At 48.6% G+C, this 60,948-nt stretch overlaps 1 protein-coding gene across 1 annotated transcript; it reads left to right on the plus strand.

Annotated features, from left to right (window-relative positions):
• The first annotated feature begins 30,494 nt into the window (after positions 1–30,494).
• Positions 30,495–48,908, plus strand: LOC144951485 (uncharacterized). Its single transcript, XM_078881794.1, has 2 exons — positions 30,495–31,271; positions 45,261–48,908. Exons 1-2 carry the CDS (start codon positions 30,888–30,890, stop codon positions 47,448–47,450), a joined length of 2,574 nt encoding a protein of 857 aa, XP_078737920.1. The 5' UTR covers positions 30,495–30,887; the 3' UTR covers positions 47,451–48,908.
• The last annotated feature ends 12,040 nt before the right edge of the window (positions 48,909–60,948 follow it).

Here is a 60,948-nt window from a genome sequence, read left to right on the forward strand (position 1 = left end):
ACGGATCCCGTGACCCGTGGGTCGGGTCGGGAACCAATGGCTCGCGAGCATGTCACGGGTCATTGTAAAGGTGAAGAAATCCATTTGATCAGATAGCCAACTAGTTTATCCGCTTCAACCCTTGTAACGGAAAAGATGGCGAAAAGAAAAAAAGACGATGATTATCGTGCATTCCACGCTGCGTGGACAGAGGAATTTGCATTTGTGGAGAGAGCAGGATCTGCGGTATGTCTAATATGCAATGATAAAATTGCATCGATGAAACGGTCAAATATAAAGCGGCACTTTGATACGCACCATGCTTCATTTGCATCGAAATATCCAGCGGGGGACAGCAGGAAAAAGGCATGCGAAGAGCTACAGCGGAGAGTGCAGACGAGTCAGCAGCAACTACGTGTGTGGACCAAGCAAGGTGACGGGAATTCTGCTAGCTTTGCGGGTGCTTTGGCAATAGTAAGGAATGGAAAGCCATTCACAGATGGCGAGTATGCCAAAACATTCATGCTTGATGTGGCCAATGAACTGTTTGATGACTTCCCAAATAAAGACAAGATAATCAAACGAATAAAAGACATGCCTCTGTCAGCAAGAACTGTTCACGATCGTAGCATCATGATGGCAAATCAAGTCGAGGAAACACAAATTAAGGACATAAACGCCGGGACATACTTTTGTCACGCGTTAGATGAGTCAAAAGACGTTAGCCATCTATCTCAGTTCAGTATAATTGCCAGGTATGCTGCAGGTGACACACTGCGTGAGGAAAGCTTGGCTGTTTTTCCAATGAAAGGGACAACAAGAGGAGAGGATTTATTCACGTCTTTCATGGAGTTTGCTAAAGAAAAAAAACTACCGATGGATAAACTTATTTCTGTCTGTACTGATGGTGCACCCTGTATGTTGGGGAAGAACAAAGGATTTGTAGCGCTTCTCCGTGAACATGAAAAGAGAGCCATCCTAAGTTTTCATTGCATCTTGCACCAGGAGGCGCTTTGCGCTCAGACATGTGGCCAGGAGCTTGTTGAGGTGATGTCGCTGGTCATTCGAGTGGTCAACTTTATTGTTGCCCGAGCTTTAAATGATCGCCAGTTTAAAGCTCTGTTAGAAGAATTTGGGAATCATTATCCCGGTCAGCTTTTACACAGCAACGTGCATTGGTTGTCAAGGGGGAAGGTGCTCAGCCGTTTTGCAGCTTGCCTGAGTGAAATCCGGACTTTTCTTGAAATGAAAGGCGTCAAGCATCCTGAACTAGACAACACTGACTGGCTCCTGCAGTTTCACTATCTCGTGGACATAACTGGCCATCTGAACCAGCTCAATGTGAAAATGTAAGGTATTGGAAATACAATCTCATCCCTTCAACAAGCAGTGTTTGCATTTGAAAGCAAGCTGGAAGTCTTTCTCAGGGACATTGAAACAGGTCGTCTTCTGCACTTTGAAAGACTTCGACAATTTAGAGATGCATGCTTAGCAAGTGACTCCACTCAACATCTGGATCTCCAGCAGCTAGCTGGCTTTACGTCCAATCTCCTGCAGTCATTCAAAGCACGTTTTGGAGAATTTCGTGCGCGCACTGGTCTTTTCAAGTTCATCATTCATCCACATGAGTGTGCAGTGGACAAAGTCGACCTGACATGCATCCCCGGGGTCTCTATCGGAGACTTTGAGCTGGAAGTTGCTGACCTGAAGGCATCAGACATGTGGATGAGTAAGTTCAAGTCACTTAATCGAGAGTTGGAAAGTCTTGCGCGACAGCGAGCAGAGCTGGCGAGGGAACACAAGTGGACAGAAATGAAAAATCTTCAACCTGAAGACCAGCTGATACTTAAAACTTGGAACGAGCTTCCTGTGACATACCACACAATGCAGCGTGTGAGTATTGCCGTATTGACCATGGTTGGCTCTACATATGCATGTGAGCAGTCATTCTCGCATATGAGGAACATTAAGACCAAACTAAGCTCACGTTTAACTGATGGAAGCCTCAACGCCTGCATGAAGCTCAACCTCACCACATATGAACCAGACTACAAGGCCATCAGCAAAACCATGCAGCACCAGAAGTCGCATTAAAAGTAAGACATATTTAATTTATTATACGTTAAAAATACTATATGGCTCTCAATGAAATATATTTAGAAATATTTGGCTTTTATGGCTCTCCCAGTCAAAAAGGTTCCCGACCCCTGGTCTAGACATATGTGGCTGCTATATATCCCCACGTGATGATGATGATAAGTCACTCCATTGAGCTATAATTTGTGATGGCCAGGTAGCTTCTGAAAAAGAAACAATACAGCTCAGTGGGCCTTACCTGGTAAAATTAAAACAAATACATAAAGCACTCTTCGTTGCTTTGTCTGTCGCTCAATATCTACCCATTGCTAACTGTTCATATGGCAATTTAAGAAAGTTCATCTGGAAATAGTGTTTTGTTTTCCCCTCGCCCCATGGTGTACAGTGCAGTCTACAACTAGTATCCACTCAATATCTCTCTGGCATCTCTATAAGCTATGAACGGCCATTGCCCGAAACGTCGCCTATTATTTTATCTTAAGGCCACAGAGTGTTTTATATATCTACAAAAACAATTGTTTAGTTTAAAAGAGTTTAGATTTTAGAAAAGCGAGTGGGCCCCCGGGCAAGATGCGTCCTTGCTGGGAGGGACGACAGCCATTGGCCGAGATGAATGACGGGGATGGGCACCCCAACGGAGGCATCGCGAGAGCACCGCTACCTTGGAGACGGAGCGCGAGTAAGCGAGTACACGTGCGAGGGAATGCGAGTGAGTGCTTGCGTGCGGGCGTGAGTGGGGAGTGGTGGCACGGTGGACTAGCGCCCCGCGCGACGAACTCAGCGAGCCGAGTTTGATTCCTGATCACAGCCAATTATCTGAACCGTTCCTGGGTCTCCCCTAGGACGACTCGGCCTCAAGTGAGTATCTGGTGCGGTGTGCAAACATCGTCACTCGGGAGACAAAGGCGGCTGGGCGTGGTACTGGCCACCGACCCACCTCGTGTGCTAACCTTCATAGATGCTGCTCATGAACAGCACTTGCCCCGACAGTCTGTGAAGGCTATCCGGGGGGGGGGGGTCTTTGTGTGGTTTGTAACCGTGCTCTCTGGTGTCTGTTTCTCGTTGAGCAGCGACGAATCACCCCGAAAGAAATTACCAAGTGGTCCATAAATACACCTCCAGCTCCAATAAGCTCAGCCCCTCCAAGTCAGCTAATGCTATTGGTGAGTGTTTTGGTTGATCATTGTATGCAATGCAAATGTCTCTTAATTTTTATTAGTCGTACCATTGGTATTGTGCTTATTTGTCCAGGAAAGCCTGATTCTTTTTCAGGAGGATCCTGCCATGTGTTTGTTCTTGCAGTAAGAGGAAATGTTGATGTAGTGTCTGGTCAGAGTGAAGTGTAACTCGAGCACCACAAGTAGCACAAGCTTACGCGATGCTCACACAACGAGTGGCATTGGTGGCTAAGAGATGTTAACTACCTCGCCTGGTAAGCAGGAGATTGCGGGTTCGATTGCGACCCTGACGTCTGCTGTGTATTTGGAGTTTGCATGTTTTCTCTCTCTCTCTCCGTAGTCGCGTGTATCTTTTTCCGTGAGTCCTCCGGTTTTTTCCTCCACACTTAGAATCAACGTCACGCGTTTAGAGTATGTGTCTGCTATTCATTTGGTGTATCTCCACGATACACCATGTCGTTGAGCTATCATTTGTGACCCGATCGCTTCTGAGAAAGAGCTATATAGCTCAATGGGCCTTACCTCATAAAATAAAAGAAATAGTTTGTAGTTTCTTTGTGAATGCTCGCTGGAGCTTCCTATTGGCTGATTGGCCAATTAGAATATATTTTTTTATTTAAATAACGCTACTCTTGATGTATGAAAGATTTGTTCTTAATTAGAATCATTATCATTCTACCATTGATTTATTGAAATGTGTTTGTCACCATCATCATCATCGGTGTCACCATCGCTATTGATGCCCCCCTGGGAGATGTTGATCAGCTATTCCTGAGCCTCGGGCGTATTCTTGTGATCCCCCTGCCCCTCCCCCCGGCCGCCCCCCCCGTGCCCCCCCCCACCGCCGGGCCTCCCGTGGTGCTGGTAAGACCCTCCACCGATGCTCGCAGTCATACGGGTGCACTAGGTACTAGAAAACCGAGCAAAATGTTTAGGAACCTCAATTGGTTCGAGCATAAATTCTGATCCTAATGAACATAACAGGCCAAGTTGGGAACATGGGACTGTGGTCTCCGATGTGTAAGGAGGCCGAATGGACTCATTTCTTTGTCGCGCTAACTTGTTAAGTTGTTCTGTGCTAACTTTTGTTTTGGTGCCATTCAGTAGATTTGTTTACTCATTTATGATTTTGCTTGGTAGTAGCAGGATTTGTATTTACTTTGTACCCGTGTGTTGGGCTTCTTTCGCATCCTACTTAGCCAACCACGTTCATGGGATTTGGTCCTCGTAAATAATGAATGTGCAGCATTGTGGGATACTGTCGGCATGAATGACGCCATATACATTGAAAGTATTATTTTGAATGGATCTCTCCAAGCTCTCTCTTGTATGCAGCTGCCACCTGTAGTCTCGCCACGTCTATACATCTCTTGCATGTATCTCGCTCTCGTTTCACTCCAACCTCCATCTTGTTTGTATCTCCCTTCTCTCGTCTCGCTGCACCATCTCGATTGCCAACGGCTTTCTCATTTCACCATGAATCCCTCCTTGTCTGGAACTCTCTGATCATGGTATCACCACATATCTCATCTCACTGCGTCTCCATCTCGTCGACATCTTTTATGTCATCTCACCAGGAGTTTATCTTCACATATCGAACACTCTCATCGCCAATACGGAGAGGCGGGTAAGGGTTTCAGCCATATTATTCTACCTCATTGTTCTTCACTAATTTTCAGAGGAAGAGGGACACTTTGCCAATTAGACATCATCAGTGCTACAGATTTGAAACCATTGGGGATTTGAGAGCAGCACGATGATGATGGGAGGTGTTTTCACTCTGTGTATTGTCGAGGGTCTTACGTCAGGGGCCGCACTAAAAGCCACCAGGAGCCGCCAGTGGCCCTCAGGCCTTGCTAGGATGAACACTGGTCTACCTTCTCCACCACGCACAGCTCCCTTCATCCACAGCTCTCTCTCTCTCCATATCACTGCTCTTAACCCCACATTCCCCTCTCCCATTCCCTCCTCCCCTCATCCCTGTCTCCTCATCTCCAGCTACAAATTCATCTTCTTCACACCTCAGACCGTGTCTCCTCATCTCCAGCTACAAATTCCCATTCTTCACACCTCAGACCGTGTCTCATCTCCAGCCACCAATCCAATTGCGTCACACCACACGGTTACTCCCGGTTGAGTAGGTGCAGGGATTGACATCAGCATGTAGGGGGTGGTTAATGCCGATATTATGGGGACTGTTATGGAAGACCGTTACAAAGGGTGCCACGGTGGTGAGATGTTAAATACCTCGCCTGGTATACAGGAGGTCGTTGTGTTGATCCCGACCCTGATGCCTTCTGTATATTTGGAGTTTGCGTGTCTCTTTCTCCCCGTGGTCGCGTGGATTTTTCTCTGAGTTCTCCGGTTTTTCCCTCCACATTTAGAAACAACGTATGTCTAGAGCAGCGGTCGGGAACCTATGGCTCGCGAGCCATATATGGCTCTTCCGGTGACGGCATATGGCTCCCAAACAATTTTGAGTTGAAAAAAATAATAATAAAAAATAAAAAATAGAAAAATTCAGTTTGGAACTGATTTTAAAATACGTGTGATATTGCTTAATAATACTGTGTAATTTTAAAGTAGACAGAAATTAGTTTTGAAGATAAATTTCACGGGTCACGGATCCCGTGACCCGTGGGTCGGGTCGGGAACCAATGGCTCGCGAGCATGTCACGGGTCATTGTAAAGGTGAAGAAATCCATTTGATCAGATAGCCAACTAGTTTATCCGCTTCAACCCTTGTAACGGAAAAGATGGCGAAAAGAAAAAAAGACGATGATTATCGTGCATTCCAGGCTGCGTGGACAGAGGAATTTGCATTTGTGGAGAGAGCAGGATCTGCGGTATGTCTAATATGCAATGATAAAATTGCATCGATGAAACGGTCAAATATAAAGCGGCACTTCGATACGCACCATGCTTCATTTGCATCGAAATATCCAGCGGGGGACAGCAGGAAAAAGGCATGCGAAGAGCTACAGCGGAGAGTGCAGACGAGTCAGCAGCAACTACGTGTGTGGACCAAGCAAGGTGACGGGAATTCTGCTAGCTTTGCGGGTGCTTTGGAAATAGTAAGGAATGGAAAGCCATTCACAGATGGCGAGTATGCCAAAACATTCATGCTTGATGTGGCCAATGAACTGTTTGATGACTTCCCAAATAAAGACAAGATAATCAAACGAATAAAAGACATGCCTCTGTCAGCAAGAACTGTTCACGATCGTAGCATCATGATGGCAAATCAAGTCGAGGAAACACAAATTAAGGACATAAACGCCGGGACATACTTTTGTCTCGCGTTAGATGAGTCAAAAGACGTTAGCCATCTATCTCAGTTCAGTATAATTGCCAGGTATGCTGCAGGTGACACACTGCGTGAGGAAAGCTTGGCTGTTTTTCCAATGAAAGGGACAACAAGAGGAGAGGATTTATTCACGTCTTTCATGGAGTTTGCTAAAGAAAAAAAACTACCGATGGATAAACTTATTTCTGTCTGTACTGATGGTGCACCCTGTATGTTGGGGAAGAACAAAGGATTTGTAGCGCTTCTCCGTGAACATGAAAAGAGAGCCATCCTAAGTTTTCATTGCATCTTGCACCAGGAGGCGCTTTGCGCTCAGACATGTGGCCAGGAGCTTGTTGAGGTGATGTCGCTGGTCATTCGAGTGGTCGACTTTATTGTTGCCCGAGCTTTATATGATCGCCAGTTTAAAGCTCTGTTAGAGGAATTTGGGAATCATTATCCCGGTCAGCTTTTACACAGCAACGTGCATTGGTTGTCAAGGGGGAAGGTGCTCAGCCGTTTTGCAGCTTGCCTGAGTGAAATCCGGACTTTTCTTGAAATGAAAGGCGTCAAGCATCCTGAACTAGACAACACTGACTGGCTCCTGCAGTTTCACTATCTCGTGGACATAACTGGCCATCTGAACCAGCTCAATGTGAAAATGTAAGGTATTGGAAATACAATCTCATCCCTTCAACAAGCAGTGTTTGCATTTGAAAGCAAGCTGGAAGTCCTTCTCAGGGACATTGAAACAGGTCGTCTTCTGCACTTTGAAAGACTTCGACAATTTAGAGATGCATGCTTAGCAAGTGACTCCACTCAACATCTGGATCTCCAGCAGCTAGCTGGCTTTACGTCCAATCTCCTGCAGTCATTCAAAGCACGTTTTGGAGAATTTCGTGCGCGCACTGGTCTTTTCAAGTTCATCATTCATCCACATGAGTGTGCAGTGGACAAAGTCGACCTGACATGCATCCCCGGGGTCTCTATCGGAGACTTTGAGCTGGAAGTTGCTGACCTGAAGGCATCAGACATGTGGATGAGTAAGTTCAAGTCACTTAATCGAGAGTTGGAAAGTCTTGCGCGACAGCGAGCAGAGCTGGCGAGGGAACACAAGTGGACAGAAATGAAAAATCTTCAACCTGAAGACCAGCTGATACTTAAAACTTGGAACGAGCTTCCTGTGACATACCACACAATGCAGCGTGTGAGTATTGCCGTATTGACCATGGTTGGCTCTACATATGCATGTGAGCAGTCATTCTCGCATATGAGGAACATTAAGACCAAACTACGCTCACGTTTAACTGATGGAAGCCTCAACGCCTGCATGAAGCTCAACCTCACCACATATGAACCAGACTACAAGGCCATCAGCAAAACCATGCAGCACCAGAAGTCGCATTAAAAGTAAGACATATTTAATTTATTATACGTTAAAAATACTATATGGCTCTCAATGAAATATATTTAGAAATATTTGGCTTTTATGGCTCTCCCAGTCAAAAAGGTTCCCGACCCCTGGTCTAGACATATGTGGCTGCTATATATCCCCACGTGATGATGATGATAAGTCACTCCATTGAGCTATAATTTGTGATGGCCAGGTAGCTTCTGAAAAAGAAACAATACAGCTCAGTGGGCCTTACCTGGTAAAATTAAAACAAATACATAAAGCACTCTTCGTTGCTTTGTCTGTCGCTCAATATCTACCCATTGCTAACTGTTCATATGGCAATTTAAGAAAGTTCATCTGGAAATAGTGTTTGTTTTCCCCTCGCCCCATGGTGTACAGTGCAGTCTACAACTAGTATCCACTCAATATCTCTCTGGCATCTCTATAAGCTATGAACGGCCATTGCCCGAAACGTCGCCTATTATTTTATCTTAAGGCCACAGAGTGTTTTATATATCTACAAAAACAATTGTTTAGTTTAAAAGAGTTTAGATTTTAGAAAAGCGAGTGGGCCCCCGGGCAAGATGCGTCCTTGCTGGGAGGGACGACAGCCATTGGCCGAGATGAATGACGGGGATGGGCACCCCAACGGAGGCATCGCGAGAGCACCGCTACCTTGGAGACGGAGCGCGAGTAAGCGATTACACGTGCGAGGGAATGCGAGTGAGTGCTTGCGTGCGGGCGTGAGTGGGGAGTGGTGGCACGGTAGACTAGCGCCCCGCGCGACGAACTCAGCGAGCCGAGTTTGATTCCTGATCACAGCCAATTATCTGAACCGTTCCTGGGTCTCCCCTAGGACGACTCGGCCTCAAGTGAGTATCTGGTGCGGTGTGCAAACATCGTCACTCGGGAGACAAAGGCGGCTGGGCGTGGTACTGGCCACCGACCCACCTCGTGTGCTAACCTTCATAGATGCTGCTCATGAACAGCACTTGCCCCGACAGTCTGTGAAGGCTATCCGGGGGGGGGGTCTTTGTGTGGTTTGTAACCGTGCTCTCTGGTGTCTGTTTCTCGTTGAGCAGCGACGAATCACCCCGAAAGAAATTACCAAGTGGTCCATGAATACACCTCCAGCTCCAACAAGCTCAGCCCCTCCAAGTCAGCTAATGCTACTGGTGAGTGTTTTGGTTGATCATTGTATGCAATGCAAATGTCTCTTAATTTTTATTAGTCGTACCATTGGTATTGTGCTTATTTGTCCAGGAAAGCCTGATTCTTTTTCAGGAGGATCCTGCCATGTGTTTGTTCTTGCAGTAGGAGGAAATGTTGATGTAGTGTCTGGTCAGAGTGAAGTGTAACTCGAGCACCACAAGTAGCACAAGCTTACGCGATGCTCACACAACGAGTGGCATTGGTGGCTAAGAGATGTTAACTACCTCGCCTGGTAAACAGGAGATTGCGGATTCGATTGCGACCCTGACGTCTGCTGTGTATTTGGAGTTTGCATGTTTTCTCTCTCTTTCTCCGTAGTCGCGTGTATCTTTTTCCGTGAGTCCTCCGGTTTTTTCCTCCACACTTAGAATCAACGTCACGCGTTTAGAGTATGTGTCTGCTATTCATTTGGTGTATTTCCACGATACACCATGTCGTTGAGCTATCATTTGTGACCCGATCGCTTCTGAGAAAGAGCTATATAGCTCAATGGGCCTTACCTCATAAAATAAAAGAAATAGTTTGTAGTTTCTTTGTGAATGCTCGCTGGAGCTTCCTATTGGCTGATTGGCCAATTGGAATATCTTTTTTTATTTAAATAATGCTACTCTTGATGTATGAAAGATTTGTTCTTAATTAGAATCATTATCATTCTACCATTGATTTATTGAAATGTGTTTGTCACTATCATCATCATCATCATCATCGGTGTCACCATCGCTATTGATGCCCCCCTGGGAGATGTTGATCAGCTATTCCGGAGCCTCGGGCGTATTCTTGTGATCTCCCTGCCCCTCCCCCCGGCCGCCCCCCCGTGCCCCCCTCCCCCCCCCGGGCCTCCCGTGCTGGTGGTAAGACAACACTGCACCTTCCACCGATGCTCACAGTCATACGGGTGCACTAGGCACTAGAAAACCGAGCAAAATGTTTAGAAACCCCAATTGGTTCGAGCATAAATTCTGATCCTAATGAACATAACAGGCCAAGTTGGTAACATGGGACTGTGGTCTCCGATGTGTAAGGAGGCCGAATGGACTCATTTCTTTGTCGCGCTAACTTTTTAAGTTGTTCTGTGCTAACTTTTGTTTTGGTGCCATTCCGTAGATTTGTTTACTCATTTATGATTTTGCTTGGTAGTAGCAGGATTTGTATTTACTTTGTACCCGTGTGTTGGGCTTCTTTCGCATCCTACTTAGCCAACCACGTTCATGGGATTTGGTCCTCGTAAATAATGAATGTGCAGCATTGTGGGATACTGTCGGCATGAATGACGCCATATACATTGAAAGTATTATTTTGAATGAATCTCTCCAAGCTCTCTCTTGTATGCAGCTGCCACCTGTAGTCTCGCCACGTCTATGCATCTCTTGCATGTATCTCGCTCTCGTTTCACTCCAACCTCCATCTTGTTTGTATCTCCCTTCTCTCGTCTCGCTGCACCATCTCGATTGCCAACGGCTTTCTCATTTCACCATGAATCCCTCCTTGTCTGGAACTCTCTGATCATGGTATCACCACATATCTCATCTCACTGCGTCTCCATCTCGTCGACATCTTTTATGTCATCTCACCAGGAGTTTATCTTCACATATCGAACACTCTCATCGCCAATACGGAGAGGCGGGTAAGGGTTTCAGCCATATTATTCTACCTCATTGTTCTTCACTAATTTTCAGAGGAAGAGGGACACTTTGCCAATTAGACATCATCAGTGCTACAGATTTGAAACCATTGGGGGTTTGAGAGCAGCACGATGATGATGGGAGGTGTTTTCACTCTGTGTATTGTCGAGGGTCTTACGTCAGGGGCCGCACTAAAAGCCACCAGGAGCCGCCAGTGGCCCTCAGGCCTTGCTAAGATGAACACTGGTCTACCTTCTCCACCACGCACAGCTCCCTTCATCCACAGCTCTCTCTCTCTCTCTCCATATCACTGCTCTTAACCCAACATTCCCCTCTCATATTCTCTCCTCCTCCCCTCATCCCTGTCTCCTCATCTCCAGCTACAAATTCCTCTTCTTCACACCTCAGACCGTGTCTCCTCATCTCCAGCTACAAATTCCCATTCTTCACACCTCAGACCGTGTCTCATCTCCAGCCACCAATCCAATTGCGTCACACCACACGGTTACTCCCGGTCGAGTAGGTGCAGGGATTGACATCAGCATGTAGGGGGTGGTTAATGCCGATGTTATGGGGACTGTTATGGAAGACCGTTACAAAGGTTGCCACGGTGGTGAGATGTTAAATACCTCGCCTGGTATACAGGAGGTCGTTGTTTGATCCCGACCCTGATGCCTTCTGTATATTTGGAGTTTGCGTGTCTCTTTCACCCCGTGGTCGCATGGATTTTTCTCTGAGTTCTCCGGTTTTTCCCTCCACATTTAGAAACAACGTATGTCTAGAGTATGTGGCTGCTATACATTCCCACGTGATGATGATAAGTCACTCCATTGAGCTATAATTTGTGGTGGCCAGGTAGCTTCTGAAAAAGAAACAATACAGCTCAATGGGCCTTACCTGGTAAAATTAAAACAAATACATAAAGCACTGTTCGTTGTTTTGTCTGTCGCTCAATATCTACCCATTGCTAACTGATCATATGGCAATTTAAGAAAGTTCATCTGGAAATAGTGTTTTGTTTTCCCCTCGCCCCATGGTGTACAGTGCAGTCTACAACTAGTATCCACTCAATATCTCTCTGGCATCTCTATAAGCTATGGACGGCCATTGCCCGAAACGTCGCCTATTATTTTATCTTAAGGCCACATAGTGTTTTATATATCTACAAAAACAATTGTTTAGTTTAAAATAGTTTAGACTTTAGAAAAGCGAGTGGGCCCTCGGGGAGGATGCGTCCTTGATGGGAGGGACGACAGCCATTGGCCGAGATGAATGACGGGGAGGGGCACCCCAACGGAGGCATCGCGAGAGCACCACTACCTTGGAGACGGAGCGCGAGTAAGCGAGTACACGTGCGAGGGAATGCGAGTGAGTGATTGCGTGCGGGCGTGAGTGGGGAGTGGTGGCACGGTGGACTAGCGCGCCGCGCTACGAACTCAGCGAGCCAAGTTTGATTCCTGATCACAACCAATTATCTGAACCGTTCCTGGGTCTCCCCGAGGACGACTCGGTCTCAAGTGAGCATCTGGTGCGGTGTGCAAACATCGTCACTCGAGAGACAAAGGCGGTTGGGCGTGGTACTAGCCACCGACCCACCTTCATAGATGCTGCTCATGAACAGCACTTGCCCCGACAGTCTGTGAAGGCTATCCGGGGGGGATCTTTGTGTGGTTTGTAACCGTGCTCTCTGGTGTCTGTTTCTCGTTGAGCAGCGACGAATCACCCCGAAAGAAATTACCAAGTGATCCATAAATACACCTCCAGCTCCAATCAGCTCAGCCCCTCCAAGTCAGCTAATGATATTGGTGAGTGTTTTGGTTGATCATTGTATGCAATGCCAATGTCTCTTTATTTTTATTAGTCGTACCATTGGTATTGTGCTTATTTGTCCAGGAAAGCCTGATTCTTTTTCAGGAGGATCCTGCCATGTATTTGTTCTTGCAGTAGGAGGCAATGTTGATGTAGTGTCTGGTCAGAGTGAAGTGTAACTCGAGCACCACAAGTAGCACAAGCTTAAGCGATGCTCACACAACGAGTGGAATTGGTGGCTAAGAGATGTTAACTACCTCGCCTGGTAAACTGGAGATTGCGGGTTCGATTGCGACCCTGACGTCTGCTGTGCATTTTTTCTGTGAGTCCTCCGGTTTTTCCCTCCACACTTAGAATCAACGTCACGTGTTTAGAGTATTTGGCTGCTATTCATTTTCCACGATACACCATTTCGTTGAGCTATCATTTGTGACCAGGTCGCTTCTGAGAAAGAGCTATATAGCTCAATGGGCCTCATCTCATAAAATAAAATAAATAGTTTCAAGGTTATACATCATTAGACCTCCTTTGCCAGTACCAAAATATAATAATAGGGTTTTTCCCCTTTTTTTCTGTCAACAAAACTGAAACCTTTTTTTACAAGGAATCATGTGTGCATTAACCACAATACTTGTGGTCAAAATGCAAACAAAAAACACACTGATAATATATGCATTGTCCTTGGAACTGATTGGTCCACACCAGAGACGGCTTTCTTTTGATCATCGTCTCAATTGGTGCTAGACCACAGGACGCCAAAAGGCGCCTATAGGGTTCATATTCTTAGGTTTTTTCGGTAAAGTCACGTAGGTAAACATTAAAATTAATAAAAGTAAAATAAAATAAAAATCACGACGTTTCGGAGGCAACACAGGCTTCCGTCTTCAGGTGGAACCGTCACAGCCACGACAGCTGTATCAAGTAAATGAGAGATTGCAGGAGCTACCACTCCGTTTATATAATGGTTGGAGAGGGGGGAAGGGCCAAGTACAGCACACTTTTTATTCATATGGTAAGGTGAGGCTTAAGAGGGTGAGCCTTTGTTATTGAGAGGTGCGGTTTGTGACTCAACCTGTGACAAGGAGAAAACAACTGAACATGGTAAACCTGTAATAGTTGTCTGTCAAATAAGATTGGCCAAATAAGTGTAGTTAAACCGTGATGATGGTTCCAAACTGAGTAATCATTGGAAAGATGTGATTAACCATGCAAAAAAGATTTAACTACACTTATTTGGCCAATCTTATTTGACAGACAACTATTACAGGTTTACCATGTTCAGTTGTTTTCTCCTTGTCACAGGTTGAGTCACAAACCGTACCTCTCCATAACAAAGGCTCACCCTCTTAAGCCTCACCTTACCATATGAATAAAAAGTGTGCTGTACTTGGCCCTTCCCCCCTCTCCAACCATTATATAAACGGAGTGGTAGCTCCTGCAATCTCTCATTTACTTGATACAGCTGTCGTGGCTGTGACGGTTCCACCTGAAGACGGAAGCCTGTGTTGCCTCCGAAACGTCGTGATTTTTATTTTGTTTTACTTTTATTGATTTTAATGTTTTACCTACGTGACTTTACCGAAAAAACCTAAGAATATGAATCCTTGCAGTCACGAAAGCTTCAAATCTAGCGCCTATAGGGGGTGGTTAATGCCGGTTTTATGGACACTGTTATGGAAGACCGTTACAAAGGGTGACACGGTGGCGAGATGTTAAATACCTCGCCTGGTATACAGGAGATCGTTGGTTTGATCCTGACCCTGATGCCTTCTGTATATTTGTAGTTTGCGTGTCTCTTTCTCCCCGTGGTCGCATGGATTTTTCTCTGAGTCCTCCGGTTGTTCTCTCCACATTTAGAATCAACGTGCGTTCAGCGTTTTTGGCTGGTATAAATTTCGACTTCGTTGGGCTATCATTGGTGATCGCCAGGTCACTTCTGAAAAAGAGCTATATAGTAGCCTTACCCTGGTAAAATAAAAAATAGTTTAGTTTTATAGTTTTAATCACTTCTGTTCAGGGCCTCCAATGGTCCAGGATCAATAACCTCCATCTCCCCTGCTGGTGAGTACTCGTCCCCCTGTGTGAATGCAGAGCGCTTGAGACCAACGGCGGTGCCCTACCCGTTTTTTTGTCGCTCACAGACAAAATCACGTCCAACTTGACAAGCCTGTTCCCCCGCGGCGTGCCCTCCCAAGCAGGGCGTGTGTCTCCCGTGCCCTCTCGACTCGGTCCCTTTTGGGGACCCTAAAGGGTCTGAGGAAAGACGAAGACCACGCAGGAGACAGCTTACACCACAAGTCTTCGACCGGCGTGGGACAACAACACCCACGCCTCATGCCACACCAACCCGCATTTTGTTTTTGGATGTTTAGACCACGTGGTGGTTTTTTTATGCCAAAGTTATTGTCATTAACCCCTCCCGACTGGGGCGCCGCGGTGGCGAGATGTTAATTACCTTGCCTGGTATACAGGAAGTTGTAGGTTTGATCCTGACCTGAACACCTGTCTTTTTAGAGTTTGTGTCTCTCTCCCAGTCGTCGTGTGGATTTTTCTCTGGGTCTTCTGGTTTTTCCCCCTCCACATTTAGAATCAACATGCATTTGGATTATTTGGCTGCTGTAAATTTCCACGTGATAAGCCACTTCATTAAGCTATAAATTGTGGTCAGGTCCTTTCTTAAAGAGAGCTATGTAACTCAGTGGACTTTACCTGGTAAAATAAAACATAGTTTGGAAGTTTTTTTAATGGTTTAGATTACACGTGGCCCATGCATCTGTAATGACAGGGTGACATCTGTTGACCAGGAGGGGTAATCACGAGTATGGGTGCGTTATATAATAACCAACTAGAAGGGGGGCGTGTCTGGGTTAAAGGTAAAATGCGGGGTCAGTCGGGAAGCTCGGGGAACCTGCTCGAAGGTTCTAGAAGGGGGCGTGGCCAGACGCGGGGCCTGGTCACGCCAGGAAGTATATGAACCTTATGGCAGGACCCCGGGGTCCCATAAGCCCCCGGCTCTCGCCTAAATATATTATTACGTAAACAAAAATTTTGCTCTTTTTCACCAATGGGTTTGAAGGATGGTGGCAAGTGTTGCCTTGTTAATCTATGCCTTTAAAACTGAAAACTGCTTACCTGCAGTACCTCTATTTAAATACAATATCTAACAAAATATTTACACCCCTCTGTCAATCATCGTGTTTCACAGTGTGGATTTGTGAACACACTTTGTAAACAGTACATGAAATAGTCCACGTTTTCAATGCGCTGTTCATATTGTAACAAGCGTTTATACCAATGTTACTTTATAGAGTAGTGGGTCGCCACTCCTCTTATTCGCATTGATGGGAGCGGTATGTGGGAACTATGGCTTAACCGCAAAAAAAACCTATCTGCACAGATGCATACAGACAAGAGAAGTATTATCAAACAGCAGGAATTAACAGTGCAACGCATTTCATCTGTTAAATATTTGCAGGTAATATGATTACTCTTTGGTTTTTTTGGTAAAGTCACGTGGAAAGAAAATAAAGTAAATGCTAATAGAATACGACGTTGCGATTGCAACACAAGCAACCATCATCAGGTACGAATGAATGAGAAAACAAACATAGCAAACTTAGAAATATAATGCAATACAACTCAGAGAGTCAGCTAACACAACAGTCAACATCCTACCTGGTTGATTAACGTTCTTCCAAAGAATGCAAAATTTGAGAGAAAAACAAAACACAGACACGGAGACACAGACAGACACACAAGTAGAGAGAACACACACAGAGAGGGACACATACACAGGAAGACAACACCTCTGTGTCGTGGCCTTAAATAGAGAGAGGGGGATGGGGCAGAAGGGGGGGGGGTAGAAAACAATGAGAGAGTTGTGTGGAATTCCTGCCTATAACGGGCGGAGGAGCCACAATAGACATACAAACAAGTACGGAGAAAGCAAGTTTAGTAAAATTAGGAAGTGTAATGCAATGCAACCCAGAGAGTCGGTTAACACACAGTTAACGCATAGCCTGGTTGATTACGTTATTTCAAAGATTGCTAAATTAGAAGTTAAGTGTCAAACAAACACGGCAAATCCTCCCCGTAGAGGTGGTTCAAACTAATAGGATTGTCATCGATTGATCCTGGCTGCAGACATTGGTAGGTCACAAACAATAATGAAGATAAGAGCAGTTTCACTGTATTATGCATACCGTTATGACAAATAAAGGACTTAAGTCGTGTAGGCAGTTTAAGCAGCTTTGGATAAGACGTATGATCCTGCCTATACCCAAGCATGAAGTGCATTCGCTTGTTCAGCTCTTCTGCGTATTCGTCCTCACTACTGTGCTTGGACGACATGACAACAGAACGATTCGTGGCAGGTGGGTCGCGGTGTTTATGTGCGCGGTGGGACAGAGTCGCCAAAAATACATAAATTAATTACGATTTTGACTTCCGTTAATTCGGGACCCTGGAGTCCCACCATAAGGTTCATATAAGAGGTACGTGACCGAAGGTTCGGGGCTGTCGTGGGGTCCGGATCCTGGCTGCCGTCGCTGTCTTCGCCATCATCTCTCTTCATCGTCCGGCCGCATGGCCGATCCTCTGCACAGCTCCCATCCTCTGCACGGCTCCTATCGTCGTCGTCGCTATATTAGTCAGCCAGCTATATAGTTAGACGCCGACGATGGGGCTGTGTAGATGGGTCAGCTATGCGTAGCCGTGTATATATGTCGCCCAGTGATTGTGCCTAAAGTGTGAGAAATAAGAAGCCCTCTACACGTTGTGTCTCGGAAGTCGCTCACTACACAGACATCATTCTAACTGATAGGGCTCGTCCTTCTGCACCGGTGCCTCGAGGATTATCGCTACTGAATTCAGCATCAATGTAGGACGGTGGCGGCGTATCATCGCTCAACCCACTTCATGCTTCATCCGGGTAGAGCAGGGGTGTCCAAACTTTTTGCAAAGAGGGCCAAATTTGATGAAGTGAAGATGCACGGGGGCCAATAGTTCCTTCTGAAATTTGTTTAACCACAAAAGTTACGTGAAAATATACACTGTTATTAAAAAAAATCATTGTCACAATTACCTATATTTTTCAAATGACAATGTAACCAAATATAAGCCACTCAGGAAGACGTGAACAACTCTAAAAACGCAATTCTGCCTTTCATTCAGTCAGATAACATTGAACAAACTGTATAGAATACCTTAAATTTCCATGAGTTAAATATCTTTGCCTCATGAACTTTTAAACAGGAGTTTTAAGTAATGCAAAGTGGTCTGTTACCATTAAACTTTAAAACAAGTGAATTTTGCCCTTGTCTTTTACAAGATCTTTCAGAAAGCAATAGTTTGTGTCACATCTACAGGTACATAACATCAACAGTTATAACCAAATCTTATTCAAGAGTTTAATAAAACAAGTGCCATAAGTCCAAGTGCATTAGTGTGCTTTAGGCTTTTCACTGTTAATAGTGACAGATGATACCGTTCAAAACACTCAATTTCAGATTGATCAAGGAACAGCCACCTCACATCGTTGTGATATATTACGTCACCGTAGAAATGATTCGAGAAGGGTTCGCGGCACGGATGCAGAGCCAGATAGCATTAGAATGATGCTGCCACCGTGTGGTGAAAGGAGGAATTACATCTTTAAAGTTTTATGATGTATTTATTCTGACAGGGCTAGCGAGCCATAAATAACACATTATAAGACCGAAGCTGCGGGCCGTAAGAAATCTGACCGCGGGCCGTGATTGGCCCGTGGGCCGGACTTTGGACATGCCTGGGGTAGAGCGTGCTCGGGAATCGAGTCGGGCCCATTCGGCCAACTGCGAATTTAACCCTCCCGTTATGAGACGTCTATAAGTTGCAGGGTAGGTGTCACATTCACCGCTGAATCTCGGGACGGGCAAGGGGTTGGCGTTAATTTTATTTAGACCTGTAGCGCCATTTTAAAAGACGTATTCACCGCAAAGAACCGTAACAACACTACCACACTCTATAGTAGCGGACGCCAAACTGCCACATGCCCCTCCCGCATGGCCTTGTGGGAGCCTCGGTACCGATAGTTATTTTATTTTAGTTTTACTTTCGGTTTCATTTTGATGTACATACATGCACGTCATTGGAACAAGAAAGGGTTCAAGTACGCGCCGTGACATCACCAACTGTTCCAAAGAGTGGCCGCCGGGTTTATATGTGAGTCACTTCCACTTATTTGCAATTGGCGCCTTGGCACGTTCAAACCGTTGGTTATTTCAAACAAACTATAAAAAAAAAATCTTTTATTTTAACAGGTAAGGCCCACTTAGCTATGCAGCTCTTTTTCAAAAGCGACCTGGCTATCAAATTGTAGCTCAACAAAGTGGCTTATCGTGTGGATATTTGTAGCAGCCAAATGCTTTAAACACATGTTTCTAGATGTGGAGGCAAAAAGCAGAGGACCCGGAGAAAAAATCAACATCTCGCCAAAAGTGGCGTCCAAATACTTCCAACGCGACGGCCTTCATTTGGAACGGATCCGCGCGGTCTGAGTGGACAGTTTGCAATGGCTGTCGGAGGTGAATGCTGGGATTTGGGTGAAGGCTGTACTTTTAACATCACCAGCTTCTAGCATCACCAGAATTACATTAGATAGATAGATAGATCGTTTATTGTCATTGTCACCAGTACAACGAAATTTAAAATGCTCACCAGTCAGGGCATAATTCATACATTTAAATTAAATAAAACAAGAAAATAAAAATAAAATTAAATGAAAGATAATCAATTTATACTATATATAAAAACAGCCCAAGTATACCCACATACCCACATAAGGTTACATTTTGTCATTGCACATATCTATTTCACATTCAATTGTAAACACTATTACTTAATAATTTATTAGCATTATTGAGTGTGGTGATCGCTGTAGGATAAAAGCTCTGTTTGAATCTGTTTGTCCTTGTTTTGACTGATCTGAATCGTCTGCCTGATGGCAACAGCTCAAACAGTGAGTGTCCAGGGTGTGAAGAGTCCTTTAGAATGATCTGTGCTTTTTTGATGCAACGTGAACTGTGTAGTTCTTCCAGTGTGGGGAGATGGCAGCCGGCGATCTTTTGGGCTGTGTTGATGACCCTCTGGAGCGCTTTCCTCTGAGCCACTGTGCAGCTGGTGTACCATACACAGATGCAGTATGTAAGAATGCTCTCGATGGAGGCTCGGTAGAAGGACACCAGCAGTTTCTGTGTGATGTTATTATTCCTGAGGATTCTCAGGAAGTAAAGTCTCTGCTGAGCCTTTTTCAGAAGCTCAGTGCTGTTGGCGCTCCAGGTCAGGCCCTCCCCAATGTGGACTCCCAGGAAGCAGAAATCTGCCACCCTCTCCACACAGTCCCCGCTGATGATTAGCCTGCAAGGATGCCCGGAGTTTGCGTGATGATGGTTTATGCTCCTTGACGAGATTAGCGATGTATTGTGGTTCAAATGTGGCAAGCACTTTGTGTGTAATGAGTGCGACCATATAACAACGTATTCCTTCGGTAACTGGAAGCTAATGCAGTTTGGCGAGCATTGTGCGGACACGGTCAGATCTTGCAGTACCCGTCACGACACGTGCCAGAGAGTTTTGTACATGCTGTACCTTGGTAAATATTAATTTAAATTGCAGGTCAACCAACCAAATGAGCCAGCCAGATTTGGGAACAGTTCCCCTACCATCCACAACACTTATTATTATCAATCAGACTCTGGGAAAGAAAATACGTAGAGATATTAAATACATGACACCTCTAGCATTTGTAGACTACTGAGAGGTATTTCACTCGATGGAAATTCATGGAATCGTTCACACGACTCCTTGGTGTTTCAAATGTTTTTCAATATCACAAGCAAAATAACTTTTTCAAATTTTGAGAGACTGCCTTAGCAGTGGAGACAAACCCCGCTCACAACGCTCGTGTCAACAGCACTTTCCTTACTACGGCAACATCTCTTAGCACAGACGTTTTGGGCAATGGCCCTGCTTCAGAAACACAGCAGGGGAGGGGGGCAACGAGAGCAAACGAGAGATTGGGTGACCTGTATCTTCTGATGATTGTCCGAGACCCTGGTTCTCTGACAAATTAGGCGATGTCATTAAAGTGTTTAACATGTACTGTGGTAAGATTTACTAAAGTGTTTAACACGTAGTAGTAAGATGTACTAAAGTGTTTAACACGTAGTAGGAGTAGTAAATTTTACCAAAGTGTTTAACGCATAGTCGTAAGATTTGTTTCTGCCTGTCCCAAGCCAGGATAAAAGGAAGAGGGTTGGCGTCTGGTGGCAACCGGCCTTAAAAACCCTAAAGCCAAAACATGTGTAGTGACAGGGTGCCATCTGTTGACCATGAGGGAAAACTACGGGCATGGGTGCGCTATATAATAGCCAACCATAAGGGGGGTGTAACTGGGCCAAGGGTCAGAGGCGGGGATCAGTCGGGAAGCTCCTGGAACCTGCATTAAAGTTCTAGAAGGGGGGCATGGCCAGAGGTGGAACTTGGCCACGCTGAGGAGTATATAAGGGGGAGGTAACCGGAGATTATGGGCTGTCGCTGTCTTCGCCATCATCTCTTCATCATCGTCCGGCCATATAGCCAATTTGCTGTACGGTCCCCATCGTCGTCATTGCTGTATAGTCAGCCAGCTATATAGTTAGACGTCCGCGATGTGTCTGTATGAGTGGGTCAGCTATACGTAGCCCAGTATATATGTTATTCAGAAATAAACAAAGAGCCCTCTACAAGTCGTATCTCGGAAGTCGCTCATTACACACGGAAAATCCTTGCAAACAAATGGCCCTCAGTCCCCCGCAGCCCTTTAGTGGGCAGAGGGTGTAAAGATTCTCGGGACCCAATGACTCTGCTGCTGCAGGGAGTGCAGACCCGGGCGGTGGTAGTATGTTGTCTGCACATATCGAGATGGAGAAACAAAATGGAAAGAGCAGAAGGTTTATCGGGAGGAATATAAGGTTGGCCACATTGAATATTGGAACAAAGACAGGAAAAGGTCAGGAATTAGCGGACTGCTTGAGGAGGAAAATCGACATCGCATGCATACAGGAAACAATGAAAAGTCAGCAGAGGAAAATAGATTGGCTGTGGTTTTTAATTATTATACCATGGAACAACAGCACGTCAAAATGAGGCTGGAGTTGGGCTGAGTGAGGAGATGAAGATTAAGGTGGTGGGAGTCAGAAGAGTGAATGACAGACTGATGATAGACTAGTACCGGAGAGTGGGGTTGTAAATGTGGTGTGTGCATATGCCCCGCAGATGCGTTGCAGTGGGCAAGAGAAGGATGCATTTTGGGAGAGCTTAGACAAGGAGTTTCAGAGCTTACCGGGAGATGAAGCAGTGGTGATTGGCGCAGACTTAAATGGAAGAGTGGGAAGAGGTAAGGACGGATATGAAAGGAACCATGAATTAAGCGGATATGACAGTAGGAATGGGGGAGGAGAGGACATTCTTCGAATGACCCAGGCAAATGATATTGCAGTGATGAATACCTACTTTCAGAAGCAGGAGGGACATTTGATGACCTACCCGAGTGGAGAGGTGAAGAGCCAGATATATGTTATTTTGGTGAGGAGGAAGCACCTGAAAGAAGTGAAAAACTGCAAAGTGATCCCTGGAGAGTGTGTGACTGGACAACATAGACTAATTGTGGCAGTTTGCGTAGTGTAAGGAGTTAGAAAGAGGAAGGTGAGACCAAATAACTATAGTAGGGTGAAGTAGTGGAGACTAAACAATGAAAAATACAACTTCTGCAGGCAAGCTATGGAGAACTTAAAAAGTGTAAAGCCTAGGGGGAGCATGAATGAAATATGGGAACACCTTGCGAGTGGAATACTAAAAGCAGGTAGTAGAGTGTGAGTGAGCAAAAGAAGACAGATGCAACAGAAGGTAACGTGGTGGTGGAGTGATGAAGTGTCAAAAGGCAACAAGAGAGAAAAAGGCCAAGTTTAAGAAGTGGCAGAACACGAGAGAGAAGGACCATCTGTATGAATACCTGGCAACAAAAAGAGAGGCAAAGCGAATGGTAGCAATGGAAAAAACAACAGCATTTGCACAACTCTACCAGAAGCTTGACAGCAAATAAGGCGAGAAGATGGTATACCGTTTGGCAAGAGCCAGAGAGAGAAAGACCAGAGACATCGACCATGTGAATCTCGTTAAGAACAGTGAAGGACGAACAATCTTGGATGAGATAAAGGTTAGAGAGAGATGGAAAGAGCACCTTGAGAAGTTGCTGAATGTGGAAAACCCAAGACGCGAAATTGTTAAGGAACATCAAAGAGTAGAAGTAGTTGCAGAGACTACAGCCAGATACTATAGCCAGATACTATAGCCAGATACTATAACCAGATACTATAACCAGATACTATAGACAGATACTATAACCAGATACTATAACCAGATACTATAGCCAGAGAAGAGGTGGTGGAGGCTCTGGGGAGCATGAAACATCAAAGAGTAGAAGTAGTTGTAGATACTCTAGCCAGAGAATAGGTGGTTGAGGCTCTACGGAGCATGAAACACCACAAACGGAGTGGGGCCAGATGAGATTCCAATTTATGTGTTTAAATTAATGGGAGAAAGGGGTGTTTAAATACTGATGGGCTGTTTGGAAATCTGGATGGAGAAGAAGATGCCGGATGCGTGGAGAGAGAATACATTGGTTCCCATCTTTAAAGGGAAAGGTGATGTACAAGAGTGTGGTAATTACAGAGGAATAGCATTGATGAGTCACACCATGAAACTCTGGGAAAGGATCATGGGAAAGAGACTGAGGAAGCTGGTGGATATTGGCGAGAGACAGTTTGGATTCAGACAGGGAAGGTCAACAATGGATGGAATCTTTGCACTGAGAGTATTGATGGAGAAGTTCAGAGAGAAGAAACGGGACCTGCATATGGTGTTTATTTATATAGAGGTGTACGACAGGGTGCCTAGAGAGCTCATATTTTGTGGTATATAAGAAGAAGAGGTATTCCTGAGGTATATGTCCAGCTGATCCAGGATATGTATGAAGTGTATGAAATGTATGTGCGAGGCAGCTGTGGGGTGTCGGAGAGATTTCAGGTCAAAGCGGAGTGAAGCAAGGTTCTGCACGGAGTCTCTTCCTGTTGATCCTGGTGCTGGAAACACAAACGAGAGATATGCATGGTGGATGCTTTGCCGACGACTTTGTGCTATGCGATGAAAGCAGAGGGGCAATGGAAGATTATTTGAAGATCTGGATGCCAAAGATTGAAGGGAATGGGTTGAGGATCCGTCGGACAAAGACTGAGTATATGGTGGCAAATGTCAGTGTATAACACATTCCTGCAGAGGGAGCTGGTAGTAACGTTGGGTTGCTCAGTTAATGACCAGGGTCAACGGCGGCATGGTGTATTCCGCAAATATGCCCGATTGTGAGGGCGGGCACAAGCCGGCGTGATTAGGTTAAACGTTGATACAGGTAGGAACAACAGGTTCCACACTGCCCACCAGGGATTATTTGTCTGTCATGCATCGGAATGCAGCCCACCCATGCACCCCCCCCACCGACCACCGAGCAGGGCCACGATTAGTTGAGGATGTCGGGGAGGGTGGGGGGAAGGTAAACACGCCCAATCATCCAACTTCCCCCCCCCCCAAACGCCGAGCGGGGCCGCCATTGGTAGAGGTGGGGTGTAAACACGCCCACTCCTGCAATCCCCTCCCCACCGAACACCGAGCAACGCCGCGATTGGTTGACGATGTCGGGGAGGGTGGGGGGGAAGGGAAAACATGCCCACTCATCCAACTGCCCCCCCCCCTTAACGCCGCACTGAGTGTGTGTAGGCCTCGGCAAGGTAAGGTAAAAGTTAAAATGTAAAAAAACATGCCTACCTTTACCCTACCTTTTACCTTACCACAATACAATCACTCTACCCTACCTTTTACCCTTTAGCAGGTAAGGTAAAAGGTGAAAAACAACGCGCTTATCTTTACCCTACCTTTTACCCTTACCCCATACAAATTACCCGATTACAGGGTAATTACTGGGGTACTACACATGAAAAAGGTTTATAACGGTAAATGTTATAGGTAGAGCGCTTTATTCATATAGAATACTCTCGATGATTCCAATGTTACACGCTCGTCGTTGTTGTTGTTGTCGTTGTCTTTGAACTCACTCTGTCTGTTGTAGTTGTATCCTCAAATCTTGTAACTCAATTTTAACCCACTTCCCAATGTGGTATCGACTGCAAACTTGGTATACTCATGTCATACTGATGACAACACTATATTCTATCATTAACAATATCTGTTTTTAAACATTATTATTTATATGTTATGTTTCGGCTTGGATCTAATTGTCCACGCTCAACTCACGTTGGCTGTAAATCACCACGGCCCCCTTACGCTATGGCAAGCTTCGGGGCCATTCCTGGAGTCGTGGAGTTCTTACATTACTAGTACATTTCATAAAAGTGTGTTTAAAAAAAGTTCATTTAAATATTACTTATTAAATGGAAGCCACGGACTGCGCCACAGAGCTTTTAGCGGTAAACAAGGTACCGTATATACCGGGTAATACTTCGTGCTACCTTTACCCTACCGGGTAATTCTTCCTAGCTACCTTTACCCTACCCTTTACCTTTCCCCTTGGCATGTCGACACCTTTACCTTTACCCTTTTACCCGGTAAAAAGGGTAAATTACCTTACCTTGCCGAGGCCTAGGTGTGTGTGTGAGAATCTGAGAGTGAGAGTGTGTGAGTCTGAGATTGTGAGAGTGAGTGTATGTGTGTGTGAGTCTGTGAGTGAGTGAGTGTGTGAGTCTGAGAGTGAGTGTGTGAGTCTGAGAGTGTGAGCGTGTGTGTCTGAGAGTGTGAGAGTGTGTGTGTGAGTCTGAGAGTGTGAGAGTGTGTGTGTGTGTGTGAGTCTGAGAGTGTGAGATTGAGTGTATGTGAGTCTTAGTTACCTAGTGTGTTATACAGGTAGGAACAACAGGTTCCACACCGCCCACCAGGGATTATTTGTCTGTCTGTCGTACATATCTGGAATTCTGCCCACCCATGCACCTCCCCACCGAACACCGAGCTACGCCGCGATTGGTTGACGATGTCGGGGAGGGTGGGGGGGAATGGTAAACATGCCCACTCATCCAACTGCCCCCCCCCCCCCGAACGCCGCGCTGCCAACCAAGTTCCTACCTGCCCACTCCGAAGGAACATGTTCAGGGCACCACGGGGTGAGCAGCCCCTCCCCACCCAGCCCCACCCCTCCCACCCTCCACCCAGCCCCACCCTCCCCACCCAGCCCCTCCCCATCCTCCCCACTCAGCCCCTCCCCACCCTCCCCTCCCCACCAAGCCCCTCCCCACCCTCCGCACGCAGCCCCTCCCCACCAAGCCCCTCCCTCCGCACTCAGCCCCTCCCTCCACACCCAGCTCCTCCCTCCAAACCCAGCTCCTCCCTGCACGACGGACGGACAATATAATTCCCTGTGGGCTGGTGTAACCAGGAGGTTACTACCAGTATAATGCAGAAATAGGATTGCAAATTGGAAGTGACCAGTTAATGAAGACGAACGAGTTTAAGTACCTGGGTGCAACGATGTGTGCTGATGGATCACTAGAACGAGAGATTAGACCAATAGCAAGAGCCTAGACTCACTCTATACGCTGTTACGAAATATTCTACTGAAATTCAATCTTGATTTCTCGCCCACAATTCTTATTTTTGGATATAGGAGGAACGAGGGTACCAAGGATATAGAGAGGCTGACGAACGTCATCGTGAGCAACGCCAAACTGGCTATCTATAGGGATAGAAAATGCGCAATTGAAGGAAGCGGCTTCCCCAGCCACTGCCGCATCTTCAAGGCTCTGGTTTCTGCCAGGATTGGGCTGGAATTTCGGTACGCTCAGTTGACGGGGGGTGTCGCATCTTTCTCGACGCGTTGGGCTACCGAGGGTGCTTTGTGTCATGTGACGAAAGCAGGGGATCTGGTGATGGATTTTTGAGGGTTATTTATTCTTGTTGGTGTCTATGAACACAGGAGCACACAATGGGATTCATGTTACACGGGAAACCCGCGTCTTATCTTTGATTTTAAAAAGAAGGCACATAAGCAAACCAAAAAGAAAAAAAAACAGCGATGAACGAAGCAAAGTGCCGAAAGACCGAGCATCTTTGTTTTTTTTATCGTAAAGAAAAAAAAGGAGGGAGGGGAGCCAGGCAGGGAGGGGGAGCCACGGAGGGAGGGGAGCCAGGGAGGGAGAGAGACGCGTTCACCCAGGGCTCCTGCTTTTACCTCTAAAAACTTTATTTTTCTCATCCTTTTTTAGCGATTTCTTTTCACCAACAGTAAGTGTCTTGCTTTATACACATTTGTGATCAGTTTGTTTGTTAATTTAGACGTCCTTTCTCTTTCTTTCTTTGTTCTTTTGTGTTGTTTTCACTGTTCAGTGCGCGGCTGCGCTCACTGCAGTGGAAAGGTGTGTTTGTTTTTTTCCGCACAATCCCCCAATTTTATTTTGATAGTTGATTTCATAATCACGCTTTTCTTTGCTTTCTTTTCGATCTTGAGTTCCTTTAGTAATCTTTGAGTTTTGTGATTCTTTTCGTGTTTTTCGTGTCTTTTTTCGTTCCTTTGTCTGGTGTGCTCCCACGTGTTTCACACCCGTGTTCGCACTGTACCACACCGGCCGGTGTGGGAGCAGGGCAGACATCCCCTTTAGAATCCCCTCTTGTTTATTGCTGCGAGCGTGTTTACATTATTTTATTTTTATTGGTGTGCTTTTTTTCCTACGTTTTCGTTTTTTTCCTCCTTGTAAAAAAAAAAACCAAGGACTTAAAATAATTGTACTCTCTCCAGGGGAGCTCTGGGTGGGCAGCAGTAATAATAATTAGCAGAAGGTGGTCATAACATAGATTTGACCATCTTTATATAAAAACATTTTTACGTTTCTTGTTTTTTTTGGTAATTTTTTCCTGACTTTAGAAAGTAGAGAGGTTTGCTTTCGTAGTTGTGTGTGACATCTCACACACGTGAAGATGTCCACCCGACCCGCAACAACGTACGCAAAAGCTACCGCACCTATGCAAGGCCCGTCTCTGGGGTCTGCAAGGTGCCTGCAGCAGCACCCAGAGCCTCCACGGGAGGCTAGGATCCGCTGCCCGGCTTCTCACGATGTTCCGATTGAAGTTTACATGGATGCGCTGCGCGCCATCGTGCCAGGGGGCTCGATAAGGTACGCCTCCAAGGTGAGCGGAAGAGTGGTTTTCTTCATGGAGTCTGAAAAGGTGGCAAATGCCGCCATGGAGAAGGGGCTGACGGTTGGCGATTGGCACCTTACCTTGGAGCCAATGTCATCACCATCGGTACGCGTGATCGTATCCAACGTCCCCCCCTACATTCCCGATAAAGACATCCAAGATCACCTGGCTAAGTTGGGCACGCTGACTTCCAACTTTCTGCGTGTGCCTCTGGGCCTCAAAAATCCTGCCTTGAGGCATGTCTTGTCTTTTAGAAGGCAGGTCTACATGTTGGTGCCCAATGGGCAGCTTGAAGAGGGCTCCGTTGTGGTCATGAATAGAGGAAGGGCCCACAGGCTGTTTTACCGCAAGGACGTGCTAAAATGCAACCTTTGCAAAGCAGAGGGGCATGTTAAAAAACACTGCCCGATGACAGCAAATGCCCAATCTACCAGCGAGACAACGGTGGAAAAGGGTGATAAAGAGGCACACCCAACAAGTGACTCAGGAGAAGGTCCCACACCACGGAGATCACACAAGGTGGCGGTAGACCCTGCTCCAACCCCAGCTACTGCCATGGAGACTGAGGCTCAGCCAGCCACCCAGCCATCATCGACAGCCGGACCTCTGAAGAGGAAATTTACGGAAGACTCGGCTTCATTATCTCCAGAGACCAGTGGGGATGAGGTCAGTCCCTTTAAAGATCTCCCAGAGTTGGAGTCGGACATCGCACCGACGCCTGGGGGAGATGCGGAGAGCACTGGTGGCAAGGACGGGGTCTTCGCCATCCCAGATGCCCCTAGAAGTGGGACACACAGAGGGAAGAAGCCCCGTGCAAGAACCAAGCTCAAGCGCAAGACGCCTGAAGAAAATCTGGAGCCTGAGATGGAAGCGGGGGAAACCGCAATCTGCGAAGTGGCGAAGGACACAAGTGAAGAGGGTCGCACTTCAGACCTCGACAACGCGCCCAGCGAGGGGGCCGAGGGCTCCCAGGAAACGCGAGCAGCCAAGAGCACGGAGGAGCCCACACAGGACCCCACTGACCAAACAGTGGGTGACCGAGACAAGGACGAAGGAAGGCCGTCAATTGAGGGGCAAGCGGCATCGCCCGATAAAACATTGACGGAGGATACCACGGCGACTGAAAATCCTCAAAGCCTGGGGGCTGAAGGGGGAAGCCAAGAAGAGGAGTTGGAAGAAACCCTCAGCACAGGAAGTGGGGTGAGCCTGACATCGGCAGAACTGACCGAAGGGGTACCAATATTTTCGCAGTCAGAGCTATGGGACTTTCTAGATGAAGTACGTGGCACAGACGAAAGGGTGGCTGCAGCGCTATCAAGGTGGCGAAATGTGGAGGCAATAATAACCTCCCTACTCCATGCTGATCGGGGCTTCAAAAGACAGGGAAAACCGTCAGATGGAAAGGAAAGGAAAAGGATCAGGTATTTCCTGGGCCAAATAAATACGTGGAAACAAAACACACCTGACGACAACTCCACTAACATGTAATGCTGCGGATAGCGGAACATTGTAACCATAAATGCCTTAATAGTGGAGTATTTTATATCACAGTGGCCAATATAATCTGAGTAGACCTAATGTACAACAACCAGATCCTATGTAATTTGTGTGTATATGCGCCGAATTTTGAGAATGTTTGTTGATTTTAATTTTATGCTGTGTACCTGCTTGTGGAAAGGAGAGAGCAGTACTTTCCGCAGGTTTTTTTTTGTAAGAGGTTTTTTTTTGCCTGTTTGGCCATCCTTAGCAGTCTGGTGTATCTTACTGGGCGTTGGGTTGGCTCCCCATGAGGGTGTGCTCATTGCCATTGCTTACCTAGGTACTACATGTTTTGGGTACCAACCATCCCCGTGTGCTGGTTGTTTACTCAGTGCTGTGTTTGGTCACCTGATATGCCAAGGTCTGCAGTAAGTAGTTACTGTGTATTGCAGCTGATGTTCTTTTTAATTATTGTAATGTTCAAGCTTGCTGAGGGATTTAGAAGAAATTTAATAAAAGAATGGTAAATAAAAAAGGGAGGGGAGGGGAGGGAGGGGAGGGGAGGGAGGTCAGGCAGGTCCCTTCGCCGCTATGGTGCTGGTAGCGCAGCAGCAGGGGATCTGGTGATGGGTTTTTGAGGGTGATTTGTTTTCTTATTGGTGTCTATGAACACAGTGACACACAATGGGACTAATGTTACACGGGAAACTCGCATTAAATCCTTGATTAAAAGAAAAATACAAACAAACGACATGATGAACGAAGTAAAGTGCCGAAAGACTGAGCATCTTTCTCGTCTGATCGTTTAAAAAAAGGAGGGAGGGGAGCGAGGGAGGGCGGAAGGGGAGCTAGCAAGGACGGGAGACAGGGAGGGACAAAGAGCCAGGGGGAGAGAGGGGAGTCAGGGAGGGGAGGGACGAGAGGGAGGGGAGGGACGGGAGCCAGGAAGGGAGGGGAGCGCGGATGGAGGGGGGAAGCCAGGGAGGGAGGGGGAGCCAGAGAGGGAGGGGGAGCCAGGGAGGGAGGGGGAGCAAGGGAGGGAGGGGGAGCCAGGGAGAGAGGGGGAGCCAGGGAGGGAGGGGGAGCCAGAGAGGGAGGGGGAGCCAGGGAGGGAGGGGGGGCGAGGGACGGGAGCCAGGGAGGGAGGGGCTCTTGTGACGCCACCGGGGAGGAACCCGGGCTCAGGGCGCGGTCACTTCTCCTCGCCGCGGTGAAACTCCGCGTAGAAGCAACAACAACAGCAGCACTGCGGGTGGCCGTGACCGAGCCAAAGCTTCACCCACGCTGTCAAGTGCCGAGCAACTTCGCCGTTTGCTGCTGCTGGTTCTGCTGTTGGTCGTGCTATGTGCTGGTGCTGCTGGTAAACTTTCCCACTGTGACTTTGAGAGAGGAAGAGGGAGAGGGGTTCTGTGGTGGCGGCGGCAGCGGCGACGGTTGTCAATCCGGATGAATTGCACGCGAAGAAGCGCAACACGTGCCACCGATTGAGCAAGCGAAGCCTGAGACCGCACTCACAACGCGGAGTGCGTTTCGCGGTTCAATCGGCTCACGGCCGGGCGATGGAGTCGCTCGTCTTGCCGAGCACCTCGGAGCTGAGCACCCTGAGAGTCCTCGAGTCCCTGGACAGACTCCTGGGCGAAGTGGAGCTCCTGCAGCGGAGCCAGCGCGACTCGGGCCGGCGGCAGACGGAGACGATCGCCGCCTGCCATGCGATCGGGACCGACGTGAGGCGTCTGGCCCGGCTCGAGGAGAAGGGGCACGCGGCAACCCGCGAGCTTCTGGGCAGGGTCGCCGAGACGGGAGGGCAGATCCGGGTTGCCCGGGCTCACCTGCTGGTCCAGGGCCACAGCTTGAGCGCCGTGGCTCAGCACGCGCGGCTGCTTGGGCAGCGCAAGGCGCCGAGGATCCTCGTGGTGAAGGTGGGCGCCAATACCCCGCCCCAGGTGAGATCTTTGACGGGGGGCGGTGGGGGGGTTCGCTGGCTGGCGCTGTGTGGGATGTGGGGGGCACCTTGCGCCTCGCATCGAGAAGGACCCCGGGGCTCGATGCAGTTTTCCTCCCATAGATAAAAAGAAAAAATCCTCTTTGGCCGTAGCCAAACATCGCAATGCTGAAACGTAAAACTGCAAATGTTGACCCCTTTCCCGTTTGGGATGACAGCGAAAGCAGAAGCGTCGCCCTCTCTACTGCGAACGCTTGGTGGGGGAACCCTTGAGACTCGGTGAGGCTCCCCTGGATAAACACGGGGTGGTCATAATGATGATAATAAATTATAATCAATCAATAAAAATACCCATTAAATTAAATATGAACACAGATGGATCAGTACGTAGAAACGCAATGGACTCAGGGAGCTGGGTAGTTTTAGAATCGCGCGTATGTCAGTATTTGTCTGCTGCTATACATTTCCACGCGATGATGATGATGATAAGCCCACTTCGTTGAGCGATCACTTATGATGGCCAGGTCGCTTCTGAAAACGAGTTACACAGCTCAGCGGGGCCTTACCTGGTCAAATAACTAAATAATGCGCCGTGTGTTGTCTATCGCTCTATCCATTATTCACTCCCATCTCTCAGGCCCTTCTTTGTGCTACGAAGGGTCATTGCTCGAAACGTCGCCTATTCTGTTTTCTCCAGGCCACATTTTTAGTTCACAGCGCCGAGATCATCCTGGGCTTCGATCCGGGTTTTAGCCGGCTGTGACTCAGCCGAGTTCTAGGTCACGGTTTGCGAGACGAAAACAAAAAATAAAACGTCGTTGAGGATTAGAAACGACAACAACAAAAGGATAGACTTGACTGCAATGCAATCGTTTGACTCGTGGGGTTTAACGAGTGCGGTTTAACTAGCGTGGTTTAAAAAAAAAACGAAATGTTCGATGCTGCTGTGTTGACAGTTGTGCGCAACCCCTGAACACAATTCAATGAATTTGTCGAGAACACTGTGCCCCTACCATTAGCATAGCTCCTGTTAAAGCCACTGTGTTATTGCTGAATGTGTCGAAGGGATCTAGAAGTAGTTCTGTGGCGTCTCCTTCCGCGGGGTCCTCTAGCACATACTGCAAGAGGTGCGATTTGCGATGAATTTTAAAAGAGAAAAAAACATTTTGGTCCATCAACCCACGAGGCTTCTGGAGCAATGATTTCCAGAAACATTTGATTCAGCAATTGTTTAAGCCTGCAATGCAGGTACAAAGACAAAGATCACCCCGGTATAGCCTTCACAGACTGTTGGGGTAAGTGCTGTTAGCGAGTATCATCTATGAAAGTCGGCACCACGCCCGGCCGCCTTTGTCTCCCGAGTGGTGATGTTTATATACCGCACCAGATACTCATTTCAGGCTGAGTTGACCTAGAGGAGGCCTAGGACCGGTTCAGATAATAGTCACTTGTGTTAGCCGCGAGCGGGAATCGAACCCGGGTCGCCTGGTTCGTAGTGGAGCACACGCACACGCGCGCACACATTCTGAAGACGTGCAATGTCTTACCGGTCCTGTGTACACGTTTCCGACAGAATGAGCAGAGAAACCGGATGAATGCGGTCTCTCACCGGTGCTTATCGCATTGACGCTGTGAAGCGTTACGTTGTTGCGAATCACATTGGGCTTAGCTTCGACGAAATCACTCAGCGGCGCTTCGTGTTGCCGGCAAGTCCGTACCGGCCCGTTGCAGGAGAGCGGGGGGGGGCGCAGCGCTCTGGCCGTCAATTCCTGGGCTGAATGGAATTGCTGCGCACAGGTGCAGAGGCAGCGCCGCGCGTCTTCCTCGAGCGCCAGTGAGCTCATGGGTTTATTGCGCCCTCCCGCGGGGAGGTATCCCCTTCCCTGTGAGGCGGCCGCTCTTGTGAGATACGCGGCGGCGCCGCGGCGGCGCCACGGTGGCTAGGAGATGTTAACTCCCTCGCCTGGTATGCAGAAGGTCGTGGGTTTGATCCAGACCCTGACGCCTGCTGTATATTTGGAGTTTGCTTGTCTCTTTCTCTCCATATTTAGTCAACTTGCGTTTAGAGAATTTGTCTGCGATACATTTCTTCGTGATAATCCATTTCGAATGTATGTTGAACTTCTTTCACACCGTACGTAGCCAACCGTGCTAATTGGAGGTACGACAAATAAGCTATCATTTGTGGCCAGGTCGCTTGTGAAAAAGAGCTATCTAGCTCAGTGGGCCTTACCTGATAAAATACAAATAGTTTTAAATAGTTTAATCCTTTCCCCGTGAACCGGCTGCTCTGATGGGATATCCTCGCCCTGTGAACCGCCCGCTGGGTGGAGGGTTCCCGTTGACCTGCGATGCTCGCTGTCGTTTCCACATCACACGGCAACATTCTCATTGCCGTTACGATCAATACGAAACAAATTACGTTGGCGACGCCGCCCCTGCTTTGCCAGTGGTGCACAATCACAACTAATAGTAATATTTTTAAACCTTGACACGTTCCTCAATAACAGTGTTTGTGTCCTTAAAAGGAAAAAAGTTAATGCTAGGCGACGTTTCTTGGCAGTGGCCCTTCCGAGGCCTCGCACGTCGTGTTTTGCAAGGAACCCATTGACTTTTTCATCAAAACAACAAACAGCAAGACTCTCCCCTGTGGGCTGATATACTGCACAGCGGCCTCTGTCTTAGTGTCCCCAGAGTTCGGTGGCGAGATGTTAACTATCTCACCTGGTATACAGGAGGTCGTGGGTTCGATCCCGACCCTGACGCCTGTATATTTGGAGTTTGCATGTTCTCTCCGTGGTCGCGTGGACTTTCCTCCGGGTCCTTCAGCTTTACCCTCCACGTTTAGAATCAACGTGCTTTAAGAGTATTTGGCTCCTATAAATTTGCACTTGATAAGCCACTTCGTTGAGCTATCATTTGTGACCAGGTTGTTTATGAAAAAAAGCGGGCCTTACCTGGTAAAATAAAAAAATATATAGTTTAGTTTGGTGCCACGCTGCATTGCCCGCAGGGCATTACGAAAGCAACGTGCCTTGTGCCGGCAAGTAAACATGGAAGACCGTGTGACATCATCCTCTTCATTGGCAGCAGCGGCGGTAGCAGCTGCGGCCCGTTGTGCGTCAGCGCCGCAGTCCAAAATGTCACCTTTGCGATCAATATTTTTTTCACGAGTGACGTTATTGACTAAGTTCGCATGACAGTGCCACAGGGCTCCCAAGGGGGAAGCCGATCCCAAAGGGGCTGGTCAAATAGCGGACCGGGGACAGCCCCCTCCTCCACCCCATTCTATATTTTTGAGCTCGGACTGAATCGGCTGGCATTCTGAGGCCCCTCCGTGACTGGTAATAGTGAACTTGGGAAATGACCGAGGCGAGCCACAGCGAGACAGGTGGCGGTCATAAATCAGCTGCTGCATTTCTACAAGACAAATTACTTTCAGGGGCTGCTGCTATTATTATTTGTAAATTATAGCCTGGTCATGACTGCGGCAAAGGCCACGAACAATTGCCGACCTAATAGGGATCTGCATTGTTTTTGTACTGTCCGCCTTTTGACGTTCTCTGGTCTGACACTGGTGAGACAAAGCCAGAAGGAAGGCAGTCTCTGGTGTAGATCAATCAGTTTCAAAGACAATGCATCATGATCAGAGTTTGTTTGTTTGCATGTTCGTCACAAGTACGTGTGGTTAATGCAGACTTGAGTCCTTGAAAAAGTTATATATTTGGTGTTTGAATATCTCAATACCTCCTGTTTTATTATTGCCAGAAAGGGTAAAACCAATTCTTATTTTTCATACTTTGATACTGGCAATAAGGTCCCATAATACGTGAGGGAAACGTTGCATTGTAGCTGCTTCATAACCAGCCAGCCGTCCGGCCGGCTACGATACAAATTCTTGAAAGATGTCAAAGGTTGAGGACCGAGATGGACGCTGTTCATCGCTGGGTTTCGAAATTATTCCACAACGAGCCCCTAGTGCTCCCCCTCGCTCGATCAACTACTGCAGACTATTCTGCTTGAACTGCAGGATGTGTTGTTTTGTACTTTCCGTCACAAGAATCAAAAGCTGTATTCATCCTGGAAGAATCTGATGGGTCTACGAAGTTTTTTTCTTTATTTTAGTTTTGGTCACGGATGTGCAAGGATTTAACGGCAGCGCACACCCCTGCGATCTGGTTTCAACAGAGGCAATTCGGTGGCGTCGATCGGCCGACAATAAAAGAGGCACCAGCGCTCGATGGTCTAAATGAGTGGGGCATGGCTACGAATGTGGCATACAAAATCATCGTCGAGGAACCCAAGCGTGAAAGTGCCGGATTCTCGCTCTCTCTCTGTCGCACGATGGCTCTGGACCAAGCCGAGCCGTGCTAGGACGCGGCACGGTAGACGTCACGATATCGTTACTCGTTGTGACGTAGTTACACGTTGTGACGCAGTTATATGCCGCAGCGCCGTTGCATTGTAAGTTAATCTCTGATGTTAATTTCTCTCACCTTATAATTTTAAAAAAACATTAACATGACTCTGCCTTTTTGTAGAAACACTGTGCCTATCCTTGCGATATAATATATTTATTCAAGAAGATATCTTGGTTATATTTTTTATCATACATACAAAAATAACATGATCACATTTTTTTCGTAGGCCCTAGGCACAGTGCCTACTCTGCTGATTGGCCAGGTCACTTGTGAAAAAAATAACTATGTAGCTCAGTGGGCCTTACCTGGTAAAATTTGAATAGTTTGTTGGGATATCCTCGCCCTTTGAACCGGCCACTTGGTGGAGGGTTCCCCTTGGCCAGAGATGCTCGCTGTCGTTTCCACATCACTCGGCAACATTCGCATTGCCATGACAATCAATACGAAACAAATTAAGTTGGCGATGCCGCCCCTGCGTTGCCAGTGGTGCACAATCACAATTAATAGTAATATTTTTTTTAAACCTTGACACGTTCCTCAATAACAGTGTTTGTGTCCTTCAAAGGAAAAAAGCTAATGATAGGCGACGTTTCGGGGCAGCGGCCCTTCCGAGGCCTCGCACGTCGTGTTTTTCAAGGAACCCGTTGACTTTTTCATCAAAACAACAAACAGCAAGACTCTCCCCTGTGGGCTGATATACTGTGCAGTGGCCAGCACAGTGGCCTCTGTCTTAGTGTCCCCAGAGTTCAGTGGCTAGCAGATGTTAACTACCTCACCTGGTATACAGGAGGTCATGGGTTCGATCCCGACCCTGACGCCAGCTGTATATTTGGAGTTTGCATGTTCTCCCCATGGCCGCGTGGATTTTCCTCCGGGTTCTCCGGTTTTTCCCTCCACATTTATAATCAAGATCACGCGTTTAGAGTATTTGTTTGATATAAATTTACACTTGATAAGCCCCTTTGTTGAGCTGTCATTTGAAGCCAGGTCGCTTCTGAAAAATAAGTTCATAGCTCAGTGGGCTTTACCTGGTAAAATACAAATAGTTACTTTTTTATTGTTATTTGCTTACCTTTCAGATACTTTGCACTGCTACCGTGTTGTTGCACTGTTTGTTGTATGAACGTTCTGACCTCGTGCACCTCCTAGATATATGTGAAAAAAGAACTTCATAGCTCATCGGATTCTTCCAGTATATTCTGATTCACATCCCTAACTTTTGCTATTAAAATCATGGGAAAGAGCAATTTCTATTCATGAAAACGTTGTTTTACACTCATTTTTTGAAGGAGGCATCCCTTTGGTGAATCCAGAGACACCTGTACATTAAAAGGGGGGCGGGGGGGCACTATATATAATGGATGCTTAGGGCCCCCCCCCCCCACCCAATGGGCCAGCACCACCATTGCCACCCGGCTGCCTGAGCGGCTGTTGGCATGCCACGTGGCAGCGGCGAAGGACTTCACCGCAGAGTCAAACCACCGTGGCTCCACATCTGCCTGCGGTAGCGGCAGTGGGGTGATCATCAGATCTTGTTTGTGCCAACGCGAGAGTGTGTATGATTATTTTGTTTTAATCGCCTGCCACCGCGGTCAGAATGTGCCCCGTGGCTGCCGTGGTCTGGGTTGTGTTTCGCAAAGTCTATCCTGGGTGAGGCACCCCCCTCCCCCCCCGTGGGAGACCCACGTATACGGGACGGTACGTGTGTGCGCGCTTTGTGTGCCTGTGTGCGCGCACGTTCGTGCGAGCGCCGGCGCCGGAGGAGGTAACGAGAAGCAGAGTGGCGGCGGCGCCAGCTCCCCGCTCGTGTTTCCCATGACCTTCGGACGCGGAGCGTTGCGAACCGTTGCGACAGATTTCTGTTGACGTTTCCACATAAAATTAAGCAAACTAACTCTTTTTATTTTACCAGGTAAGGGCCCACTGAGCCCTGTATCTCTTTTTTCAGAAGCGACCTGGCTATCACAAATAGCAAAGTGGCTTATCGCGTGGAAATTTATAGCAGCTGCCAAATCCTCTAAATGCGTGATGTTGATTCAAAATGTGGAGGGAATTAACCGGAGGACACGAAGAAAAATCCACGCGACCACGACCTCCTGCAAATCAGGCGAGGTAGTTAACATCTCGCCACCGTGGGGCAGATGCACACGCACAGCCACTCTGTCAGTCTGCTGCTGGATCACAGCTAAGCCCAGTGCAGCAACAGATTTTTTCCAGCAACTGATTTTTGATGACGACGTTTGTCCCGCAGCTGCAACCCATCGCACCTGTGTCATGCACCGTGGTCGTCACCCATCCATCCAATCTTCGTGCAGGCTCAGTCCTGCTGAGATGAAGCATAATAACTGGATATCTACTCCACTGTGAGGCACGCAATGAGTGGATGCTCGTTTCAGTCACGGGTTGTTGTGCAGAATCGAGCCAGGCAGGACTCGCTCTGACCAGAAGGAACCAGGCACCCACCGCACCGATGGTGAACGATGCACGGCCTTTACTACCCCTATGGGGGGCATAATGAGTGGGGGGGGGGCGCGGAGGTGCAACCAGATTCTTGTGGGAGAGGAGACTTCGACCGTGAGAGTTGGGCAGCGATCGTCGCGGCGTTCGAGGCATTGGGGGGCCCCGTGTTCACGGGTGCCCCCCGTCGAGTAGTAAACCCCTCGTGTCTCACCAGGGGTTGTAGCACCACAAAGACAGCACCCCCTCCCGCGGCGTCACCACTGAGAGGGGGGCCTCTGCCCCCTCGATCCAGCCCTGTTGGGGCCAGGTGAAAATTGAAAGAGACCAAGGATGAGTCTCATTTGTTTGAGTGACCCGGGGCATCATTCTGCCAGTAGAGGGCGATGATTGCTGCTGCTGTGTGAGCAATTTGCGGATATGTAATGTTGAGAATTTTCCAAACTTGGTCCCTGGTGCCGACACGCAATGGCCTCCTCTTGCGAGTGACGTCAGGGGATATTTAACGTTCACTCGCATTGTTACTCCTCCGGTGGTAATTGCACACGGTGGTAATGATCATGATGATAATCATATAACTGCGGGTGTGTTTATAATTTTTTATTCACTTTCTTTTTCTATCTACATGACTTTACCGAAAGAACCAAAGAATATAATATATATGCTTTGGAAGCCAAAGTGCTAGGCTTGGTCAATTTAAATAACAGGCGAAATTCCACGATTGTTCGTTGGTGGCTGAGGAGGGCCCGGTTCTCCCACGAGCTGTGGACATCCAAGCTCATTTCAAGTGACTGGTGGCTTGTGGACGAGCCAGTAAACTAAACTATTTTTGTTTATTTTACCAGATGTAAGGCCCACAGCCGTGTGGCTCTTTTTCAGAAGCGACCTGGTCATCACAAATGACAGCTCAACCAAGTGGTTTGTCGCGTGGAGATGCATAGCAGCCAAATACTCTAAAGGCGTGACGTTGTTGATTCTAAATGTGGAGGGGACTCTGAGAACAATCAACACGACCACGGGGAGAGATGGAGAGAGGCACGCAAACTCCAAATATACAAGTGTCGGATTTGGAATCGAACCCACAACCTCCTCCACATCAGGCGAGGTAGTTAACATCTCGCCACCATGGCGCCCCAATAACACGCCAGGGACAGAGAAAACACGGGTTGGAAATAATATAACACGAAAGAATCATTCGCGTCTTTGTGGAGAATATAAATATCAAAGTACTGTATCACAATCAGAATAATAATTTTATTATCCGAGTAAATCACACATTGAGCTACGCAGTTCTTTTGCAAGGGTGACTCGGCAAGTCGACAGACACGGCAGCGAGAGCTCATAAACAAGATGTAAAATATTAAAAATATAAAGTGAATAAAAGCAAATAATCTCAGGAAACAATTACAGTACTTAAATTCGCATTAGAAAAATAGATAAGCAGACGATACAGACTCATTCACATATCCCTTCCCTCGCCGTAAAAAAAAGTACAGCGACACCCCAATGTACGTCTCTACCCTTTTACGTATTTTCGCAAATGCGTCATCGCTTTAGTATCGCCTCAACCACCCCACACGCTCTGAATGTCGCTGACAGCATCGTCCCCTCCTTTCTCGTTATCCGTCGCCTCTCAGCCTTCACCACCACCTACCACTACCCCTGTTAAAACCGCTTCGATTGACATCGTTACGATATTCGTCGTCGCACATTTCAGGAACGCATCCCCCCCCCCCCCCGCGTAAACCGGGGAGGGAGAGATATCTCTGCTTTTACTGATAGGAACGAAGTGAACCAGCCTACAATAGATTATATCGTCCGTCCGTCCGTCCGTGTAGCAACATCGCCCCCTACTGCAAACACTTGGCAGGACCCTACAAAAACCTTTAGACTCAGTGGGGCTTTCCTGGCTAAACAAGTGTAATAATACATTATGTTTATATTCTTTGGTTATTCGTTCCTACCAGCCCACCCCGCAGGGTCCTGTTATTAACGCAACCAATCGGTCCCAGGGCCTGATCTCAACCAGCTTGACTGCCGACGAAGCACTGCACGTCGAAACCGGTCCAGGGTTTTGCTTGCACTCAATGTCAACGCTGCTGAAGTGATGTGCTCCCAGAAGGCCGTGGCACCGATGATGGATTGGCAAAGGATCCTTTTATTTTATTTGTTGTATGTGGAGAGACGGAGACCGGAGTGGGCTTGGGCTAGAGCACCTCGCTCCAGGGGAGGATCTCGGATGCACGAGACGAAGACCAGAGTCGTCGCACTTATTACACCCACACAGTGCTGGGCCACAAGTGGACCACGATGCGTTGGCTGATCTCGTCAAAGAGCACAAACCACCATCACGCAAACTCCGGTCGTCCTCACAGCAACAGCGGCTTCCTGGCTGGCCATCGAACAAAAATGGTTACCGCATCACGCAGCGCTTTCAGATGAGCTTCTGCGGCCGTCTGGAACACTCTCCTTTCCGATATTAGGAAGACAATTGGAAACGCTGCGCTTTTTTTATCATCTAGGTTGAGAACTAATTTCTTTGAAGCTGCCTTTTGTATTTAGTTTGTCCTTTCACCGCATCTCTGATTAACACGGTTCTCTACGTATGGTGCGAAAGAAGTTAGATGGATATATACGTACAAAAGAGGAACGCATCCGAGAGCAGCAGAGATAGAGCGATAGAATCGCCTCGTGTGCAGGTGCTGTCTGGACGTGTGCATCACGGGACTGAGAGATCAGAATTGGAATCTTTATTTATCCTGGAGCAATCCGATGAGCTATGAAGCTCTTTCTCGCAGATGCTTAGTAGGGGCAGGAGTCAGAACGTTACAACAACAACGAACAAGATAAAAAGACGACTGGAGTGCAACGTGTAGGAAAGGAAAGCAGCAAATCACGAAAAATAAATACGTCAAATAGATGGCGGCTGGTGGTGGTGGGTAGTGGTGGTGATTTCTTTCAAGGATCCAGCTGGTTCTGGCTCCGTGTCCTGACATTGGCATTCACCCCCAAAGTCACAATCTCCTCCAAATGTTTGCAGTATGGATATATAGACAATATATATTACCATTTGACCCACAATTGCACACTGTCTCAAATTGCAGTTTTTAATTGATGGCAATTCACACAATCTGTGAGTAATAAAAAAAACATTATTTTTCCACAAAGCGTATATTCATTCGTGTTTTCAGTAGGTCGGGAATTCTAGCCGCTTGCACAACAGTGAGGGAGGGGGGGAGAGGCGTTATGAGGAGAGCGTGGAGGAGGGTGTTATTAGTGGGGAGAGGGGGGCGTTATTAGTGGGGGGAGGGGGCGTTATTAGTGGGGGGAGGGGGCGTTATTAGTGGGGGGGGGGGTAGTTATTCTTGGGGAAAGGGGGAGCTTTATTCGTGAGGGGAGATGGGTTATTCTTGGGGGAGGGGTACTCGGCACGTAGCCCCCCCTCCCTGCAGTACCCTCTTTAAATAACCACCACGTGGCATCCGAAACCACGCGGCAAGCCCCTGGCGTGCCGCCCCTGGCTGGGACCCGCCGCCCACGGCCCCCCTCCTCCTCTTTGCTAAATTGTTTCAACGAATCTCCTCCGGGATGCCGCGATCGCGTTTCGGGTTTTGTGCGCGAGCGTCGCGTGCCGTTGTAACAGCTACCCCGCAGGAGGAGTAGATTCCTCTCTGTCTCTCTGTATCTTAAAACAATAAATAAGAGGCGAAGCCAACGTAAACACATAACAACTCTTGTGTTTGTGCTTATTTTAAACAAGTATGAAAAATATATATATACCAAAAAAAAGATACATTTCCACATTGTGTTGTTTTGTAAGCACAAAGGATATGAATCGGTTGGAAAAGCAGCAGCAAAAAGGGCGTACGGACGGGACGACTGCGAGTCAAATATTCCGGCCGGGGTCAACTCAGTTCAGTAACAGCAGCATCATCAGAATCAGCAGCTTCCTCGGCAAAAGTAGTAACAGTATCAGCTTCTCCATACCGTTTGGTTCTTTCGGTAAAGTCACGTAGGTAGAAAAATAAAATAAAACAAAAAATAATATATCACGACGTTTCGATCGCAACACAAGCTGTCATCCTCAGGCAGAAAAAATCATCCAGCAGTGGAACTGCTGGTTCATCAGTTCCACTGTCGTCGTGATTTATTATTTTTTGTTTTATTTTATTTTATGTTTCTACCTACGTGACTTTACCGAAAGAACCAAAGAGTATGGATTCCTGCAGTCACGAAAGCTTCAAATCAAGATTGAGCTTCTCCATAATAGAGGTTTTTGGGTTAGATTAAGTAAATATGAATGTGTCGTTAAATCCGCCACCACCCGATACAGCCAATTAGTACAAGTTTGTCACGTAAACAAAACGTGCCAATTCGTTGCTGGTACAGCACACCGGTGTGTTGGAGAGTAAACCCACAACATTTACAATTCGAGTGTTAAACTGAGTATTAGCTTCATCATCAATCTTATCATAATCGTCATTAACATCATGATAACGACCATCACCATCAGCAGCATCATTAGACGCATCAGCATAAGCTCATCTTCAAACATCATCATCACCACCATCATCACTCAGAGGCCGGTAAAATCGGCACACCTAGGTAAGGCTGCTGCGTCACTTGGTGGGACAACAGTTGTGTCCTTTGGATGGACTGGTTCCCTTCCACAGGAATGTGGAAATGTCACCACTGACTCGGGATGTCCCACGGAGATTGTGCTGAGTGCTCCGATGAACTCCTCCGCAACTCGACAAAAGTTGTTTATATAATTTATTTGCAAACATTTGCAAAACGCGTCATTTTGAGGAGCGGGGGCTTTGCTTTGCTTGCGATCCACCGCAGTGGAAGCCCCGCCGGGTGCCGCTATTCACGGAGCCTGCCCTGGGAACTCGCGTGGCGTCCAGGTCCGGCGCAAACATTCCCCAAATTCCCTTGGCAGAATTCTCCCGATTCGTAATCTCACGCTCGCTGACGATCCCCAGCATCGATGGTGGCAGGGCGGGTCACGGGAGAAGTCGGCGCTCGCAGGAGCTTTAAAACAAAACAAACACTTATTTTTTTTAATATTTTTTCCCCCACGATTTTGTGCAATTTAATAAATGAAAGAGAATATTATTGTTTCTTGAAGGTGTTTGTAACGACCGCACGAGCCAGGTCACTGTGCATGCAGTGAGCGCCGTGCGGATAAATTGAGTGGCGCTTTGGCGCATACCCGCGGACGCTCATGGTTTCTCTTGAGATGATCGCGGTGTAGATCCTGCCGCGTGTTTTTGACACCCCGAGGACAGCCGGTGGACTCCACAGCCGCCGCGGTGCCACCTTCATCGCTTTCCCAACGAAGGGTGAAAGCGTCCCCCCATATGCGTCAGCCCTATTGTCCGTCCATAGCGGGGTGGAGGGGCACAAGGTAACGCTCGTATGAAGATGATTCAATCAAACATATCAATTAAAAACTGTCATTACTATACTCTTTGGTAGAAAAAATATTATTTAATATATTATTATTTATTTTTCTACCTATGTGACTTTACCGAAAGAACCAAAGAGTATGGATTCCTGCAGTCACGAAAGCTTCAAATCAAGATTGTCTCATTACTTTTCATTTATTTACTTTTCTTTACGACTTACCTTTCTTACATGGTTCGTTGCGCACGGTCGCACTTATAATTTGCACGCAGTGGCGATTTACTTTGCTCGGTCGGTGTTCGCCCACGCGGTGGCGATTTACTTTGCTCGGTCGGTGTTCGCCGCTGAGGTTGTGACGGGTTTCTATCTTCATTCCTGTTACTGCTCCGTGCTCGCTGCACCGTTCCCGTTCTGCTGTAATGTGCACTCATGCCATGCAAGCCAAACGACTGACCACGCAGTAAGCCACTGTAGTCTGCACTCCTTCAATGGAGGAAGAGGAGGGCGACAAGCAGACCTCGTTTAACGCAGAAGTAGATGCATTGCTGAAAAGTGCCGTGGTAATCGAAAAAAACGATTTCCCCATAAATAATGCAACGGTAAAGTTTGGCGAGAGACGATGTACTACTACCCACACACCGCGAGATTGCTGGAGGGCAACACACCGTGTTACTGTATCATTCCACATACTGTATCACTGTACCGCTGAGCTACGCAGCTGAAGAAAGTAGTCCATCGTTGACCGGTCAGAAGCCGCATTGTAATGGCGCGCGTCCCGTGGTACAACGGGGTGGGAGCATTCCGCCTCATAACGACGCGCGTTCTAAATCATAACAGCACGCGTTCCGCGTTATATCGGCACGCGCGTTCCGCGGTATAACGGTGTCCCTAATGAAAGGAATCGAGCGTTACAGCGAAAACGCATTCCAGTGTGAACACCGCAACGCATGAAGCGAGGACTTGCCGCACACAAACTCTCTCTCTCCGGAAGCCCCACTCATCGTGGCGGTCAGGATTCGACATTGGCATCCAGCTCCTGAGCACACTGCCAAACACAAGAATAGAAACAGCAAAGAATTTGCAAACGTTATCCAACACTTGCCTGCACCGGTTGGAAGGGCTTGACCCTTAATTCTTCACGGCCATCTGTCTATCCATCACAAAAAGGCTGCTTAGGGCGTTGGTGGGGGCAACGAAAACCTCGGAATCGCCCAAACTGAACCCTGCATTTAGGTTGACAGTGAAGGCCTGGGCTGTACTTTGGCCACTGGCTGGAGAGACAAAAGTGTATTTCCAGATGCATGGAAAACATGCGCGTGTTGAGCCTGTGTGGTAAATGTGTAGCGGTTAGCGACGCTGCACGACGAACCTGGCCACCCGACGAACCTGGCCACCCGAGTTTCATTTCAGCTCACGGCCACCAACACCAATGACGATTATTTGAAGCAGTTGTAGGCCTCCCCTAGGTCGACTCAAAAAGAGCATCAGGCGAGATGTGTAAATGTTGCCACTGGGGAGACAAAGGCGGTCCGGGCATGATGTTTGCCACCCACCCCCTCGTGTGCTGCATAGGCCTTCAGAGGTGCTCGCTAACAGCACTTGTCCCAACAGTCTGTTAAGGCTACACGGGGGATCTTTGTATTTTGTTGCTTGTGCACAGTATTTATTTGACCGACGCACTGCAATCGATGTCCTCTCTACAGGCCGCACGCACGGCGCCGGGGGTGGCGATCGGAGGCGGATCCGACCGGTGCTCCGTCCGGAACGAGCACGTGGACCTCAACGGTGCAGCCTGGCTTTCCCGGCACGAGCGGCCGGCGCCAGGAGCCCCGGGGCCTCCTCGAGGGCCGCCGAGCGAGAGCTACACTCCCGACGAGCGCACAATGCATCCTGCAGCACTAGCGGTGGGGGAGTCAGCCCGGCCGAGCCCCGTCCGCGGTGCCGGCCGGGTCAGGCGGCTGGACAGCATCAGCGAGGAGGAGCGCGCAGATGTCGGTACCTCGCCGAGTGGGGCTGCAACGAAACGGGAATTGGGGGATCCTGGTTTGGCTGCCCGTGAGCCCAGCGTGAACTGGGCCGTGGGAGAAGAGGAGGAGCGTTCCATGGGTATGGCTGCCACAGCTGTAATGTCTGGAGGGGGTGCGTCGGTACCACCCGACAGTCCGCGAGGCGGTGCGATGGTGACGATCGGCACGACGGGCCTCTCTCGGTTCAGCGAGGACATCGCGAGGGCTGTGACAGAGCAGGGCACGGCCGTCGCTCACTCCCTACTCAACGCCCGCTGTCCCCCAGCCACTGCCGCCATGGAATATTCCCACGGCGGGAACAAAGCCGGCGGCCACGACGGCGTCGATGACGGGATTAGCCGGGCTGGCGGCGTGATGGAGGAGGAGGTGACAGAGGTGGTGGTGGAGCGAGCACGGCCGCCCGAGAAGAGCGCCGGGCCAAGGGGCACACGCTCCAAACGACGCCGCAGGACGGCGCCGCCCGCCACCGCCGCCGAGCCCCCCACTAGCCCCGCAGGGTTCCGGATCGCCCAGATGGCGCCGTGCGTGTGCGCCGAAGCAGAGCTGCACCTCAAGGCCGGGCACGAAATTGCGAGCGCCTGCGAGGAGATCTCGCGGGCAATGGAGCGGTGCTCGCGGCCCACGGCCCCCGCGGCCTCCACCCCGCCAGGAGACGATCGCCCCCCGCCGCTTGAAATGCCCAGGCGGCGGGAACGAGGCCTCGGCGAGGTTGAGGCGGCACCAGAAGAAAAAGCAACAGTGCCCGGGTGCGACGGGAGCCCGGTAAGATCGCGGACCGAAGTCGAAGCCTGGCGGGACGCGGACGGCGATGGTGCCGTGGGGGCCCCTGCTTGGGCGAAAGATTCGGGAGGCGCCGGGAGTTTGCGAGGGCAAGAAGGCGGCTCGAAGGAGCGGACGAGCGAGGGGCAAGGTGAGGAAAAGGCAGCGGCAGCGTGGTGCGGGAGTGGAGGAACCCCTCGGGAGGATGAGCTAGGATGCGTAGAGCAGACGGCCCTCGCGGTTCGCTCAACGCCTCGAACGGCAATGACTGCCGTCCACCCGGGGGAGAACGGGAGCCCCGTGCTGCTGGGTGGGCCGAGCGGTCACGGGGAGCCATCGACGCAGGCCGCAGGGACGCACGGTGGGGCGCAGCGGGCGGCGCATGAGGCAATCTCGAGGGCGGCCCGCCTCTCCGGCCTGTGCGGCGACATCGCAAAGCAGCTGCAGCACCAGCAGCAGAACCAACAGCAGCACCAGCAGCAGAACCAACAGCAGCAGCACCAGCAGCACCAGCTGAACCAGCAGCACCAGCTGAACCAGCTGCTGAACCAACAGCAGGAACACCAGCAACAACAGCAGCAGCAGCAGAGAAATGCTCCTGAATGTGCCGCCCGTGCCACGTCCGATTCTGCGGAGGGCCCAGGCGGTTCAGCCCGCGCTCCGGATGCTGCTGCCGGGCGGAAACGTGGCACGGACGGAGTGGCGGGAGCAGCGAACCGGCCAGGAGAGCGCAAGGGGAAGGTTTTGAATGCAGGGGCGATTTCTGAAGTTGGCCAAATAGAGGACAACGACGGGCGAGTGGATGCGAAGGAGAACTACAGGAAGGGCTCGGCGGGGACGGGCGGCGGAGATGGGGGCACGCCGCATGGGAGTGAGGGCGGGCGGAGGTTGGCGAGGGAAGGCGCGATGCCGAAGCGGCAGTACGTGCACGCCGGTGGTGGCAGAGGGGCAGAGGAGGGGAGGCTGGACACCAGGCCGGCCGTTAAGAAGACCAGGAATGTGGAAACGAAGATCCGTGGAGAGTCGGAGGGCCTCACGCCGAGACAGAAACGGGGGCAAGGTTTTAGAGGAAGAGTCGGCCCACTGCACATTGATGACGAGCTGTAGTTTCGAGTTGACGTTGTTGAGCCCGGTGAGGTCTTGAGATTTTGTTGAGCTCGGTGACATCTCGAGATATTCTTGAGCCCCGGTAAGATCTCGAGATTTTGTTGAGCCCGATGAGATCTTGAGATTTTGTTGAGCCCGATGAGATCTTGAGATTTTGTTGAGCCCGATGAGATCTTGAGATTTTGTTGAGCCTGGTGAGATCTCGAGATTTTGTTGAGCCCGGTGAGATCTCAAGAGACCAGGATAGGAGTCTCACTCGCAAGAGTGCGGCCAGTAGGAGGCAAAGATTTCCATGCAGTGTCCCAATTGAGTAATTTTGGATGTGAAATTTTGACCCACACACACCGGCACTCTTGAGAATAACATTGGCGGGATCTTTAACGTCCATTCGGAAGCAGATGGCGGCATGTAGCATTGTTGTGGTTAACACGCATTACAGTATTAGCCAGGGTGGCCACTGGATTCTAACCGTGACACCTCTGCAACAACAAAAGGCAAATGCGCTACCGCAGGGGGTACTTTTAGATAATTCCAGTAATTGTAATACAATGATGTTTATCTTTCGCCCAGCCAATCAAACTCCTGTAGCCATGATCATGCCATTAAATTAATGGCAGTGCATACAATCTGACGATGGTGATTCATGACTAATCAACGTGTGGTGGCCTCTCAGAGGAGCAGTGATTTATGAACGATGCAGTAAAAGAGGTTTTTCTGCTTTCGTGTTATCTTCAAAACTCCCATTGGTCACGAGGCTTCTTATTTTGCAAACAAGTTTTAAAATAGCGGCTTCTCCATCAGTTCACTCTGCTTCCTGACGGTCGTCTTTAGCTACTGAACGACATTCCTGGTCGGAATATTCGATACTCATAACCGTGGGCCATGGTTCTTCCGTGCCCCACGTCCACGCAAAGCGACGGTGGAGATCGTTGTCTAAGGGTGATGATTTGAGTTCGCTCATCGCGCTGGCGTCAGGTACTGTGTGGCAAAGCACTTCTGCGCCACCGCAGGGGTGGTGCAGAAACGACGCCAATGGAGGGCAGCGCCAAGGGCAGAAAGGGGAAACCGTTGGGAGGAGAGATTAAACAAATGAATTACAAAGTGACGAGTTGCTCAGAAACTTAAACGGAGGCGACGAACAAAATGCCATGCAAAAGTCTCTCTCCCCGTGGTCACGTGGATTTTTCTCCGGGTCCTCCGGTTTTTCCCTCCACATTTAGAATCGATGTGCGTTTTCGAGTATTTGGCTGATATAAATTTCCACGCGATAAGCCATTTCGTTGAGTTATCATTTTTGGCCAGGTCGTTGAGTAGATTTAGTTTTGTCAGTGTATAAGGCGCATGCAAGCCTGTCTCCAGGCGGTTCGCGTCAATCGGGGAGAAAACGAGGGAGCAAGTAGGGATGGGAGGGAGGTAAGTGAGGAAGGAGGGAGGGGAGATGGGAAAAGAGTGTGAGGGGAGAGCGAGGGAGAGAGGGAGGAGAGATGGGAAGGGAGGACGAGGGGAGAGTCAGAGATAGAGGGAGGCAAGTGAAGAGGGAGGGGGGAGGTGTTAAAGGAGTGCAAGGGGAGAGCGAGAGAGGCGAGGGAGAGAGGTGATGGAGAGAGGTGATGGAGAGAGGTGAGGGAAAGAGGGAGGAGAGATGGGGAGGATGATGGGAGATGGAAATGGAGGACGAGGGGAGAGTGAGCCAACATCTTCAGGGGCTGGTCAACGTGCTCGTCGGCTACGCCAAGCTCGCCATATACAGGGCGAGGAAGGTGGCCATGGAGGGGAAACGTCCGGCCAGCAGCCTGGGCATCTTCCGCGCTCTGGTCGGGGCCAGGGTGTGTGGGCTGGGGTTCCGGCATGCGCGGCTGACCCACGCCGTGCCGGCCTTCAAGGAGCAGTGGGCGCTGGAGGAGGCCGTGTGCTCGGTGGCAGAAGATTGAGAGCTCTGCATGCAGTTATGAGCTACCGTCGGAGGCCATAGGACTGCGAGAAGGGCTGGGTGCAGATGCAGCACTTGTCGTAAAAATATTACATAGAAAACATAGGGGGTTATAGACATCGAGGAGGGAGAGGGGGGTGTAGAGAGAGAGTGGGTACAGAGAGGGAAGGCGTAAGAAGGAGGAGAGCAGAGCGTAAAATCTTTTGTGAAATCTTTCATTTGAAAAGGGGGGGGGGCACATAAAGCAAAGCATTGAAAAAAAACGAAATTATGAACGAAGCAAAGTGCCGACTACACTGAGCATCTTCTTGTTTCCTCTGATCGTAAAAAAAAAGGAGGCGAGGGAGAGAGGAGGGAGAGGAGATCGGAAGGGAGTGCAGGGGGAGAGCGAGCGAGGGAGGGAGGAAGGGGTGACACCGTGGCACGGCGCGGGCCCGGCGAGGCCACGTGCAGGGGGACGATGGGGCCCACGAGGGGCGGCACCGATGAGTCCCGAACAGATAAAGCCCGGAGGGCCGACGGAGTCCAATTTGGAGAAAGCCCCGATTGTACTTGTACGAAATCAATCAATCTTCCATGTACGCGCCAATATCGCCCTCAACAAAGTAGTGCATCGGTGAAGATTAAAGCAGAACGGAAACGGTGCCGGGGGGGCGGGGCACGAAGCAGCAACAGGGATGAAGAAAGGAACCCCCGTCACGACCTCAGCGGCTAGCGCCGACCGAGCAAAGCGAAATGGCAACCGCTCGCAATAATAATGTATGACCTTGCGCAGAGAATAGCGTGAGAAAAGTAGTAAAGTTTAAAAAAGTAAAGCAACCGTTTATTTATTTTAGATTTTATGGGAAGGCGAGTCTGAGATGAGCGGAAAGTCCCCACCACCCACTCGGCCCAGCTCGCCACGACACCCGCAGTGGGGTGAAGCGTGGGTGGGCACCCTCGCTCGTTCCCAGCGGCACACCGCGTGGACGTCGAGGCAGAGCTGTTTCTCAAACTTGCTTTGGGCCCCACTCAGCCGATTGAAACTTTTCCGTGGACCACCCCAGCTCCCACACCCGCCACCCCTGGTGACAAAATGCATTCACTTCTCTCTCTCTCTCTAAATACCACTCGAACAACAGCGTGATTCATTTTATTAGAACATTAAAAAATATGTAACAACGCTACTATAAGGTTTTTTTTAGGGGGGGGGCATTTATATATTACATTCAGAGTCGTTTAATCAGGGCAGTTTACCTAATTTCAATGAAAATTAAATATCATCAATTAACGTCCGAAACAAAAGGCGTAATGAACGTCATTATTCTCCGGGTCAACCGGCGTTTGCGTCGCAGCCATCGCGCATCCACCCTGGAGGACGGTCGCTGGTGGTCTTGGCTCCCACCGGTGGTACCCAGGGCTCCCACCGGTGGTACCCCGGGGTTCCCCACCACACTTTGAGAAGTGCTCGCACACTTGCGACGGCGCTCCAACTCGCAGCGCCAGCGAGAGAAGCAACGACGCCTGCAGGAAGTCGAACAGCAACGTGGGGATCGTCGATAGCGCCTTGAGCCAATCGCCGAGAGAGAGAGCGAGAGAGAAGCTTGTCCCGTGTTTAAAAAGGTCTACATTTAGTTACAGTTACCAAAATTACCATTACGGAATATAATTTTTTTAAACAATATATTTGATATAGATGTACGTACATCACTTGAGCGACAACGATTATGCATCGGTAAAAACAATGATGATTAATATTGTATTTTAGATGACTGTTTCAGCCAAATTATGTTTCTATTTGCACGTGTGACACAAATTCCCAGCGACAACTAACGACGCTGTCCGTCAATTCTAACGATCTCTCTGCAACAAGTGATATTGTATTCCCTGAACATTAAAATCCACGATACAAATGAAAACTGTCCGTGGCTTCGTGTGAGAACGCCATTGTTTTACTGGGCAGTGATTGTGTACACACTACAACAATTTACACTGGATTGTATGATTGTGTTCCTTACGAAAGTATGTATGTATGTCAAACCGAGAAAAACATTCGGTCTTGGTCACACACGGGGCAGCATTGGAGACTGGTGGAGGAACAACTGGGGAACGCAAACATCATCCTGAACATACCCCTCGTCGCACATCTCATCACCAACCTGGCCAGCAGGCGGCTCAATGCCCTGCAAGCAGTGGGGGTACCTATGGGTCTCTGTGTGAGTCTCTACGTGAATCTGTGAGTCTCTGTGTGAGTCTATGGGTCTATGTTTGTGTCTGTGGGCATCTGTGTGAGTCTTTGGGTCTCTGTATGAGTATGTGGGTCTGCGTGAGTCTGTGGGTTTCTGTGTGAGTCTGTGGGTTTGTGTGAGTCTATGGGTGAGTATGTGGGTCTATGTTTAAGAGTCTGTGGGTCTGCGTGAGTCTGGGTTCATGTGTGAGTCTATGGGTGAGTATGTGGGTCTATGTTTGAGAGTCTGTGTTTCTGTCTGAGTCTATGGGTCTGTGTGAGTATGTGGGTCTATGTGTGAGTATGTGGGTTTATGTGAGGTCGTGTCCACTGCGAGCGCGTGAGTGGATGTTCCCTGATGCCAGCAGCTGGAATTACGACCGAGACATCCATTTACCGATGCTACTCTCATCATATCCAGATGAAAGAGGAATCGGTTTTACCTTCCACGGTTCCCACCATAGGAAAGTGTACCTCTTACCACGTGACGACGAGTACTATCCAACATTGGTGAGAGTGTCAAGACACCTTTGAGAAGAGATTTAGAGACCTAGAATCGGAACCAGGGCACAGACCGACTTCCTTCGTACAAAGGCAAAGTTCCCCCGTATAGCCTGAACAGACTTTGGGGAAATTCTGGGTGTCTAGCACCACGCCCTGCCGCATTTTTTCTCCCGAGTGGCGATGTTTACACACCGCACCAGATACTCATTTGAGGATAAGTCGACCTCGGGGAGGTGCAGGACAGGTTTAGATAATCTCCACTGGTGTTGCCCGTGAGTGTGAATCGAACTCTGTTTGCTGGGTTCGGAGCGCAGCGCGATAACTGCTACGACATTACCGCTTCCTTTGTACACACACACACGTCATGTTAGCTATGCGAGCAAATCCAGTGCAAACAAAAACCTATGACTAATGTCCTGTATTAGTTTATCTGCCAACAAAGTACATTTAGTATAAACAGTACAAGTTTTCTTACAATTTGCTATCTTCGCAGAGGAAACAAACCAGCAAAGCATTTACGATGATTCAGACTTTTTTTTGGAAATAAAAAAAACTATCTTGTCTCTCGAAGATGTAACCAAATATGGAATGCTGTGGTTGTTTAATCACGAAGCTTTCATGCACAAAACCAAATCTTGTTTTGTTTACGGGATGGTTTATAAAGGCAGAGCTACACACCACGTGGACCAATCTGGATCCACTTCCCCACCACGTGCACCGATCTGGATCCACTTTACCACCACGTGCATCGATCTGGATCCACTTTACCACCACGAGGACCGATCTGGATCCACTTTGCCACCACGTGCACCGATCTGGACCAACCCATGTGAGACTAGGCTCTAAGGAAAGCTGTCTCGGGTGTGGACCAATCAACTTTAAGGTCAGTGCATACATTATCAGAGTTATGTTTTTTGTTTGCATTATGACTGCAGGTATTGTGGTCTATGCAAACATGACTCCTTGTAAAAAATGTGTCAGTTTTGTTGCCAGATAGAAGGGCAAAAAAACAATTATGATATTTCTTACTGGCAAATGAGGTTCCAATGGTATAAATGCTTACCCCGAGCTCTCATACTCTGATGGTGCATTGTCTTTGAGTTGTGCGCCTTTTGGCGTCATCTGGTCCAACCCATGTAAGACTAGGCTCTAAGGAAAGCTGTCTCGGGTGTGGACCAATCAACTTTAAGGACAGTGCATACATTATCAGAGTTATGTTTTTTGTTTGCATTATGACTGCAGGTATTGTGGTCTATGCAAACATGACTCCTTGTAAAAAATGTGTCAGTTTTGTTGCCAGATAGAAGGGCAAAAAAACAATTATCATATAATTGTGTCGTTAAACCCACCACCACCCCACAAAGCCAATTAGTAAGGTTTGTCACATAAACAAAACATGACGATTTGTTACGACCGCACACACTGGTGTGTTGGAGAGTAAACCCACGACATTTATAATTCGAGTACGACGTTTCATTGGTGATTGCAATCAGCTTCGTCAGACGATTATCCAAAAAATAAAACACCTTTTTTATGAACTAGCTTGACTACCCAGCTTCACCTGGGAATTGGATACACCACGCCCGGCCGCCTTTGTCCCATCAGTGGCGATGTTCACACACCACACCAGTTACTCGTTTGAGGCTGAGTCGACCTAGGGGAGGCCCAGGACCGGGACCGGTTCAAATAATCGTCACCGGTGGTGGCCGTGAGCAGGAATCGAACTCGGGTCGCCGGGTTCGTAGCGCAGCGCGCTAACCACGACACTACCGCTCACCCCACACACAAACGTGCGCGCGTCCATAGGTACACATACACGTGCTTGCTGCAGATACCCACAACTTTCAGGGTGCGTACGGCAGTAAACGACTCAAATAATAAACCAATGCTGCGCGAAGAACGCCTGAGTCCTGCAACACATTTGTATGGCGCTTTACTCTCGGAGGGTTGGGGGAGGGATGCATGACATCAGCAGGCACACTGCGTAACGCTTCCGCATGCGGGTGATATCACAGATGTGACGTCACAGCTCACTTGCTGTGCAAAATATATCCATTATTGCGCCCCCCCCCCCCCCCAAAATACAAAAGTCTATTTTATAATGTTTGCATGGTGTACAGTCTAGAAAGTGCCCACATGGCAAATTTCAAGTTTGTTGCATGTCGGGAAGTATACTAAACATTTTGAACAGACATATATTCACAAATGTCCCTTTTATATATATAACATTGGTCGTGAACATTGGTCGCGAAAGCCTACTACGTGTTTAACATGTATTGCCTTTTTTTGCTTTAAAGCTTTCGTGACTGTAGGGATTCATATACCGAAAGAACCAAGAATATGTATTGTCTTATTTTACCGGTTCCCAGTGTTTCGTTTGACGAGTGATGCTCCCACGCAGCTGCCGTGTCTTTGTGCAGCGTTTTGAAACCCTCGATGAAAGCCGCTTTATAAGTAAAATAAGTATTACTACTCCGATTCTACACTTGCGAGGAGAGTTTTCTTCTGAGTGAGAACCCTGGATTTGAACACAAACACAATCAGGCTCACCTGACCCAGTGCGTGAACCCAGGTGTAGAATCATTCCACTGTGATCCAGAACTCGGTAGAAGAGAGGTGATCGCGAGATCTGTGAAGTTCCCAACGCCACTGGGATGCGATGGCGCCGGGCAGATGGCAGTACCAAGACAACTGGATTCTTGAACCCATCTGAGCAGAGCTTTCGAGTGTTAGCCTCTTACATGCTTGGGTTTTCGCCAGGTAAGTCCGTTTACTTCCACGTGCCAATCACTCCCTCCCCTTCATGGTACTGGTGAAACACCACACACGCATGGCCGTTATTAAAAGCCATCGAACAAAGGCGGCCATCGCGTCGCGCGCGTTCAGATGCGCTTCTGCGACCGTCTGGAACGCTCTTCCTTCCGATATTAGGAAGCTACTGGGGCTATGCACTTTTAAATCTGAATTGAAAACTGTTTGTTCCTGTTTATAACTGCTTTTTCTGTTTAGTGTGTTGTCCTTCCCCCGCACCTCCGATTTTCATTGTTGGCTATGACGGTGCGAAAGAAGTTCAATATACTGTACATATGTAATGTTGTAAAGATTTACGAATAAACTTCTTTATGAGGCATACGTTGTTTATTGTCTTTTACTACACGGTCCCTAGCATGAAGGGTAGATCGGTCCCTTCACCTGCTTCCTCGGGAGCTATGGCCTCCGAACTATACGGGACCTACACTGGTAACCCGTTCCCTATCGTCTTCCGGCTGGGACCTAGGGGAGGCTAACTGACCCTGACCTCCTGGTCCGTACAAATACGTGTAGTTAAATCTTTTTTAAGATTGTGTGATGATTGGTACAAACTGAGTAATCATTGGAAAGATGTTATTAATCATGTAAAAAATATTTAACTACACATATTTGTACCATCTTATTTGACAGGTAATATTCTACTTTACCGAGTGTTGACATCCCCCCAGCGTTTACCAGTACTTTTATGCTTACTATCAGCTAACACCGGCCACAACCCTGAGCCGATGTGCTCATTTGTTCCCTTTTAGCCCCGCCACCCCCCGCCACTCCCCGGCAACCACATTCAGATAAGCCCCTCCCCTCCCCCTTAACTTGTATTTAAGGGCTTGTCTCTTGGATTTTTCCTCACTTGATACAGTAAATTTAGCTGTGACGGTCCCACCTGATGACGGAGACTTGTGTTGCCTCCGAAACGTCGTGATTTTGTTTTCTATTATTATTTCTATTATTTTATTATTTATTTTTCTTTTTTACCTACTTGACTTTACCCAAAAAACCTAAGTGTATGAATCCTTGCAGTCACGAAAGCTTCAAATCTAGAAATACATAGCACTAATGGGTCAACGTATGTAAGTGCCGTATGCAGAACTTCTTTTGCACCGTACGTAGCCAACCGTGCTAATCGGAGATGCGGGAGGGCTACATGTGTGCTCCTTGGAGGAAGCTACATTTGTGTGTTTTACCATGAGCATGTGTGGTGGTTGCACAGACTCGATGCCTTGTATGTGATTGGTGTCCATTTGGTGTTTGAACATCTAAACACCACGTGCATTTACGCGAGAAATGTGAAAGCTTTTTGCTTGATATCAATCGACATCCTCATTGTTATTATTATGATCGTGCATATTTTAGAAGACTCGATCGATATATATGAAGAGACACGACGCTGTTTCCGGACCGTGTCTATGCACTCGATAAAGCGGCAACAACGCATCAATTCCGCGACTTGTTTGTGAGCCCGTGGGCTCGAGGCGCCCTCTGGTGTCGCAATGGCCCGGCCTTGGGGAGAGCAAAAGTGCAAGTCGTAAAAGTCAACCGGGACGTTGTGGGTCCACACGTAAAATAATAAATGATACATTGCAGAGGACTGTTGGCAAGTCGGTGGCACAAGCACTCATCAATAACTCTCACACCACGTGAGTCATTATCATCAACACGGCCTCACGAAGGAACACGTATTGCAGGGTGCTTAATTTTTTTTGTAACTCTATCGTTTTAATGGCAAAAGGGATAATACAGTGTAACATGATAACAAATGTAATGTTAATAGCTTCAAAAAGTCAAAGAGTCTCCCACTCGTTGTCACCGCGTGCCTGGAATCTTCTCCAGGTGGTCTCCAGAAACCGGAGGCAGCACATTTCTCGTAGCATTGTTGCAAATTCTCGGAAGTGTTCACATCGTTTTGAAGCACCCTGTAGATGGTGACAAGTCATGAACTGCATCTATGTTATTCTTTGGGTCTTTCGGTAAAGTCACGTAAATAGGTTAAAAGAAAATAACAAAAAACTACGTTTCGATCACAACACGAGCGATCGTCATCAGGAGGAAAAAAAGCTTTCTCTCTCCTGATATCTACGTGACTTGACCGAAAAACCCAAGGAATATGAATTCCTGCAGTCACGAAAGTTTAAAATTAAGATTTGCACCTCCCTTGTAGCGCTGCCGTACATTATTCTACAGAGGCAGAGGGCAAGGGGGTATTTGGCTGAGTTCATAAGACTGACTGCTGATCAGACCCAAAAGGTCGAAAGCGGCAAAGGGTTTGCACACCTTAAAACACTGTTGGGTCATTTGGATCCGGAAAGTCCAGAGGCTGTGAACCTTTTAGATCAATTATTAATGTTTTTATGAAATGTAGATCTACTTAGTTATCCATAATAAAACTAGTTTAAACTAAACTATGTTTTATCTTACCAGGTAAGTGACCTGGCGACAAATGATGGCTCAGCAAAGTGGTGTACCGTGTGGAAATATATAGCAGCCAAATACTCTAAACTCGTTTTTTGTAAATATGGAGGGAAAAAACCGAGGGACCCGGAGAGAAATCCACGCGACCACAGGGAGAGAGACACACGCACACTCCAAATATACAGCAGCAGGCGTCAGGGTCGGGATCAAACCCACGACCTCTTGTATATAAGGCGAGGTCGTTAACATCTCCCAGCCACCGTGATGATGATGAGAGAGAGACACACGCATACTCCAAATATACAGCAGCAGGCGTCAGGGTCGGGATATCAACCCCACGACCTCTTGTATACAAGGCGAGGTGGTTAACATCTCCGAGCCACCGGGGCGTCCTTAACATTCCCCAACAACGAATACAAAACGTTGGGGGGGGGTTGTCGCTCTTGATTTTTACGCCTCCATCTCACTGGAATGCTGAAGCCAGAACCCGAAACCCAGAACCTGAAACCCAGAACCTGAAACCCAGACCCAGGCCGTCTCTCGCAGCTGTTGTTGCCCTGGGCTCCATGACCCCGGACAGCCGCGGTCACTCACGGAAGGCGAGCGGCGGCCACTCGGGCGGGATGATTTCTTACAGCGCAGCACGGGCGAGTTCCTCATGATTCGAGCGGCGCGTTAATGGGTAACGAGCAGCAGCAGAGGCGGCGGGCAGAGGAATGCGCCAGATTTCAAGCCAGTGTGTGGTTGCGTCACAAAGACAAAGATCCCCCGTATAGCCGTGACAGACGATTGGGGCAAGTGCTGTTAGCAAGTAGCACCTATGTAAGGCCGACACGGCACACGAGGGGGTGGGTGGCCAGAACCACGCGCGGCCGCCGTTGTCTCTCCAGTGGCGATGTTTACACACCGAACCAAGTACTAATTTGAGGCCGAGTCGACCTAGGAGAGGCCAAGGAACCGGTTCAGATAATCGTCACTGGTGTTGGCCGTGAGCGGAAATCGAACCCGGTTGGCTGGGTTCGTAGCGCAGCGCGCTGACCACGGCACTACCGCTCCCCTCGTGGCTGCGTCACACACACGCGTTAGTGTGTGTGTGTTACTCTGTGTGTGTTACAATCCCCTACCTCCTCGCGGTGCTGGACGGGCAACGCTGTCGTGGGCAGTGCCGTGGGGGAAGGGCCAATTCCGATTGGCCTCTCCCTTCATGGCGTCTCTGACCACCACAGTGGCTAAATGGGGGCTCTGGACAGGTGCGAGGGGCTGGTAATCCCTCCACCTTCAATAAATTACCACTAAACCACGAATGAAATATGTAACTAATAAGCTTGTGCCGGAGGCCCCGGGGGGACAGGCATCTATGACGTCTCCTGGCCAAACCCCATTTGGCGGAGCCAGGAGATTGAATCTTTACCCTCGGGGCTCCTCCAGAAACAACGAAAAGCCACTTCGGATGGCCACGTGAAATGTTCGAATGCTCACTGCGGAGGAGAGGCTGCCACTCCTCTGTCGGGAGCTGGACCAGTACCGCCTAGATCTCTGTGGCATTCAGGAGGTCCGGTGGACCGGCTCTGGCTCCTGCCACCATGAGGGGTGAACAGTCCTATACTCGGGGCAGGAGACTGCCAAACAACAGGGTGTGGCTCTTCTTCTGAACAAAAGAATGAAGGGGGCGTGGGAGCGTGGCGGTGAGGTGTGGGAAGCTGTAAGCCCCAGGCTACTTTGGGCTCGCCTTCCCATCAACCGGAGGCGAGGAGTGGTGGTCGTGGTTACTTATGCCCCCACCGACGACGAACATCCGTGGAAGGATGCAGGCAAGGCCGATGAGTCAGATGCTTTATATGACCTCCTGTCACAGGTGCTGGCTAAAGTGGCCCCTCGGGATAGAGTCATCTTGTTGGGTGATTTCAATGCCCAAGTTGGTCATGATGCTGGCACCTGGTGTGGAGTGATTGGAAGGCATGGGCCAGATCAGCTCAATAATAACGGTAGGAGGCTGCTAGATTTTTGTGCAGCCCATGGGCTTGTAATTACCAACACGCTGTTCCGGCATCGGCGCATCCACACAACATCATGGATGCATGCCGGGTCCAAGCAAGAACATCTGCTGGACTACGTAGTAACGGACCAGCGGATGCGAGCCCATGTCCTTAACACCAGGACCTACCGTGGAGCTGATCTGCCCTCTGACCATCGACTTGTCATCTGTAAGATGCGCCTGCCATTCTTCCACTCCGGTGGTGGGTGTACACCCAGGACCCCATTCCAACCTAAGGTGGCCTGGTCTCAGCTAGCTGATGGAAGTTGCAAGCGAGAATTTCATCATCGCTTGCAGCTGGGGTTGGCATCGTCCCCCACTCCTCCTGATGTTGAGGGTAAATGGGCGAGGTTTAGGACTGTGACTCATGCAGCTGCAATGGCTGCTTTGGGTACGTGGTCCAGACCTCCCCAGAGACCCTGGCTGACAGAGGAGGTGTTCAGGATGGTTGAGAAAAAGCGACAGGCCCACTCTAATCGTCTACAGCATCCCACGTCAGAGAATGAGGAGGCTTACCGCAGCCTTCGCTCGGAGGTTCGGAGAGCCGTGAGGCGCTGCAAGGATGGGTGGTGGTCGCGGGTTGCTGAGGAGATGAAGTCTGCCTCAGTGGCCCGCGATCACAAATCCCTTTTTACTCCATCAAAAAAGTAGCCTGCAGCGCCACACCTATTACCATCATTCGGGGAAAAAACGGTGATCCAATCTCCGACCCCCAGGAACAGGTATGCAGATTTGCTGAGCATTTCTGTGAGGTCCTGGGGGAAGGGAAATCCCTCAGCCAGGAAAACATCGTGGTACAAAGTGAGGATGACCCTGTTGAGGCTGCGGTGCCTCAAATATTGGAAGAAGTCACCCCCTGTGAGTGGCTGGCTGAGGTGCCATCTGTTGAGGAAGTACTGAAGGCGATCCAGAGTCTGAGACCAGGAAAGGCACCAGGAAGAGATGATCTCCCAAGCGAAATGCTGAGGGAGGGTGGCGTTTGTGCACAGACTGCCCTACATGACATCATAACAACAGTCTGGACCACTGGACGGGTTCCACAGGATTGGAAGGACGCCCTGGTGGTCCCCCTTTTTAAGAAGGAGGACCGCACAGACTGTAACAACTACAGGGGCATCTCACTCCTCAGTGTGCCGGGAAAGGTCCTGGCAAGGATTATTCAACATTTCCTTGCTTGGCACACTGAGGAGAGGCTTGCAGGGCCCCAATGTGGTTTCAGGAAAGGGCGGTCCTGTACAGATGCCATATTTTCTGTCCGTCTGCTACAGCAGAGGTATAAGGAATTCCAACAAGACCTACATCTCTGCTTTATTGACCTGGTCAAGGCCTATGATACCATCAGTAGGCCTGGGCTCTGGGTTGTTCTTCGTGCTTTCGGAGTCCCTGACCCTCTGCTCACGATCATTAAGGACCTTCATGATGGTGAACGGGCCCGGGTAAAACGACGTGGTCGGGAGTCAGAGCCATTCCCCGTACACCTTGGGGTGCGACAGGGATGTCCTCTGGCTCCCACATTATTTAACATCTATTTTGACCACGTAGTTCGTGAAGCCTTCAATAGCTGTACCGGGGGAATTTCCATTTGGTACAGATATAATGGGAG

The sequence above is a fragment of the Lampetra fluviatilis genome, chromosome 62, assembly GCF_964198595.1.
Source record: "Lampetra fluviatilis chromosome 62, kcLamFluv1.1, whole genome shotgun sequence".
Classification (NCBI taxonomy): domain Eukaryota; kingdom Metazoa; phylum Chordata; class Hyperoartia; order Petromyzontiformes; family Petromyzontidae; genus Lampetra; species Lampetra fluviatilis.

Bases quoted from the DNA above. Each gene is read 5' to 3' on its own strand.
- LOC144951485 (XM_078881794.1), top strand. From the start codon at position 30,888: ATGGAGTCGCTCGTCTTGCCGAGCACCTCGGAGCTGAGCACCCTGAGA. The intron at 31,272-45,260 runs GTGAGATCTTTG...TCCTCTCTACAG, and splicing joins GCGCCAATACCCCGCCCCAG to GCCGCACGCACGGCGCCGGG.